Source organism: Zingiber officinale, chromosome 7B, assembly GCF_018446385.1.
Source record: "Zingiber officinale cultivar Zhangliang chromosome 7B, Zo_v1.1, whole genome shotgun sequence".
In the NCBI taxonomy this organism is placed as follows: Eukaryota; Viridiplantae; Streptophyta; class Magnoliopsida; order Zingiberales; family Zingiberaceae; genus Zingiber; species Zingiber officinale.
The window spans coordinates 89,238,585-89,310,673 of record NC_055999.1 but is presented as its reverse complement, the minus strand read 5'-3'; the positions used below and the strand labels follow the sequence as shown (position 1 = coordinate 89,310,673).

The following is a 72,089-nucleotide window of genomic DNA, read 5'->3' as shown; positions in this document are numbered from 1 at the left end:
CGTTTCTCTTCTCCAGCGCCGACGAACGACCGAGCTCTCCCCCTTCTCCTTCTCAAGCACTGCAACCCCTGTTTCCTCCTGCCGCACCTTGTCTCCTCCTCCAGCAAGGGCAGAGAGCACTGTTTTCTCCTTTGCTTCCTCTTCTTTGCTTCTCGGCAGCACCGTCGGAGCTCCTCGGAGTGTGTCAGAGCCCGCCGGACCACAAGAAAATAGGGCAAAACAAGGCTCTAGTTGTTGCCCCTCTTTTCTAGGCAACCACAGCAGCCATCGGAGCTAGCTGTGGCCTTCGCCGGAGCTCGCCGAGATCATCAGTGAAAAAGGGGAAAAGGTTTTTCCTTGCCTCTTCACTATCCCAGTAGCCTTCCTTGTTTTCAACTATCCCTAACTGCTCTAGTTCCCTTTTGTTTCCTCCAACAGCAGCCCTAGCGCTGTCCTTTTCTTGGCAGCACCGTCGGAGTTCGCCAAAGCTCGCCGGAGCTAGCTGAGGCGGCCAGCGACGAAGGGAAAACAAAATCCTAATTGCTTGTAAAATACCGAAAATGGCGAATAATGATAAGGGAATTTTTCGGAATTTTTGAAAATTTTCTGAGAATTTTTCGGAAACCGTATGGACAAGTTCACGGGGATAAAATTGGGCCCCGGGAAAGCCTGTTTAGGCTACTCCATTTAAATGAGGAAAAGTTAAATTTTTATTTTATTCTTTTTCTTTATTATTGTTTTCCCTCCTTTTCCTCTCTTCCCCGTTCCATTTCCCCGACGCCGCTTCTCTTCATTTCCTCGACGGTTTCACTTCGGTTCATCTCCCAACCCGGCGTCGCCCATTTCTTCTTCCCCTCCACTGCCGAGCACTTCTCTTCATTTCCCTACTCCTTCTCCACCTCGCACCGACTCCTACTTGCATCGCCTTGCCTCTTCTTGTGTTGTCGCCGAAGGTGAGCCCTAGTCGGATCGCTTACACCTCCGTCGAAGCTTCTACCTCTCCCTCATGAGCTTACTTCAACCTGTGCTCTAGCCCTAGAATCGCCGCGTCGGGAGAGGAGGACAACCCTCTCTCGGCCTCGCACCAGCCAGCAACCAAACGCCTCCTCTCTGCCCTCTTCTGGTCCGGAGGGTTTCTTTCGTGCCGGCATAGAGCCACCACAACGCCTGGGCCGAATTCTACAGCCGACACTCTCTGCCCTAGCCTCCAATTGCGTGCCCTAGCTTTGGGTTCACAGCCATCGCCCCTCTCCGATCTCCTCTGTGCCAGCCACCGAGATTTCCCTCTGCCCTAGATTCACTCAGCATCGCTGCTCCTTCGATTCCGGCGTTGCTGTCGTGCCGGCACTGAGTCTTCGTACGCTGTGCCCTAGCACTGGTCTGCCAACCGTCCAGTGCCAGCAGCCACCTTGTTATCGGCCTGAGTCTCTGGTATTAAGGTTTCTAGCAGCAGCTTCGTCGGGTTCTTGGACTTCACAGGCAATTAGAGGAAGAGGTAAGGTGCTCAGGTTGTTTTGGAAATTTGGTTGTTGTTTGGATGTCGATTTCTTGAGCTTCATTTTGATCCAGACAGTGCATTGCAGGGCGTTTCTTGATTTCCAATAGCTACCTCTGTCCCGACAGCAAGTTGTCTTTGCTATGGATTTGTTGGGCTGTGGATTAAGGTAAGAAGTAGTGAAATTGGTTTGCATTGTTGATGAATTAAGTATGTGTTGAATTGGAGATGATATGGATTACTAGATGGTTAGTATATCACTAGTTGATACATGATTAGTGTGATTGATTAGTTAAATGTAGGTTTTGATCTTGGATGTAGATCATGGTTGGATTTGATTATTTTAGATGATTATGCATGTTATAGTAGGATGATAAATGGGAGGTTAATCAATAGTCATATTCGATTAAGATTATCCTAAATAGGTTTGAGGATTTGATTTAGCTAATTAATTCATAAGTAATTAGCTAAATTTTAATATCATGTATTACAGGACTCTGGTTCGAGACGAGCATCTCGATGTTAGATTTGACTGGATTGGACCTGCTATTTGAGGCGGGTACCTTGACTTATCTTTGATAATGTCATGTTGATATGTTTAGTAGGTTATAGCCTTTAGTAATAATTATGTTTGTCCTTGTTTCGATATGTCGCTACCGGATACCTGTTATATGCTTGTTAGCTCACCTATTATTCATTTTTATGTTAGTACTTACATGATTATATATTTGCTCATAGAGGTAGTGACATACCCTGCCTATGATGTTCAGGACCTTGGTTTTTATTTATACCATAGCGGACCTGTATACCCTAGATTTGTGGATTTGACTTATTGATACTAGGGTACACATTTTTATATATATATGAATTGGTTCAGGATATTGTCATGCTTAGTGTCATGCACCATTCGCATGATTGCATGCTACGCGGTAGTCTGTTTCATTATTGTTGAGCACATCGCCAGTTTCATCACTGTCGGTGCTCCGTTGGTCCGCTCATGGGTAGCGTGACGCAGCGTTGTAGCACGTCAATTTGCTCGGTGGTGCTCCGCTGGGACGCTCATGGGTAGTGTACTGCAGTGTGGTAGCACGCCGGGATCCCTCTCCATCATCGTGTACTGGGAGATGAGAGCATTGTGCTCCCCCACTTATGATTTGGGATAGGAGGATAGGTGTACTCCGACAGCATCCCGTCCACTCGGTCACTCATCAGGAGCAGTGACGTCAGAGTGTACGGTTGTCACAGCCCTACCCACTCGGTCTCACCATTGTGAGTGAGATGGCTGACTAGCGTCAGGGGTGACCATGCCATTGGCATCATATGCATTGATGCATATACTGATTGTGTTTGTTGTACTTATATGCTGCATTTGGATGGATGCATATGTTTGACATGCATACAGGATTTATGATACTCTCGGTCTGATGACCTGACTATTCTGATAGAAGGCCCTGGTGAGTACAGTTCTTTTCAGCCATTTTTTATTGTGCATTCCAGCTTTTGTTCAGGAGACTGTACTCCATAGTTGTTACTGTCTGTTATAGCTTACTATACATGTCAACTGATATCTGCTAAGTTGTTGAACTCACCCCCGTGGACACTATCTTTTTAAGGTACCGTGTTGTTTATGGAGTCGCTTGGAGTATCCTACCTGCCAGTCCCAACGTCACATTAGAAGACCAGTCTTCGCATTTTGTTTATTTTTATCTTGGTATATGATATGTTTGTATTTGGCTTTGTGTTCCGATTTTTGTTTCCGGAGTGTTGTGTTGTTGTGTGGTGTAAGCCTAGCCGACCAGCAGTCTTTGTTATAGTTGTATGTGTTGTCTATTGGATTTCCGCTGTGTTTGGTTTTGGTACAGCCGAGTGGGCTGTTAGTTTTACATATAATTGCGTGGTTGTGTATATATTCCAGCCGCCTGTGGCTGAGGTATATTGTGCATGTAAAAATGATTCAGATTGTCAGCCGTACAGGGGAAGTGCTGTCGAAATTTCTTCGGACAGGGACTCCCCCGGGGCGTGACAATTTAGTGGTATCAGAGCGGGTATACGATACTTGCTATGTGTTCTGGATTTTTGAGATTTATCTGATACCAATTTATTGGTATCAAAGCACAATTTACGAGTCTTATTTCTCGTGTTTCGGATTTCGTGTTTTAGTCTTCTCGATGTGACTTTTCGGATTTTGGGACCTGGCAATGGCAGGACATTTCCAAGCTATAGGAGGTATGTTGGTATATTGTTATCATATACTTCTGTTAGTGTATGCATTGTTGACTATGATAGTTATGACATGTATTAGCACGTTGTATTTGGTATATGTCTGATGTTGTAGCCCATATTACATGTGATGGGTTAGCCACTGATGATGATCGACCCTATTAGAGATCAAGGATTACAGTTTCTGGTGATTTTTCATATCATACACCAGTAGTTTTAGCTACTGTTACTACTAGTTGGTTAACAGATTGAGGCACATACCAGCCTCTGCTATTATTAGTTGGGTAGTAAATAGTATCTATATCTTCATGTTGACCTAGCCAATAGTATACCATTTTATCTTAGTAATTTCATCAGTAAATATTGATTTACTCTTGTTAGATCGGTCAGTAGAAGACTGATTTATGTTTGTCGACTTGGGTAGTCGTAGATCAATATACCTTTGTGATTGCGGAGGATTAACGTACATTTGTTAGATTAAGATAGTCGATCACCGATTCATTGTTTTGGTTGGTCCGATCAGCAGGGGATCGACTTACTCTATTATATAAAAATGCTGATCTTTGGGTGATTCGTGCTTAGTTGGATATCTTGAGTATATTGGGTACATGACTTGTACTGACGGGGAGAAGACTGAATTAGCGGTATACCATTATCGGTATGGTCAGTCTATAGAGGATCGATGTATCCTATTCCATATGGATTTTCATTTTTGACTGTATGTACCTAGTTGGATAACAAAGAAGGTAGCATGGGGAATGCCAGGTTGATTGGATTAAATATGCTCATTCTGCATATCTATGTGGTGTGTACATATGATTATTATGTGTTGTAGGAGTGTTATGATGGACGGTCTAATTGCATGTAGTGGGTGTATACTTTTCCAATTATGATTGTTGTGGGTTTCTAGTAGATTATACCCGAGTGGTCTGATTGGTTTATTGGAGGTATTTTGTCTATTAAATCTATATTGTGAAATGTGCACATGTGTTTGAGTGTTTTATTGGAAGTATCTTATCGATTTAATCTGGGTTGTGATATGTGCAGATGTGTTCGGTGTAATATTCGAGGTATCTTGTTCATTATATTTGTTCTGTGTGTACACTCGTGTCGATTATGATTTGTTGGAAGTATTACGTTGATTATACTCTTGGCATAGATGTATATATGTCATGTGAGTGTTGTTTGAGGTGTATTGTCGATTATACCTATGTTGATATATGCACACGGGTTCAGTATGTATTGTTAGAGGTATCACGATGATTTATACCTATGTTGTGAGTATGTTTGGTGTGTAATAATTAGAGGATTATGTCGATCATACATATGTTGTGTGTGCACGTGTGCCGGGTGTATGGTTGGTAGCATCATGATGATTCTACCTATGTTGAATGTAGAATGTTAAGTGTCTACATTATGTTATTGGTTATATTACCCTGTCAACTAATTCTCCTATTAGTGGGTGACCGACCCATTAGGATGATGATAGAGTTGACTATGGATTTGATTTGTTTATTAGGTTGTTATACCCTAGGCTACCCACAGTGATCTGTGGTAGAGAGATCTCGTGCAGTCTCTAGCTGGATAGTTAGGTGCCTTGGACACTTATGTATTGTTTGTGGTGGAGTGTTGCTCCCACACATGTTATTGATTGTTTGTGGTGGAGCATTGCTCCCACATATTGCGGATTGTTTGTAGCGGAGCATTGCTCCCGTATTTATTGCAGATACATATTACGGATTATTTATAGTGGAGTGTTACTCCCACATATCGAGGGTTTATTGTGGTAGAGTGTTGCTCCCACCTATGTGGTATTTCTTATGATGGAGCGTTGCTCTCACACTGGAGGATCTATTACTTGGTGTTTATTGTCGAGGATCTTATGGTTGAGGATGTCTGATTTACGGACATTATAAGTTCTTGGTTTTTATCATTTAGGCTAATAGTGCCCTAGATGTTATCATGGACTCGATGATTTGGTATTCCTAGGATGTTGGATCGGTTTTCATTATCTTTGTTGACAACGTTGTGATCTATTTCAGATCCGAGGTGAGTCACGTACACCATCTTCACATAGTTCTAGAGATGCTTCGACTGAAACGTCTATATGTGAAGATCAGTAGTGCATATTTTGGTTGTCTTCTGTGAGATGTTTGAGACACACGTTCACCAGTAGGAGTATACCGTGGTTTCACAGGAGATAGAGGTTGTTACCGTTGGGAGTAGACGGAGTCTATAGAGGAGGCTCGCAACTTCCTTTGTTTGGCTCGATATTTCCGGAGATACGTTGAGGGTTTCTCTCGGATTGCTATGCCACTTACACGCCTGACCAGGAAAGGCGTGAAGTTCACTTGGACAGAGGACTGCGAGACCAGCTTCCAGGAGCTGAAACGGAGATTAGTGTCGGCTCCGGTTTTGGTTTTACCCTCCGGAGAGGATGGATTCGTGCTCTATACCGACGCATTTCTTCAGGGTTTGGGCGCTGTTCTAAGGCAGTACGACAGGATAGTCTCCCATGCTTCTTGACAGTTGAAGGAGTATGAAAAGAACTACCCAGTACATGATTTGTAGCTGGCCGTCATTATTTTTACCTTGAAGATTTGGCGGCATCACCTTTATGGTATTACAGTTGAGATTCTCACTGATCATAAGAGTCTCAAATAACTTTTTACTCAGAGGGAACTTAATCTCCGATAGAGGAGATGGATAGAGTTCCTGAAGGATTATGATTGTACCATTAGCTACCACCCGGGAAAAGCTAATGTGGTTGTCGATGCACTCAGCAGGAAGTCTAGAGGGACTTTGGCTTGTCACCGCGTTTCAGTTACGAACTTGATTCAGGGTTTCTCTGAGTTGGGCCTTGCGGAGCAGGGATAGACATAGCAGGGTATTCTGGTTACCATAGTTGCTCAGTCGTCGATTAGGATGAAGATTTCAGGAGGCCCAGGCCGGTGATCTGCATCTGCCATTTATTGGCAGCCAGATAGTTTCTGGAAAGCAGACCGAGTTTACCCGAGATGAAGCGGGTATTATATGTTTCCGAGGTCGCTTATGCGTACCTCCATCTCACTCGGTCAGGGAGAAGTTACTTCAGGAGGCTCATCGCTCTCGATTTGCGATCCACCCAGGCGGGACCCGCATGTACTAAGATTTGAGGCGTTCCTAGTGGTGGAACGGTATGAAGAAAGACATCGCAAAATTTGTAGCTAGATGTCTTGTCCGTCAGCAGGTGAAAGCTGAGCCCCAGAGACCTGCCAGATTACTTCAGTGGATTCCTATTCCTGAGTGGAAATGGGAACATATTACTATGGACTTTGTGGTAGGTTGCCGAGGACACGACGAGGCCATGACATGATTTGGGTACTCGTTGATCGATTAACCAAATCCGCACACTTCTTAGCGATCCGGAAGACTAATTCCCTGGATCGATTGGCAGATCTGTATTGTCGGGAGATCATCAGATTACATGATTGTCCTTTTGACTATTATTTCGGATAGAGACCCTCGGTTCACGTCTCGTTTCTGGCAGAGTCTGCAGCAGGCCTTGGGCACTCAGCTCTGTTTCAGTACAGCTTTCCATCCGCAGACAGATGGACAGTTAGAGCGGATCATTCAGACTCTAGAGGACTTGTTGAGGTCATGTGTCTTGGATTTTGGAGGCAGTTGGGAGGACCATTTGCCATTGGTAGAGTTTGACTGCAACAACAGCTTTCATTCGATTATGCAGGGGCACTGGTTGAATAGTTGTATGGTAGGCATTGTTGGACACTCACCCTCTGAGTTGAGGTTGGGGAGGCCCAGCTGTTGGGACCTCATAGAGCTCAGCATGAGGCAGAGTTTGTCCGTACTATCAAATGGAGGATGTCAGAGGCGTAGGACCGCCAGAAGAGATCAGAGACGGAGACCCCTAGAGTTCTCTATTGGTGACCATGTATTTCTGTGAGTTTCACCCACGAAAGGGGTGAAGAGATTTGGCCTCAGAGGTAAGCTAGTTCCGCGATACATTGGCCCTTTCCAGATCCTGGAGAGGATTGGAGCAGTAGCTTATCAGCTGACACTACCACCGTCCCTGGCAGGCGTTCACGATGTATTCCACGTATCTATGCTGAGGAGATATGTACCCGACCTGACACATGTAATGACAGATATCTCAGTTCCCGTTTAGCCTGATGTCACCTATGAGGAGATTCCGGTATGAATTCTGGACCGGAAAGAGCGTCAGTTGTGGAACAAGACTATCCGACTGGTTAAAATCGGATGACAGCATCATTCGGACGAGGAGGCTACCTGGGAGCTCGAGGATATTATCCATGCTCGATACCCCCATCTTTTCACTTGAGATATGTGATTTAATTTACCATTCAGCATTTATACTCTATATTTGTTGTTAGTACTTGTTGATGGTAGATAACGAAATTTGGGGACCAAATTTTTATTAGTGGGGGAGAATGTAAAATACCGAAAATGGAGAATAATGATAAGGGAATTTTTCGGAATTTTTGAAAATTTTCTGGAAACTTTTCGGAGACCGTATGGACGAGTTCACGGGGATAAAACTAGGCCCCGAGAAAGCCTGTTTAAGGCTACCCCATTTAAATGAGGAAAAGTTAAAATTTTATTTTATTTTATTCTTTTTCTTTATTTTTTTCCTCCTTTTCCTCTCTTCCCCGTTCCATTTCCCCGACGCCGCTTCTCTTCATTTCCTCGACGGTTTCACTTCGATTTATCTCCCAACCCGGCGTCACCCATTTCTTCTTCCCCTCCGCTGCCGAGCACTTCTCTTTGTTTCCCTTCTCCTTCTCCACCTCGCGCCGACTCCTACTTGCATCGCCTTGCCTCTTCTTGTGTTGTCGTCAAAGGTGAGCCCTAGCTGGATCCCTTACACCTCTGCCGAAGCTTCTACCTCTCCCTCATGAGCCGCCCTTACTTCAACCTGTGCCCTAGCCCTAGAATCGCCGCGTCGGGAGAGGAGGACAACCCTCTCTCAGCCTCGCACCAGCCAGCAACCCGACGCCTCCTCTCTGCCCTCTTCTGGTCTGGAGGGTTTCTTTCGTGCCGGCATAGAGCCACCACAGCGCCTGGGCTGAATTCTACAGCCGACACTCTCTACCCTAGCCTCCAATCGCGTGCCCTAGCTTTGGGTTCACAACCACCACCCCTCTCCGATCTCCTCTGTGCCAGCCACCGAGATTTCCCTCTGCCCTAGATTCACTCAGCGTCGCTGCTCCTTCGATTCCGGCGTTGCTGTCGTGTCGGCACTGAGTCTTCATACGCTGTGCCCTAGCACCGGTCTGCCAACCGTCCAGTGCCAGCAGCCACCTTGTTATCGGCCTGAGTCTCTGGTATTAAGGTTTCCAGCAGTAGCTTCGTCGGGTTCTTGGTTGTCGCAGGCAATTAGAGGAAGAGGTAAGGTGCTCAGGTTGTTCTGGAAATTTGGTTGTTGTTTGGATGTCGATTTCTTGAGCTTCATTTTGATCCAGACAGTGCATTGCAGGGCGTTTCTTGATTTCCAACAGCTAACTCTGTCCCGACAGCAAGTTGTCTTTGCTATGGATTTGTTGGGCTGTGGATTAAGGTAAGAAGTAGTGAAATTGGTTTGCATTGTTGATGAATTAGGTATGTGTTGAATTGGAGATGATATGGATTACTAGATGGTTAGTATATCACTAGTTGATACATGATTAGTGTGATTGATTAGTTAAATGTAGGTTTTGATCTTGGATATAGATCATGGTTGGATTTGATTATTTTAGATGATTATGCATGTTATAGTAGGATGATAAATGGGAGGTTAATCAATAGTCGTATTCGATTAAGATTATCCTAAATAGGTTTGAGGATTTGATTTAGCTAATTAATTCATAAGTAATTAGCTAATTTGAATATCATGTATTACAGGACTCTGGTTCGAGACGAACATCTCGATGTTAGATTTGACTGGATTGGACCTGTTATTTGAGGCGGGTACCTTGACTTATCTTTGATAATGTCATGTTGATATGTTTAGTAGGTTATAGCCTTTAGTAATAATTATGTTTGTCCTTGTTTCGATATGTCGCTACCGGATACCTGTTATATGCTTGTTAGCTCACCTATTATTCATTTTTATGTTAGTACTTACATGATTATATATTTGCTCATAGAGGTAGTGACATACCCTGCCTATGATGTTCAGGACCTTGGTTTTTATTTATACCATAGCGGACCTGTATACCCTAGATTTGTGGATTTGACTTATTGATACTAGGGTACACATTTATATATATATATGGATTGGTTCAGGATATTGTCATGCTTAGTGTCATGAACCATTCGCATGATTGCATGCTGCGCGGTAGTCTGCTCCATTATTGTTGAGCACATCGCCAGTTTCATCACTGTCGGTGCTCCGTTGGTCCGCTCATGGGTAGCGTGATGTAGCGTGGTAGCACGTCAGTTTGCTCGGTGGTGCTCCGCTGGGACGCTCATGGGTAGTGTACTGCAGCGTGGTAGCACGCCGAGATCCCTCCCCGTCATCGTGTACCGGGAGATGAGAGCATTGTGCTCCCCCACTTATGATTTGGGGTAGGAGGATAGGTGTACTCCGACAGCTTTCCGTCCACTCGGTCACTCATCAGGAGCAGTGACGTCAGAGTGCACGGTTGTCACAGCCCTACCCACTCGGTCTCACCATTGTGAGTGAGATGGTTGACTGGCGTCAGGGGTGACCATGTAATTGGCATTATATACATTGATGCATATACTGATTGTGTTTGTTGCACTTATATGCTGCATTTGGATGGATGCATATGTTTGACATGCATATAGGATTTATGATACTCTCGGTCTGATGACCTGACTATTCTAATAGGAGGCCCTGGTGAGTACAGTTCTCTTCAGCCATTTTTTATTGTGCATTCCAGCTTTTGTTCAGGAGACTGTACTCCATAGTTGTTACTGTCTATTATAGCTTACTATACATGTCAGCTGGTATCTGCTGAGTTGTTGAACTCACCCCCGTGGACACTATCTTTTTCAGGTACCGGGTTGTTTATGGAGTCGCTTGGAGTATCCTACCTGCCAGTCCCAACATCACATTAGAAGACCAGTCTCCACATTTTGTTTATTTTTTATCTTGGTATATGATATGTTTGTATTTGGCTTTGTGTTCCGGTTTTTGTTTCCGGAGTGTTGTGTTGTTGTGTGGTGTAAGCCTAGCCGGCTAGTAGTCTTTGTTATAGTTGTATGTGTTGTCTATTGGATTTCCGCTGTGTTTGGTTTTGGTACAGCCGAGTGAGCTGTTAGTTTTACATATAATTGCGTGGTTGTGTGTATATTCCAGCCGCCTGTGGCTGAGGTATATTGTGCATGTAAAAATGATTCAGATTGTCAGCCGTACAGGGGAGGTGCTGCCGAAATTTCTTCGGGCAGGGACTCCCCCAGGGCGTGACATTGCTACCCTCAATTCTAGCAGCCACAACAATCTTTAGAAGGTTTACTTTGTGCCTTGTATTAATCAATGTGTACTTAGGAGAGCTATCTAGATTAAAACAAAGGTTTCATTCAGGAATGCGAAGTGGTACGAGATAGCGCTCCGAGTCGTAAATTAAAAATTTAGATGTTGATGTCATGGTTCTTATTAGATAGTATTTTGACTATTTGAGTTATGTTGTATTATGTTTGTAGACACGAGCTCGAGTGGAGCGCGGTGACCTACCGACACTCGATGATTTTTGCTGTACATAGTGTGGGTACATTTCTCTTTGACTTATATTTCTATCATTGTGCATGAATAAAGTAATAATGAAATTATATATATTATATTTTCAAAAGGGAATTAAAATGATACTTAAATAGTGAAATGGGTATTAACTAATTAAATTATTGGAGGGTAAATAATTGATATTATTTCTTGTTCACATGTGGGTACATACTGGGATTTATATGGGAAGGGCTGTTTTTAAATTTAAAGAAATATTTTGAATTACTCTTCTATTGATACTTTGTCTTTTTTACTTGCTTGATCTTTCATACTTCATGCTTTTGATACTCTATCTGTTGATACTTGTACTTTTTATCTGTAGACCCTATAATGATAAATTAATAAACTTGATACGAAAATATTACTTTGATTGACCATTCTATATGAAAAGAGAATAATCATGATAAATAGATGAATATAATCATAAAGGTGAAATAATAAAGATAGTAAATGAAGAATTAAAAAGTGAAGACTATGAGCCTAGTTTTATACCAGAGCTCTATATTAGAGTACTGGACCACCCACATGTTATTGTGGTAGCGCGGCGGCCGCGGTCCAGAGTACCTGACCGTACATCCGAGGCGTGTTGGCGTGATGTAGCCCTCGGTTAGTATTTATTATGTCTACCACCGGTGAGGGTTGATAGCCCGTACGTCAGATGACGTATGCGACAGTTTTATACTTTGAGGAGGCATTTAGCCTATCCATATGATATTACACTCTGATGATATTGGCTCCGGTGATTCACTTTTTAGTTGATTTATCAGATTCAAACTATTGATATACATGTTGATATTACCATGATAACTTATAACCGAGTGATTAAATAATAAGATTGAAGAATTGATTTTATTAACGATGATAAGTGATGATAAGGTGAAGATCCTAAACTCTAATATAAAAATCTTACCTGATTATAGATAATGAGAAAATGATGATACATATATATGTATAAATGTAGAATTTTAAGAATAATCCTAAAGTTGTAACAAAAGATTGTGATTTATTCTACTTCCTTGACTTCTTCAATAAGATTAAATTTATGCACATCTTTCTTGAGTATCCACTTAGTCATTTGGTTAACTTTCTACATTTCTTGGCCTCTAGTTTTGCAAGCGTGGGGATCCTTTTGATATTATAGTTAATTTTGGACTTCCATAGAGTTGCTCAGAGATCTCGACGTGCTAATTTTCTAGTTTGTTTTATTTTTGTTTCGCTGTATTTACATTTTGAAATTTTGTTACAGATGTCGTTTATCTGTATAGTAATTGTAGTTTACGAAAACTATAATAGATATATATAAATTTGATACATTTCGTGGTTATGTTATTTCTATTTTATGTATGTTCCAGCCGTGTGGGCTGATGAATACGTTGTTTAGGTATATATATTGTGATTTATGCATGTATGCTTCATATTGTCACCGGTACAGGGGAGATGCTGTCGGATTTTTGTCTGGCAGGGACTCCTCTGGGGGCATGACAGCCAATGTGAACCTAATTTATAGATAGTTCATGGAGCTTGGTTCGGCAGAGTTCAAGGGCACCACATACCCGATCGTTGCAGAAGGATGGATTCAATCACTGGAAACAATCCATGACTTCATGCAACTCACGAATGCTGACAAGGTTAGCTGTGCCATATTTATGCTGTGTGACGATGCTCGGATATGGTGGGAGGGTGCACACTCTATGGTGGATTTGACTACCTTGACCTTGGCTTCAAAGAAGTATTCTATGGGAAGTATTTCACAACCGATGGCAGAACCCGACTAGCAAAGGAATTCTTAGAGCTACAGCAAGGAGACATGACAGTGACCGAGTATGTCAAGAAGTTTGAGAGGGGACAATACTTTGTACCTATGATTGTAGTACAACCGGCAGAGGAGCTGAAGCATTTTACCAAGGGGTTGAGAGCTATAATTTGACATGATGTTAGGTTGAGTCGGGTTACCATATTCAGAGAGATAGTGGATCAGACTCTGATGTCAGAGAGGGATAGGAATGATATGATCAAGGAAGCGCAGAAGAAGAGAACATGTTATCAAGGAAGGGAACAGCAAGGGCCGAGTAGGAAGAAGCATGTTCCTGCTTAGTTTCAAGGCAAGCAACAGTAGAATCAGACATAGCCATGACAGTGGCACCAAGGACTCGATTAGTTGAAGGCACTATTCCCAAGGTCGATGACAGGGTCCAGTGTCCCAAGTGTGAGAAGGTTCATGCAAGTCAGTGTCTGATGGGTTCAAATATTTGCTACATGTGCAAGTCATGAAAAACGGAGTATGAGGAACAAAATTCGAACTAGTGGGAGTATTTTGTGAAAATTGAGTTGCATAAGCAAATTGAGACGGATGAAGATTGGGAAGAGAACGCAATTGAGAATTTTGAGAGTTTGAATTTCCCTCTGTATTTGGAGAACCAAATACATTGTTGAATGAACCACTGAATCTTTTAGCCATTTAGAATAAGGAGATAGAAATATCGTGGTAGAGAAATTATGGAGAAAGTTTTAGATAGCGAGTAGAGAAATGAAAAATACTTCTCTATTTATAAGCTAAAAAAAGTTATTGTTAAAATAAAAAAATATCAAATAGTCATTTTTTTTTACCGTTGTCTAAAAAAATAGACGTTGCCAAAATGAATATTGTCGTTCATTTTTGCCAAATGAACTTGTTCATTTCATTAAGTTTTTTTAAAACAAAAAAAATAATAATAATAAATATATGCTTGACAACTAACAGTGGGGCTCATGTCCATTAATTTTTTTATTCTTAAAAGTACTATGAAGCCAGCATCCAAGCCCCATGTCCATTAATTTTTTTATTCTTAAAAGCACTATGAAGCCAGCATCCAAAATTGGATGCGGGCTTCTTGAATCCTCAACTTTTAGGAGACGTGCAATGCAGTTGGGTTTACAAAACTCAACTTCTTGGGTTTTGTAAATTCAGATACCCTAAGTTTAGGGTTACAGTGACTTTTAGGCTACGCTTGGTAGGGTGTAATATGTCTTGTAATGTAATCAAGATTACATTACAAGGCTGATTATTTTGTTTGGTTTAACTTTAAACATGTAATATAATGTAATCTCGATTACAAAATGTAGTGAAGTTTTGTAATTTGGATTACAAAGTAAATACTATGTAATCCGATTATATTACGAGGTTATTGCTTAATTAAAATTTGAATGTCGAATATACCTCTAGTCAGTCGCCGCCCCCCGCCACCGCTTGTCGCCCGCAATTGCCGACCGCCCGTCATCGTCCACCGACCGCCCGCACGCCGTCGACCGGTCGCCCGCCTGTCGCCAACCGGCCGCCGCCCGCCGCCGAGCGCCCGCCCGCCGACAGCGACCAGTGGTAACGACCGCTAGTTGCCGGTGGTTGTCGCAAGGTTCGACAGAGGTACGGCGGTCCGTCGGTAAAAGTCGTAAGATATTTTTATCATTTTATAATAATATGAATTATATTTTTTATAAAAAATAATGGACACTAAATAAAATAATATAATTATCTTTGTAATCAAATATTATATACATTATATTACCAAACTAGTAATCTAATCAAAATTATATTATATTATATTATAAATTTAATTATATTATAAGCTCCATCACGTTATATCCAACCAAATGTAATCTTAGTAAAATCGAAATAAGTTTTCTTTTAAAATTTTTTGACATTTTCAAACGACCTCTTTCTTTCGGACTTTGTACAGATTTGATAGGGCTGACGCGACTCTTCTGCTTATGGTGTAGCATTGCCGTAGGCGCCGGAACAACTGCGACGATGAAGCCAACTTGTGCTTTCGTGAGCCCGGATGGAATCTTTCAGAAGGAAGGAGGCGGCGGTGAAACTGCGGCTGAGGCCGTAGCCGTCGGAAGCGGAAGAAGCAGCGGCGCCACCGCCTCCATTCGAAGCGTGAAGCAGAAACCCCCTTTTCGAATCGCCAAGGATGATTCCAAGCCGCTGCTCCGCGACCCCGTGAGCGCCATCCCTCCTTGTTCTTGCCGCTATCTTACTGCGTGACATCGGCTCCTCTTTCTAACCATCGCCCTTCTGGTTTGTTCCAGATTCTGAGGTCGGACCCCATCGAGACCGAGCAAGCGGTTCTCCGTCTTCCTCCTCTTCCTCGTAGAGACTCTTGATCCACTTTAACGGGTAAATGTTATGCCTGTTATCTTCTTTGATTTGTCTGATTCTTGTTGCTTATTATCTTCTTTTACGCCTCGTTCATGCTGGATCATATGAGATATTTCAAACCTGTATTTTGGTCCTTATCGAGTTCTATGTGTCCTGGTTGGAAGCTTTGTGTATAGTTTAATCTTGTTCTTGGAACATTGCTACTCTTGATAGTGTTATTTGGAGTTCAAAAATCGTCACATGTTTGAAAGTTTGATCATTCAAGTGTTGGACGACCTACATCTTATTTCAAGTTGGTGGAAGAGTTTGAGAAACTAATTCTTGATTGAGTTGGAAAACTTCGATTTTGACCAAGAATTGTATCCTGCTTGCACTGTGCTATTATGAGCTTTTGAACTTCATTGTTTTTTTTTATCTTGTCCCACTATTACACTTTCTTTACATAAAATGCTTTCACAATTTACTTTTACAACAACAGCAACCACTATTACACGAATTGCATGTTAATATATCTTGTTTCTATAAATATTGTTTGAGTTTATTAGGGTTACTAGTCAACATATATACAATTTGAAAAAGAAAGAACCCATAAATCTGTCTAATTAATATCTGAGAAATTTAGGACAACTGCTGTATGTAGAGTTTCTCTAGTAGAGGTTTTTTTGTGAAAAAAGCTCTTTACTACAAACCTGAATATTTGGAGACACCTGAATTAGACAATGAAGATAACAGGTTTTTAAGCTCCTTTCTCTGCGATACACGGTAGGGTGGAAACTGGATAAAGATAACGGTACTTGTAATGATTATAACCAAGTTTAACTCAAAAGATGAAATGAGGTGCCTATCCTCCTTAAATTACATCTCTATTTGCTTAAGTTTATTAGTGGACCTTTTTTCAGTAAATGTATTAAAAAGTTAGTATGCCTATCAATCATACTCTCTAATGGATAAATCACAACTACAAATATAGAACTATACCAACTATTCAGGTCAGTTTGGAGCTTGGTTAGGGAAGTTAGTTGGAAGAGGGCTGAAATGAGTTAAGTTTGGCTGGACCAGAAGCACAACCTAGTAGAGTTTAGCTAAAGCATAGTTGTCAAAAGCAGGAGGTGCAAAAAAACGCTCAAGGGTCTTGGGCTTAAAGCGCAAAGCGAAGCGCATGCTTTATGGAAAAAAAGTAATAAATAAAAGACTATTTTCTATTAAAAGTCTTTGAAAATCCAAATGATCATAAACAAAATATTCTGTGATGAAACTGGAGATTATTTTTAAAATTAAAAATAAATCAAAAGTCTTAGAAAATGTTTTAGAATCTTTTAGAATATAAATCTGATTTATATGAATTAATAAAATTTATTAGAATTTTTTAATTTTAAATATATTTTTTATATATTTTATGGAGATAATTTAATTAGGATTTATGAAAGCCTATTCGAACTATCTCATTTAAGTTGGGAGTTAATTGAATTAATTAAATTTGCTCCCAACATTTTTCATTGTGCTATAGTAACCACGGGCATCGCGATGCCTTCGGGATGCCAGAAGCGTTGCGGGAAACGTAATTTTTTTTTTAAAAAAAATTTGTACACTTCGCGCAAAAGTGAACGCTTGCGTGAAGCGCACGCTGCAGAGACCTCGTGCGCTTCCAAGGTCTCTAAAACGCAAGGCTTGCGCCTCATTGTGCTTCGTGCCTAAGCGACCAAAGCGCTTGCTTTTAACAACTATGAGCTAAAGTTTGCATAACTTAGCTGAAGTAGGTGTAGATTGCTGAGGTGAACTATCTCTGAGAAAACGGATGGGATCGTGTTGAAGTGATTCAAGAAATCCTCAAGGATTGCTTTATGTGGAGATTAGGGGGTGGTAGAAGGTGGCAAACTAGATTAGTGTGGAGAAGGGATTAAACTGGCTGGGTTTGAGGTCTAGAGAAATAGAGTGGGATTTAAGTGATATGAGGTTGATAGGGATGCCAAGTTGTCTCTTGTAACTACTTGAGACCTTTAATCTCACAAGTTACTATAGCGATGTAGTGTTTGGCCCAATTCTATTGGCCTTAGAGCGAGTGCACATCTAATGACAAGGTACCAGGTGGCTAAGTCTTCCAATTGGATCAAACTTACCCATTCTCTATTGACCAAGTTAGCTAGATATATCACCTACTAATTTGTTGTTACATAATCCTATTGCATAAAAGGTGTTCTAGGCACTTGTTTAGATGGCTTAGGCAAGAGGCTGCCTTGAGTAGTAGCTAGGTAGCCTTGTTAGATGTCCTTTCAAAAAAGTGACATAGGCAGACCATCTAGCTGGTTCAGACAATTTTATGGAAAATTAGTTTTTTTTATTGGATATCATTTTCTTCTCCTAGAGAAGACTAAACTTGGTTATTATGGCTTATTTACTTGAACACGACTTATATTATTTGTGTTTTGATATGGTAGTTGAGGCTAATTATGAACTTGATATATGTTTTTTTTTTGCAATATGGTTCTATGAATTATTGAATTTTATAATTAGTTGTCATTTTATTTTCTTAGTTACAATGTGAATTATGAAATATTATTTCTATTGACATAAGTTTAGCGTGTACTGATCAATTATGTTTTGCTTATTTGTTATCATAAACTTATTTTGATTTATTAAGGGTTCTATATATATATATATATATATATATATATATATATATATATACACATTAACATCGGTCGTTCTTAATTTAATATACTCCTCTACCTTAATTTAGTAATCTTAATGTTAATTATCAATCAAACTTCGCATGCAACCTACAAAGTTGTTACAAACTCAATTCACATGTCGGATGATCTAACTTAGAACCTTTGGTATGCTTCAAAACATCTTAGTCGAACTTGTCCTCTTGGATGTTGAACCTGACCACTTTGAGCCATTCACGTTGGGATTGATTGCACCAATAATATCTGTTTTAGTAACCATTACATAAATGAGTTTACATGGCTCTTTAAAGTCATCATTTTTTTAAAATAGATTTTGATTTTGAAAAAGTGGAATTTCAACAGGTTTACCAGCATTCCAATGTGCAAGTGATTCATCGTATATTTGTTTTTAGGATAATGATATTCCTTAAAAATTATAATCAACTATTACTCTAAGAAAGTGGTCGTCCCAATAACAAGTTTTTTCAAGATTTTTTTTTTACTTTTATGATATCTCAGACATTATTTCCTGGTATGAGTATATCATTAACATCGTCACTAAAATTAGAACATCATTATTGTCGTGTTGAACAAAATCTGAACGGTCTGCTTTGCTACCCTTTTTTTTTACATAACTTCTCGGGAGATCATTTCAAACCAAATTCAAGGGCTTTATTTAAGTTCGTAAATTGTCTTTTTGTCCCTCCATATTTTAGTAGCATAGCTTGAAGGGTTCTTTAGATATGCTTTCTCTATAATGCTGTCATTGAGAAAGACATTCTAGATGTCTATCTAAAGATTTATCAACTTTGATTTGTCATCAAGGAGAACAATATATAGATTGAGTTGAGATGTGCTATAGGCGATAATGTCTTAAAACTAGCTTTATTTGTCCCAGGGCATAGTACAGATGGTGAACACATAACATCTCTAGCATAATGAGCATTAGGAGAGTCGTTAAGGTAGTGGATCTATCTTTATTTTTTTGTTTAAACTAGTCTTAAGTGGCGTTTGGTTTAGGGGTTTAGGAATGAGGAAATAAATTCATTCTCAAACCTTGTGTTTGGTTAATGAGAATGGAATTGAAATTTTGGAATGAAATCCAAAACTTGGGTATTGATGAAACTCATCTCTTCCCTTGGATTTTGATAGGAATGTGAATGAGAAATAAATTTTGGATGATAATATCCTTAATATATTTGTTAAATTTATCTTTTATATCACTCTCTCTCTCCTTATTCTTTCTTCTTTCTCATGATACTTTCTCTCTTCTCAATCTTTTCCATCATACACTCTCTCTCATTTTCTCTTATTACACTTTCTCTCTCTTCATTCTCTTTCATCATATTTTCTCTTTTGTCATATTTTCTCTCTCTTCATCCTCTCTCACTGATCCTGTCCGAATCAGAAGTCAAAGGACGCTGGGGACGTGACGCTCCCTGCTGGATCCTCGAGTGCTCCGGCGAACCTGCAACAAAACCGAGCCGGGAGGGGTGTCCCGGCGATAGCCCTCCGACGCTCAAGTCAGGCGAGGAATAACAAAGAGGTGGCTTCAGAGATTCAGACCAGCGTACCTCCGGTGAAGAAATGGAGACCTTATATAGACCTCTCGAAGGAGCCTGGGCGCGTCAATCAAAGCAATCACCTGCTTTCGACCATGCCCAGGTATGGGTCTGTCAGAAGGGCATCCATAAGGCCATACCGCTACTGTATCAACCTCTCCATGATGTGACGGCGAGATTCTCCATCGTGCAATCTTGTGTACGACATAATCATCAGACATGCCTTTGCTGACATCCCATATCCCGAGCCGAACAAATAGGCCGCTCGGCTAACCTTTGTATCCTCACCCTTATCCTGGCCGAACGGACCACCCGCTCGGCCTCCCACGCAGACACCCGCCACCATTCCCTCCCGCCTTGGCGTAAACCCAAGCCCATGGTTGGGTTATTCCGCCCGCCGACCGCCAATCGCTGACGCGGCCATTACCCGCTTAGTCAGCCCTCCATCCGTCCTCAGGCTGGGACCCTTCAGGAAGTGGGTCCCCCATTCTTACCGCCAGATCACTTGCCTTCCCTTCAAGTCTAGTCGAAGGAGACAGTGAGTCCGACTGACTGGACTATGTGTCCGAGCGGGCGGTCGTCGCCTTACCGTCGCTTATAATATCCCTTGAGCCGTTCTGCCCTTATGCCAAATTTAACCGCTCGGCTCTTCGTTTTGGATGTCTTGGCGCTCAACGTGGATGTTTGCTTGTCTAAATCTTCTCGAAAATCACGCAAATCCTTTTCATTAAGTCGAAGCATGCGCGGTATGGGCGCATTAATTGCACCTGGTGACAGAGCGCCACGTGGCTCTTCTCGCGTGGCGGTGATGATCCGTACGATGGGACGCCGATTATTTTGAAATGGAAGGTTAGATGATGACCTCGTCTCTCGTGACCTGCAACCGACGGACGAGGCCGACCAGCCTCGTTCGCATAAAGCTTTCGTCTTCGCCTTTACGCTGCATTCTCTGTTTCATTGCGCGTCCTCCGTCGAAGGTGCCCGCGGCTGCATCATTTCGGCTGTCCTAGTTCTTGCCTCTTGGTGGTCTCCGTTCATCTTCCCTCAGTAAGCTTCTCCCTTCCTTTCGTTCGGCCTTTCCCTTTCGCGTGGAACTCCTTTCGTTCCCTTGCTTGCGAACTCTTATCTGTCCTCCGTTTCCGAGTTTCTTTCGGCTTCCTTCTTTCTTTTTCTTGGTACTTTAGTCATGGCGAGCACTTCCGTACCACTGTTGATGTTCATGGTCCCTGGTATATGACCATGGAGAGTCGGTTTGATGAAGAGGGCGCTCGGCGTCTTCTACGGGATCCCTGACGACCATGAAATAGTTATAGTCGACCCGCCGACCGGCCCCATAACCCGCCGATCGATACCATTTGTTTTTTTCTGGACCAATTCTGGCGGTCTTAGATTTCCCACCCATCCTTTTGTTTTGAAGTTTGTAATTATTTTCATCCCTCGGCCAACTTATGCCGAATTCCTTTAGGTGCTGAGCTGGGTGGTCGTCCTCTTTAGGTTGCACAGTATCCCACTCGACCCCCAAATATTCTACTACTTCTTCTACCCCAAACAATCCGAGTTGGGTACTTTTATTTTCCAAAGTAGAATAGGCTTCAAATTTTTGAGAATATGCCGACCTCCAACAAGCACTGAAGGAGTTCTTCTTCTATATCGACTTCCGAGGCCAAGATTCGTAACCAAATGGCGGCATCATTGCCGACTCCAAATGAGCTCGACAAATTCGAAACAATCCAATTTACCTTCATGCGACAAACCGTTATCCCGTACAAAATCGACCTTGCTTCTCAAGGTGTTGTACATTTTGATTATCTCCGCTCGGCCAATCTCCCCACCGCATGGGTAAGGACTCTTTACTCCCTTCGCCTTTTTATCTAACTGATTTTAATTTTTTCCACTGCACCTGAAGTCATGTGGCGCCCAAGGCTACCGATCATCGAAATTCAAGGCCGTGGAAATTGAGGCGGCTACCAAAAAGAACTCAGGGGTCTCATCCCAGCCGCCCGGCAGATGCAGGAGAGGGGTGCATCCTTGAAGCAGAGGTTGCCCGTCCGCCAACGGAGGTTGAGGCGATCCTGCTTCTCCGCCCACCGAGCTGGAGTCCCCAGCCGGGTTTCACCATGGAAGTTCGGGAAACGTCAAGAGACTCCACCGCCGACCCAAGAGGGCGAACCACAGGCGTCGATCGAGATTGCTTCTCCGGATCGCACGCCGTGCAGATCAGACCCCGTGGCCTCGCCCACCGCACAACCCTCGGCTCTCCTCCACGGACTCGTTGCCGCTTACGGGGCTAAACTTCAACCATAGGGAGTCCTCGCGCCAGGCGAAGTGCCGGCCGACCACCCAACCATCAAGACTACCCTTCGATTCCCATCAAGGAATATTTATTGCCGATCGGCCATCGAGCCCTGCTCACGAAATAACCTTGACGGGTCCGCTCGCCAAACTTTTCGAGGACGCCCAGATTCGGTGGCCTCATGACGCCCAAGCAACTCGGCGATAACCACATGCAGCAGCCACCTGTAGGTTCATTTTTCTTCCTGTGCCATGCTACTGTTCGGTTCCTGATTTTATTATTTCCCTTACAACATTGGGCTGAGCAAATTGCCACTAGCCATAGGCTGGTCGAGTTGGAGGACCTCATGGAAAAACTCCAAGTCTCGGGGGGTCCATCGGCCGGGCGGGAGAAACAAGCCCGCGAGGCCGAACAGAAGAAGTCCGCCGACCTGGCTATAGAGGTGGCTCGACTTGAAAGCTTGGTGAAGAAGCGCGACGCAGACGTGAAGCGCGCCAGTAGCCGGAAGAAGCGGGCAATTGCTGATATGGACAAGATGAAAGTTGAAGTCCGAGCCCTAGATCAGCAATCTAAGGAGCTGGAAGCCCAACTAACTGCCGAACGGGATGGGCGCTCAGCTGAACGCACTAAAGCGGAGGTGGACCAGAAAGTTCTCCAAGACTCGCTAATTGCCTCCCGGGCGGCGCTCAGAAAATATAAGGAGGAAGAGCCGAGTCGCCTAGCAGCAGCGCGCCAAGAATACCTCCACTCGGAGCGGTTCGGCGCAAAATTCGGTGGCAACGTCTCCTCAACTTTCGCTGAGGCGGTCAAGGTCACCATGGCGTACTTGAAGAAGGGTGGCCACCTTCCTGCGGGAATGCACATTCCCGCCTCCGATCTGGCGGCCATGATAGACGACATTCCGGACGGCTTCTTCAACTTCGAAGACCCCGAGTGAAGAGTGTTCCTTGTCTGTACCTTGTTTTTTCGTTTCCTAAGCCCAGCGCAACTTTTTGTACTTGTCGTTCGGCATGCTTTCCTTCTAATGTAATTATGTCTTTGCTTGTGTCTTCCTAGCCATAATATTCTTCTGTTTGCTTAACGTTTATGCTTAGAGTTAGTCATGCTCTTAAGCGTTTCTCCGTCACGCGGCCGGTCAGCTTAACCCATTAAACAAAGTTCGAGCAGGAGGGCCTACTCGCTCTACACGTATCTAGCCTGTGTGAAGTCAACAAACGCCAAGTATCGAAGGACCAACGCCCGAGCGGGCCTAAATATTTTAATATTTGTGGTCTCCGCGGTTTCTTATTTTCTGATATTCGTCCGTCCGCCCGGGGTATTTATAGTCGCCGGACCGACTCTCGATTTTTAACGACGGAGCTCATTGGTCTTCTGCTCGGGGATTTATAGACGCCGGCTCGTCTCTACGGTTTAACGTATGAGCTAGACGGTCTTCCGCTCGGATGTTTATAGCTGGTCGGCGCGGCTCTCGATCTTTAACGACGGAGCTCGTCGGCGCGGATGTTTATATCCGGTCGGCGCGGCTCTCGATCTTTAACGACGGAGCTCGTCGGCGCGATCGGCGCGGCTCTCGATCTTTAACGACGGAGCTCGTCGGTCTTCCGCTCGGATATTTATATCGGCACGGCTCTCGATCTTTAACGACTGAGCTCGTCGGCTAGACGATCGGCGCGGCTCTCGATCTTTAACGACGGAGCTCGTCGGTCTTCCGCTCGGATATTTATAACCGGCGCGGGCCTCGATCTTTAACGACGGAGCTCGTCGACGCGGATGTTTATAGCCGGCGCGGCTCTCGATTTTAACGACGGAGCTCGTCAACGCGGATGTTTATAGCCGGCTCTCGATCTTTAACGACTGAGCTCGCCGGTCTTCCGCCGGATATTTATAACCTGGCCTACGGCCTCGATCTTTAACGACTGAGCTCGTCGACGCGGATGTTTATAGCCGCGGCTCTCGATCTTTAACGACTGAGCTCGGCGCGGATGTTTATAGCCGACCGTCTCCGGTCCAGGCCGGAGGGTTTATAGACCCGGATCGTCTCCCGGTTTCCGTCGGAGGGTTTATAGACGCCGACCGTCTTCGGCTTCCCACGGAGGGTTTATAGACGGACTGTCTCCTGCCCCTACGGAGGGTTTATGACGGACCGCCTCGACCTCTGATCGAGACAGGGATATATAATCGGCGCTCGACTTTTAACTTGGCCTGATTGGCCTAAGAGTCTGAATAACTTTGGTTTATATTCATGTTGACCCTGTATTCAGAAGACATATACACAAGTACATTTATATTTGCTCATGCACCTCTCGTCCAGACCTATAGGATTGAAGATGATTCGCGCTCTAGGACCGCTCGAGTCGTTTCCCGTTTTCATCTTCCAAGTAATAGGCCATCGAGCGGAGTTTCTGTGCGACCTTGTAAGGTCCCACCCATGGTGCCTAGAGTTTGGTGATGTCACTGGCCAGCTTGATTTTCTTCCAGACCATATCACAAACCTGGAAGAATCTCAGGATCACCCTCCTGTTGTAGTTCTACCTTATCTGCTGTCCGTAAGTCATTAGCCAAACGACCACTTTATCCCGCACTTCATCCACCAAGTCGAGCTCCATTAGCCTTCGCTCGCTATTTCCTTCATCGTAGAGTCGCATCCGGTCGAATTCTACTCCAACCTCTACAGGAACCATCACTTCTCCTCCGTACACCAACTGGAATGGTGTTACGCCGGTTGGCTCCTTTGGAGTCGTGCGAAATGCCCACAAGACACTTGGGAGTTGGTCGACCTAGCTACCTCCTACGTGGTCGAGCCGAGTTCGTAAGCCTCTGAGGATATCTCGGTTTATGACCTCCGCCTGACCATTGCTCTGGGGGTAGGCGACTAATGTGAAGGCCTGTTGGATGGCATAGCTTTCGCACCACTCCCGGAACTTCTGAACCGTGAATTGCGTCCCATTATCCGAGACGAGCTGTCTTGGGATGCCAAAGCGGCAGATGATATTTTGCCATATGAACTTTTTAACCATCTGCTCGGATATCTTTGCAAGTGGCTCAGCTTCTACCCATTTTGAGAAGTAGTCGACCGCCACCAATAAGAACTTCCGCTGCCCGGTAGCCATGGGGAAGGGTCCCACGATGTCCATCCCCCATTGGTCGAACGGGCAGGCCACAGTTGATGCTTTCATCTCATCTGCCGGTCGGTGGGACATGCTGTGATACTTCTGACAGGATAGACAATTTGCCACAGTCCGGGCAGCATCCTTTTGAAGTGTTGGCCAAAAATACCCGGCTAGCAAAATCTTCCTGGTTAATGATCGTCCGCCTGGATGTCCACCGCACGAACCGTGGTGCACTTCTCGAAGGATGTACTCGGCATCTTCCCAGCTGACGCATTTTAGGAGCGGACGGAGAAGGCCTTCTTGTAGAGTTGATCTCTCAGATGGTGAATCGACTAGCTTTGATACAATATCTTCCCCGGTCGGGTATCCCAAAAACTCCACAATCGTTGTACTCCAGTCGCTCGGGTATGTGATGCCCTCCATCCGATCGACATGTGCTACTAAAGATACTTGCTCGATCGGCTTCTGAGAGCCGACCGGGGATAACGCGCTTGCCAGCTTGGCCAATTCATCCGCCACTTGATTCTCCGCCCGGGGGATCTTCTGAATAATCACCTCCCTAAAGTTGAGCTTAAGTTTTTCAATAGCCTCCACGTAGAGCTTGAGCCTTGTACTATTTATCTCGAAAATCCCCGAGATTTGCTGAGCAGCCAACTGGGAATCTGAATAGAGGATGACCCGGACGGCTCCAACGTGCCGCGCGGCCTGCCATCCCCTCATTGTTGGTCGCTCGGTAATCTAGCCGGACGGAGAGCTGCATCCGCTCTCCTTGTGGGGACAGCAAAACTATGCCAATTCCGCTCCCGTGTCTAGTGGACGATCCATCCACGAACACTTTCCACACAGCTTCGGGTTCCGGGTCCTGCACCTCCGTCACAAAATCGGCTAAGGCTTGTGCCTTGATAGCCGAGCGGGGTTGATATTGGATATCAAATTCGCTTAGCTCGGTCCATTTGATGAGCCGTCCGGAAGCTTCTGGATTTAAAAGCACTCGTCCCAACGGGCTATTGGTCTTGACGATAATCGTGTGCGCCAGGAAATAAGGACGAAGCCTCCGAGCGGCAAGGATCAAAGCAAAGGCCAACTTCTCGAGTCCGGTGTAGCGGGTTTCAACATCTTTCAAGATATGACTAAGGAAATATACAAGTTGCTCCTCACCTCCCGACCGGACTAACGCCGATCCCACAGCATGCTCGGTTGAGGATAAATAAATGTGCAACGGTTCGCCGACAGTTGGCTTGGCCAGCACAGGTAGGGAATTTAAACGTCTTCGATTCTTCAAAGGTCCGATCGCAGCCTTCATTCCATTGAACTTTGTAGCTATGAGGATTTTGAAGAACCGGAAGGCTTTTGGCCTAGCCCCGAGATGAAGCGTGATAGCAGAATCCGACCGTCAACCTCTCAGATTCCTCATGTTTCAAGGTGGCATATCCTCAAGAGCCTTCACCTTGCTAGGATTAGCTTCAATACCCCTGCTCACTCACAATATAGCCCAAGAAACGTCCTCCTTTCGCCGAACAAACACTTATGAGGATTTAGCTTGATTTTTCGAGTGTATGGAAGGTTTCTTCCATATCTTTGCATAAAGTGGCCGCTTGGAAGGATTTGATGAGGATGTCATCTACATAGACCTCCAGGTTGTGTCCGATTTGCTCGCGAAGACCCTATTCATCAATCTTTGATATGTTGCTCCAGCATTCTTCAATCCGAACAGCATCACCGTATAGCAATACGTCCCGTCCGGTGACGTAGTCTAATCTTTTCCCGCCCATCCACCAAGCAATAGCCATCAGTTAATATATCATATGCGGTAAGAACAATCAAGAATTTCTTAACCGATCCAAGTTCCTCGTGATAAATTTCTTCAAGTCGATGATACCTCCATTTCCATATCAATTTTTTAAAATCAACCTCCATTTTGTTCCCACAAATTGGCACAGCTGATCTTTCCGCATGATGTTACCCTGATAGATCAGGTTAATTTCTCCTTTGTAATATACGTCGTGGGTCGTCTTAACACCCATGCAAGAGTCATTATGTTGGGCAAAGCCCACTGTAATTCATCTGTCGTCTAGATCATATGAGGCATTTGACCACTTCTTCTTTCTGTTCGTCCTCCGGTCGGCAGCAATAAAGGTTGTAGCCTCCGATCGGCTCGGATAGATCTGAACCTCCTCCTTTTCATCATAAATTAAAGCAGGAGGTTTCTCGTTATGGCGTGTACCTCGATCCGTGGAGCCTTTCGCGCTGCGCTGGATTCGGCTCGGACCATTTCCACATAGCATTTCCGAGCGACTCGTACTTCACCGATTTTGTTCTCGACCGAATTTGATCTTCCGGTAGAACGTTGATACAACACTCGGAATTCGCTTAACGCCGGCCGCCCCAGATCACGTTGTAGGATGAAGGGAGTCGACTACCACAAAGTTTGTTGTCCTCGTCTCTCCGGAGCGGTTCTTCCCCAAGGAGATAATCAGCCTTATTTGTCCAACCGACAGAACCTCGTTACCCGTAGAGGGGGTTGTCATGGCGAGCTCGGCTTGATCGATTTGTAGTTGATCAAAGGCCTTTTCAAGATGATGTTGACCGAGCCGTGTCAATGAAGATACGGTGGATGGTGTAGTTGGCTATCACCGCTTGATGATAAGGGCATCATCATGCGGCACCTCAACTCCTCAAGATCCTTGGGCCCGAACCGATCTCGGTCACCGCTTTTCTTGGCCGCAACCCACCTCATGGATTCCGAGCCGAGCTTGCTTTTCTCGCCTGTGAATCTCTCCTACGGCCCACCCGCAATAATATTGATTTCACCCCGGAGGTTTGTTCCTTCCTCTTCCCGAGCGGATCGCCTAGGTCGCTCATGGACCTTCGAGAGCGATCTTCATGTCTTGGAGGGAACGCTGTTCGGAGATCTCCTATATGTTCGCCGACCGACTCTTGATGCCGCTGCCGGCGGCCGGGTGAAGGCGATCGACGAGGGCCACCCCGTCGTACGGATGGGTGAATGAAGGCAAGCCCCGACAGTTGTGGGTGTTATGAGCAAAACATTGGGGTCCATACCTCTTTTTCTTCATCCTTGGCCGCTCGGCCGCTACCTCTTGGACCACCGGGGACTTCGCATGATGTGCCCGAGATGCCTCAACTCTTGGTCCTCTTGGTGGGTGATGGGCAGCGGGCTGCTTCCGTTCATGAGTTCCCTTCCGTCGGGCAGCCTCCGCCTCTTCCACATTTATATACTCATTCGTCCGGTAGCATGTGGTCGTAGTCTCGGGCGGTTTGCGAATGCGCGGAAGAAATCCCTTCCGCGAGGCCTTGCGTGAATGCGTTTACCATCGTCTCCGAGGTGGCTGTGGGGATGTCCATCGCTATTTGATTAAACCGCTGTATATACGCCTGGAGAGATTCTCTTGGTTCTTGTTTGATGGTGAACAGGCTTACGCTTGTCCTTTGATAACGTCGGCTGCTCGCAAAGTGATGAAGGAATGCCGTTCGGAACTCCTGGAAGCTAGTGATAGAGTCGTCCGGCAGCCTCCGAAACCACCTATGTGCAGATTCCGATAGAGTGGTGAGAAATACCCGGCACTTTACGCCATCAGAGTACTGATGCAAGGTGGCGACGCTGTCGAATTTCCCCAAATGATCGTCGGGGTCGGCCGTTCCATTGTAAGCTCCGATCGGCGGTGGTGTATAGTATTTTGGTAACGGATCCCGATATATGGCTTCATAGAATTGTCGGTGAACCTGCTCGGGTGGTGCGTCCGCTCGGGGAGCTTTGCCCTTCCTATGATCCCGAATGGGAGGCTCATCGGATGAAGATCCTTGCTCCCCGTGGGTGGGCGCGATTTCTGGGGGAGTACGGAAGAGAGCCCGAGGGAACCCTCCTGTTGAAACATATTCCGGGCGGTTTGCTGCCGCCTACCTGGCCGAGGTTGTTTCGCCACCAGGCTTTCTCCTTTGTCGCCACTATCTTGGCTGCCTCGCCGACTATAGCCAAACTCTTCTTGTGAGAGTGCCACGGTATGTAGTCTTCATGCCCGTTCAGGTCTTGACGCAGTGCTCCCACAGACGACGCCAAATTGATCCCGTCCGAATCGAGTCAAAGGAGGCCTGTGGCGCTCCCTGCTGGATCCTCGAGTGCTCGGTGAACCTGCAACAAAATCGAGCCGAGGGGGTGTCCCGACGCCGACGCTCAAGTCAGGCGAGGAATAACAAAGAGGTGACTTCAGAGATTCAGACCAGCGTACCTCCGGTGAAGAAATGGAGACCTTATATAGACCTCTCGAAGGAGCCTGGGCGCGCCAATCAAAGCAATCTCCTGCTTTCGACCATGCCCAGGTATGAGTTTGTCAGAAGGGCATCCATAAGGTCATACCGCTACTATATCAACCTCTCCATGATGTGACGGCGAGATCCTCCATCGTGCAATCTTGTGTACGACATAATCATCAGACATGCCTTTGCTGACATCCCATATCCCGAGCTGAACGAATAGGCCGCTCAGCTAACCTTTGTATCCTCGCCCTTATCTTGGCCGAACGGACCACCCGCGCGGCCCTTCGGTCCCAGCCGGGCAGACACCCGCTCGGCCTCCCAGCCGGGCAGACACCCGCTCGGCCATTCAGTCCTCCCGCCTTGGCGTCGGAAACCCAAGCCCATGGCTGGGTTATCTCCGGCTCCGCTCGGACCTGCTCAACTGCTTGACGCGGTCATTACCCGCTTAGTCAGCCCTCCATCCGTCCTCAGGCTGGGACCCTTCAGGAAGTGGGTCCCCCATTCTTATCGCCGGATCACTCACCATACTTTCTCTCTCATCATACTATCTTTCGTCATTTTTTCTCATCATTCTCTCTCATCATTCATTCTCTCTCCTCAATCTCTCCCATCACACACACACTCTCTTCTCATTTTCTTTTATCACACTTTCTTTCTCTTCATTCTTTCTCATCATATTTTCTCTCTCATCTCTTTCTTCGATCTCTCTCATTATACACTATCTCTCCTCATTTTCTCTCATCACCCTTTCTCTCTCCTCATTTTCTCTCATTACCCTTTCTCTCTCCTTGTTTTCTCTCATCACCCTTTCTCTCTCATCACACTTTCTCTCCTCATCCTCTCATCATATTTTCTCTCTCAGCACACTATCTTTCATCATTTTTTCTCATCACACTTTCTCTCTTATCATACTTTCTCTCACCTCAATCTCTCTCATCACACACACTCTTTCCTTATTTTCTCTCATCACACTTTCTCTCTCATCCTCATTACTATCTCCAATCACTTTCTTTCACATTTAATTTTTTCTCTTATTTTCCTCTAAAGTAAAAAAAAAAAAAAATAGTTTATTCCGATAAAAATATTTAACTAACCAAACATTATTTTTAAAAATGATATTTATATTCATACTCATTCCCATTTCACGATACTATTATTCTCATTCCCATTCCGATTCATAGGAAAGAATCAAACGCCACTGATCCGGCAGTAAGGACGGGGGACCTCCTTTGTGGGGAGCCAATGACACGTAGAGGTCAGAAGTCAAAAGGGTTAGCATGAGGTCCAGCCGATCGGAGAAGGGTCGGGTTTACCGGCCGAACGGGTCCGGGCGGAATGAAAGACAACCCGACGGGGAGTCGAGTTTCCGACGCTCATGGTGAACAGGGTCGTCGGGCCGGGCGGGTAGCCCGCTCGGCCAAGGCGTAAAGCAGCAATGCTGTGAAGGAACAGTCTCAGCCGAGCACGCGGCCGGAAATCTTCCCGGTCGGACCGATACCTACGCCCGGTCGAAAATGATGTGCCTGCCGAGCGGCTGGACACTCGGCTCGGGGAAAAAAGAGACAGGCATGTTCAACGACCAGACCATACACAGAATCCTACGACGGAAGGTTCTGCTATCCCATCAGAGAGGTGCTTGGACTGTAGCAGTATGGTGTCAGGCATGCTCCTCTGGTAAGCCCATACTGAGGTATGGTAAAGGACACGTGTACGCCTCGACAGGTGTGCACAAGCCTCCCTAGAGCTCTATATAAGAGCCCACAAACTTCACCGGAGGTATGCGATCTCTCATCTTTGGAGTCACTTCATCGTTTTCCTCTTGCCTGACTTGAGCGTCGGAGGGTCGTCGCCGGGAATTCCTTCCCGGCTCGACTTCCTTGCAGGTTCACCGGAGATTCGTTCAGCCAGTCGAAGACAGCGGAGAGCATCACGTCCCCAACGTCCGTCGACTCAGCGCTCGGACAGGATCAAATTGGCGCCGTCTGTGGGAAGAGATGGACGACCTCACACCGTGATGCTCTCCCAGGAGGAGCTCGACGCTCTAATCGGGGCAAGAGCAGCTAAGCTCGTGGAGCAACAGAAACAGAAGGCGCAAGCCGAGCGACTAGAGCAACAAGCGACGTCAGCGTCAGGAGACCGAGCGGCAGCAGAGTTTCGACCGGAGAACATCTCAGCATGGGGCCGAGATAAGGGTCCGATTGGCATCCAAGGAGAAGTGTCGCCTGCCCTGATTCCATTTCATCGGGCCCTATTCCGTACGCCTCCTGAAGTCGCACCAGCTAACCTTGATCGAGGATCTTCATCCGACGAGGCGCCCAGACGAGACTACAGAAAAGGCAAGGCTCCCCGAACGGACGCCTCCCCCGAGCGGATCAACCGGCAGTTTTCAGAGGTCATCCTGCAGGACCCTCTACCAAAGCATTATGTGCCCTCGGCGATCGGGGAATACAACGGAACCACTGACCCGGACGACCATCTAGATAAGTTCGACAACACAGCTACCCTACATCAATACATAGATGGAGTGAAATGTCGGGTGTTCCTTACCACCCTCTCGGGATCAGCGCAACGATGGTTCCGAAGGTTGCCGGACGGATCCATCACCAGCTTTAAAGAGTTCCGCATCGCTTTTCTCCATCATTTTGCGAGCAGCCGACGTTACCAGAAGACCAGTGTCAGTCTATTTGCCATCAAGCAAGAGCCCAGGGAGTCGCTCCGAACTTACATCCAACGATTCAACCGGGTGGCCATGGATATTTTAACGGCCACCTCAGAAACAATGATGAATGCGTTCACGCAAGGCCTCGTGAACGGTGACTTCTTCCGTTCACTTATTCGAAAGTCGCCCCGAGACTATGATCATATGCTACACTGGGCCAATGAGTACATTAATGTGGAGGAAGCACAGGCAGCCCGAAGAAAAGAAGCTCCAACTGAGCGGCCAGCCTCTGCCGAGCGGAAGCCGCTCACTGGCCACCAGCCGCCCAGAGGACCGCGAACCGAAGCAGTCCGCCCTCATCACGCAAGGTCCCACGCCATCCAAGAGGTAGCCGCCGAGCGGCCCAAACCAAAAAAGAATGTATGGACCCCCATGTTTTGCTCGTTCCATCGGACTAACACGCATAACACACGAGATTGCCGAAGCCTTCCCCTGATTGCCCACCCCGCTCCCCGGAGTGGCCGCCGTCGATTGTCATCATCTGACAGGCGACAGCGACACCATGAAGTCGGTCGACGGATATCCAGAAAGTCTCCCGAGCGGTATCATCCTCAGGGGCACGAGGACAATCCCCGGGTATCTAAGGAGCGGCCTAGGCCGTCCGCATGGAAGGAAGAAAATAGACACAACACGTCCCGTGGCGAAATCAACATCATCGCTGGCGGACCGGCCGGAGGTGACTCCAACAGAGCAAGGAAGGCGAGTGTCATGCAGCTCAAGATCCATGCGGTCGGCTGCAGTCAAGAACGGGCGAACGGACTCGAAATCAGCTTCGGGCCCAGGGACCTTGAGGGAATAGAAGTGCCACATGACGACGCCCTCATCATCAAAGCGGTAATAGCTAACTATACTATTCACCGCATTTTCATTGATACAGGCAGCTCGGTCAACATTATATTTAAAAAGGCTTTCGACCAACTGCAAATTGATCGAGCTGAGTTGCTGCTCATGACAACCCCCCTCTACGGGTTTACGGGCAATGAAGTTCTACCGGTCGGACAGGTCCGACTGGCTATTTCATTGGGAGAAGAGCCGCTCAGAAGGACACAGACTGCCAACTTCGTCGTGGTCGACTCTCCCTCAGCATACAAAGTTATCTTAGGGCGACCAGCACTCAGTGAGTTCCGAGCGGCCGTCTTCACCTTCTACCAGAAAATTAAGTTTCCGGTTGAAGATAAAGTTGGAGAGGTGCGAGGAGACCAGCTGGCTGCTAGGCGATGCTACGTCGAAATGGTCCGAGCCGAAGCTAATTCCGCCCGGAAGATGCCACGGATCGAGGTGAACGCCATAACCGAAAAATCACCCTCTTTGGTTTATGAAGAAAAAGAGGAGCTGCAGATCCACCCGACCCGATCGGAGGCTACCACATTCATTGCGGCCGATCTGGAGGCAAGCCAGAAAAAGGAGGTGATCAAATGTCTCCAGAGAAACTGCGACGTCTTCGTTTGGTCGACGCATGAGCTGCCGGGAATTTCGCCAAGTATAACACAGCATGAGCTTCACGTCCGATCGGACGCTCGGCCGGTGAAGCAAAGGAAGAGGGACTTTAGCGCCGAACAAAACGTCATCATCCGAGCGGAGGTCGAGAAGCTCCTGGAGGCCGGCCATATAAGGGAGGTCCAGTTCCCGAGCTGGCTCGCAAATGTAGTGCTAGTCTCCAAGCCGAGCAACAAGTGGAGGGTTTGCATCGATTTCCGGGATCTCAACAAAGCATGCCCAAAGGATTTCTACCCTCTGCCCCGGATTGATCAACTGGTGGACTCCACAACCGGGTGCGAGCTGATATGTATGCTCGACGCCTATAAGGGCTACCATCAGGTGCCGCTCGCCTGAGAAGATCAAGAGAATGTCAGCTTCGTCACAGCCGACGACACTTACTGTTACAATGTAATGTCGTTCGGACTTAAGAACGCGGGAGCAACCTACCAGCGCTTGATGAACAAGGTATTCAAGGAGTAGATCGGACGCAATTTAGAAGTGTACGTGGATGATATTCTCATCAAGTATGTCCGAGCGGCTGATCTTTTTACGGACATAGAGGAGACCTTCCAAACGCTGAGGAAGTATGGAGTCAAGCTGAACCCTCAGAAATGTTTGTTCGGAGCAAAAGGCGGGCGTTTCTTGGGCTATATAGTGACCGAGCGGGGCATAGAGGCAAATCCCAGCAAGGTAAAAGCGTTGCAAGATATGTCGCCCCCAAGAAATCTGAGGGAAGTACAACGCCTGACCGGGCGGATAACTGCATTGTCAAGATTCATCTCTAAGACTGCCGACCGGAGTCTCCCTTTTTTCAAGATCCTACGCAAAGCTACTAAGTTTCATTGGGACAAGGAATGCGATCGGGCGTTTGAGGAGCTGAAGACATACCTGAACTCCTTGCCCGTGTTAGCCAGGCCAACTGTAGGTGAGCCGCTCTGTATTTATTTATCTTCAACCGAGCAGGCAGTAGGCTCGGCATTAGTGAGGACAAGCGGTGAAGAACAACTCGTGTACTTCTTGAGCCATATTCTAAAAGATGCTGAATCTCGCTACACTAGGCTCGAGAAGCTAGCTTTTGCTTTGGTCCTCGCCGCTCGGAGACTTCGTCCTTATTTCCTAGCACATACAATCATCGTCCGGACAAATAGCTCATTGGGAAGAGTGCTGTTGAACCTAGAAGCGTCCGGACGGCTCATCAAATGGACAACGGAGTTGAGTGAATTTGACATTCAATATCAACCCCGATCGGCGATAAAGGCGCAATCCTTAGCAGATTTTGTTACCGAAGTGCAAAATCCCGAACCCGAAGCTATGTGGAAAATATTTGTGGATGGATCGTCCCCTCGTCTCGGGAGCGGGATTGATGTGCTATTACTCTCTCCCCAAGGAGAACGGATGCACCTATTCGTCCGACTGGACTACAAAGCCACAAATAATGAAGCGGAGTATAAGACCCTCATAGTCGGCTTGCAGGCAGCCCGGCATGTAGGAGCCGGTCGGGTGACACTCCATTCAGACTCCCAGCTGGCCGCCCAGCAGCTCTCGGGCACTTTTGAGATTAACAACGCTCGGCTCAAGCTCTACGCTGAGGCCTTCAAAAAGCTCAAGACCCATTTCAGAGAAGTCATTATACAGAAGATACCCCGAGCAGAGAATCAAGCGGCAAACGAGTTAGCCAAGCTCGCAAGTTCAATATCACCGGTCGTCATCCAGCAGCCAATTGAGCAAGTATCCTTGGTGGCGCACATTGACCGGATGGAGGGCCTCGCATTTCCGAGCGATTGGAGGATAGCCATCATGGAGTTTCTGCGCTCAGGTGCGGCACCGTCCGATTGGGAGGAAGCCCAGCTATTGAGGAGGAGAGTCGGCCGGTTCACACTCGTTGGAGACCAACTCTACAAGAAGACTTTCTCCCGCCCACTTTTGGAATGTGTGAGCTTGGAGGATGCGGAGTACATCCTACAGGAAGTGCACCAAGGATCGTGCGGAGGACATCCGGGCGAGCGATCGCTAGCCAGGAAGATCTTGCTGGCCGGGTACTTTTGGCCAACCCTGCAAGCAGACGCCGCTCGGACCGTCGCGACGTACCTCTCCTGCCAGAAGTACCACAACTTCTCTCACCAACCGGCGGAGGAGATGAAAGCATCTACAGTGTCTTGTCCGTTCGATCAGTGGGGAATGGATATCGTAGGTCCGTTCCCTATGGCGACCGGTCAGCGGAAGTTTCTACTAGTGGCGGTCGACTACTTTTCCAAATGGGTGGAGGCCGAGCCACTGGCCAAGATCACCGAGCAGATGGTCAAAAGGTTTATCTGGCAGCATATAATCTGTCGGTTCGGCATTCCTCGCCGGCTTATATCTGATAACGGGCGACAGTTCATCGGGAAGCAGCTCGAAGAATGGTGCAAAAGTTATGGCATCGAACAACACTTTACTTCCGTAGCGTATCCCCAGAGCAACGGCCAAGCTGAAGTAACCAACCGAGAAATCCTCAGAATTCTTCGGACTCGACTTAACCACATAGGAGGAAGCTGGGTGGACGAGCTGCCGGGCGTCATATGGGCTATCCGCACGACCCCAAAGGAGGGAACGGACGTCACGTCATTCCATTTAGCGTACGGTGGCGAAGCAGTTATCCCAGTTGAAGTCGACGTAGAGTCCGTCCGGATCCAGAACTATGATGATGACAATGCCGAGCGGAGGAAGATGGAGTTGGACTTGATCGACGAGGAGCGAGCCAAGGCGTCCGTCCGGCTGATGGCATATCGACAGAGAATGAAACAGAACTACAACCGACGCGTGATCCCTAGAGCTTTCCAGGTCGGCGACCTAGTATGGAAGAAAGTAAAGCCGGTCGGGGACGTTGGCAAGCTGGAGGCTCCTTGGGCGGGCTCCTTCAAAGTTATCGAAAAGCTCCGCTCGGGTGCCTATTATTTGGAGGATGAAGACGGACGACAGCTGGATCGACCATGGAGCGTGAACCACCTCCAGCCTTACAGGGCGGGGTGAAAGGTGCGCCAATGTAATGTATGCTGTATACTTTCCGTTCGGCTGTATACTTGAAATGCAGGAGTAAAAAATCGAAAAATTAGTGCAAGTATAGGGCATCGTCAGCTGAATTGGAAGACCGTCGAGCTCCGACGTTAAATATCAAGAGTCGAACCGGCGACTATAAACCCTCCGGTCGGAAGACCGTTGAGCTCCGACGTTAAATATCGAGAGTCGGACCGACGACTATAAAGCCTCCGGCCGGAAGATCGTCTAGCTCCGACGTTAAATATCGAGAGTCGGACCGGCGACTTTAAACCCTCCGGCCGGAAGACCGTCGAGCTCCGACGTTAAATATAGAGAGTCGGACCGGCGACTATAAACCCTCCGGCCGGAAGACTGTCGAACTCCGACGTTAAACCCGAGAGTCGAACCGGCGACTATAAACCCCCCGGCCGGAACGAAAGACGCTTGAAGAGGAGCGGCAAGAGAAAGTAGTGACAAGTCACATGCCACCTACACCCGCTCGGGAGGCCTAGTAGGCCGAGTTGTGTGTCATAGGCCCCGACCAATCACCCACAAGCATGCAAAGTAAAAACGGAGTTGCACAACACAGATAAATTTTTTCATTGAAATTAGAGAAATCAAGGCCGAGCGGCCGAATTACAAAAAGGGAAGTTTTTGGCCGAACGACTGAATTACATAAAGACTTATATTCCAGAAAATCATAAAGGTCCTTAGGGATGGTGCTAAGGAGTGCCGCATAGTCTTGGGCCGGGATGCTGGCGGAGTCAGGGAGCTGACCCTTGGACTTCAGATATTCCGTCGTGGCGGTGATGGCAAGCTCAAAGGCAGTATACATTCGCTCGCACACTTTTTCTGAAAATTCGGTCGAGTGGATGTGCTTCAGCCTCAGAGCTGCGACTTGGCCGGGCTCAGCCTCCTGGTACTCCTTGAAGGCAGCCTGGGAAGCTTCAAGAGCCTCCTGTAATTTCTTCAGCTCGTCCATATGTTTGATGGCTTCACCCGAGCGGCTCGCCTTTTCGCCATCCAACTGCTCCATCAGCTCTTTGACTCGTTGCTCCAGGCCCCGAGCCTCGACATTTTTCTTCTCCGGATTGGCGATAGCCGTTTTCTTCTGATCGGTTGCCAGGCTTATTTTTCGGTCCAGTGATTTGACTTGTCGTTCGAGTTCGGCCAGAGTATGGGCTTGGTCGGCCGTCTTCTTTCGCTCAGCCGCCAACAGATCTTGGGTCTTCTTGAGCTCTTTCTGCAGCTCGGCGTATGAAGGACCCTGGGAGGGCGCCCCGGCCGAACTCCTTAGCCTCTTTAACTCTTCGTCCACCATGGCCAGACGATTGGAGAGAGCGATCTCCTCTACCCATCTCTGACATAAATAAAATCATTAATAGCCGATCGGAGAAAGCGCGTAGAAGACTCCAAAGAAAACATAGTTACCCTAGTGGCCTGCTGCATATGGCTATTGGCCAGATTGCCGAGTGGAATCATCGCGACACGTGCCCGAGCGTCGGCCCACATCTCGGCTAGGGGCCCCTTCATGGTGATCATGTGCTCAGGCGCGGTTGGCCGATCGGACTCGGGCATCAACTCTTCGGTGGGGAGATGCAGGGAGACCATGATGGTACGACGCCGATCGGGAGTCGTCTGAGCGGAAGCTGGGGAAGGATCGGAGGCCGGTGCAGAAAACTGGGACAAAATGGCCGAGCGTTGGACTCGGCGGGGAGAGGGCGGAAGGGCACTGACAGGTATGGCCTCGAGGGGGTCCGCGGACGCGTCCAGTTGGGATGGGGTCCGATCGAACGAGATCGCCTCTACCGCTGGGGCTTTGCCGCGAGAATCGGCGGTGGTCCGTTCGGACGGCTGGACCGCGGAAGTGGCCGATCGAAGTGGTGTCTCTGTTCGGCGCCTCTTTTGTTGGAGAGGGCGCTCTTCCTCCTGAGCGGAGCCTTCCTCCTGGACTGTTGGTCCCCTGCTGGGGGTGGCGCCTCTTGCCACATCCCGGGGAGAGGCTTGAGCGGCCGACTCCTCGTGGGTCTCGCTCTCTCCTTCGTGTGAGCCAACCGGCTCAATGCCACGCAACTCCATCTCCTTAGCAACTGCGGCCTCGAGTGCCGCCACTTTCCTCTTCAAAATCCCGGCCATCACGGACTCCATGACAAGGTCCGCTGCAAAGGAAAAAGGAGAAAATCAGTTAACAATCAAGGCGAATGCACAAGTAAAATTCTTACCGAAGCTGCTCGGGAGGGGAGTCCGAATCGGACTCAGGCCAAATATGTACATCACCCCTTCAGGTAAGAACTTGTTGATGTCGAACTTCAGACCGACTAGCATGTTGGCAGCGTGAAGATAGCCCAGTCGGGTCTTGAACCTCTTTAGCTCAGGGGAGGTTGGCGGTCCGACCTGCCACTGGGTTCGGAAAGGGGCCCGTTCGGGAAGACGAAGATAGAAGTAGTACTCTTTCCAATGTTTATTGGAAGAGGGCAGTTTATTAAAGAAGACTAAACCGGGCCGAGCCTAGAACATGTAAGTACCTAGCTCGGACTATTTAGGATAATAAAAATAGTAGAAGACCTCCGGTCGGAGGGGAATGTTGTGGATTCTGAACAAGACAACAACGCCACATAGAAGGCGGAAGGTGTTAGGGACTAAGCTTCCGAGCGAAATGCCGAAAAAATTACAGATTTCTACGATAAAGGGATGAAGAGGAAAGCGCAGACCGGTTATGAACTGGCCGCGGAAAAAACAGATAGCTCCGCGCGGCGGTTTGTGTGGCCGAGCGGAGGGGGAGGGTAAGATAAGTTCAAAGTCAGAGGGGATGTCAAAATTGTCCATCAAAATATCGACGTCGCGTCGATCGAAGCGCGACTCCATGGTGGTATACCACGGGCCGAGGGCTGGGTCTTGAGGTTGAGAAGAGCTGGCCATAAGCCGAGCGAGAAAAGGAGCAAGAGATGTACGAAAGGGAAAAAAGCTTAAGAGAGGGGACCGAATCGTAACCAGGGGACGAGAACGCGAAGAGAAGAAGAAAGCACGAGGAAAAACAAGAAATGAAAAGAAGATGGCAGAAGGACCTTACGGAAGCAGACGAAGATCGAAGGAAGAATGCGAGAGGTCGCCGGAAGAAGCAGCAGCAGGATCACCGGAGCAAGAACAGCAGGGAAAACTTCTGGGCACGCGAGAGCAGGAATGCGGCGGAGGAAGAAGGCGAAAGCTTTATAGGGTTGGGTCCGAACGGCCTCAGCCGTCGGATGCAGGTCGCAAAAACCAAGGACTCTATCGAGCCGTCCATTTCAAACCGCCTCGGTCTCGTCGCCCGCGACGCCGCCGCCGTACGATGACGACAGCAGCGCCACGTGGCATTCGGCCACTGGAGTGCATTTAATGAGCGCCTTCACGAGGCACAGAGCGCATGCCCGGCCTTAATGTCGAAGATTTGCGCAAATTTCGAAGATATCCGAGGAATGTTGGCGTTGACTAAGGTCATAGCTACCCCCGTGGGGGTTGAGCGGAGGATAGTTTCACAGAGACGTCGCTCGGCGTGACTGGCGGTCCAGTCAGTCGGACTAATCGCCTTCTTCGACTAGACTTGAAGGGGAGGCAAGTGATCCGGCAGTAAGGGCGGGAGACCCCCTTTGTGGGGAGCCAATGACACGTAGAGGTCAGAAGTCAAAAGGGTCAGCATGAGGTCCAGTCGATCGGAGAAGGGTCGGGTCTACCAGCCGAACGGGTCCGGGCGGAATCAAAGACAACCCGACAGGGAGTCGGGTTTCCGACGCTCATGGTGAACAGGGTCGTCGGGTCGGGCGGGTAGCCCGCTCGGCCAAGGCGTAAAGCAGCAATGCTGTGAAGGAACAGTCTCAGCCGAGCACGCGGCCGGAAATCTTCCCGGTCGGACCGATACCTACGCCCGGTCGAAAATGATGTGCCTGCCGAGCGGCTGGACACTCGGCTCGGGGAAAAAAGAGACAAGGACAAGGGGACATTGGGGAACATCATCTTCTGACAACAGGCATGTTCAACGACCAGGCCATACGCAGAATCCTACGACGGAAGGTTCTGCTGTCCCATCAGAGAGGTGCTTGGACTGTAGCAGTATGGTGTTAGACATGCTCCTCTGGTAAGCCCATACTGAGGTATGGTAAAGGACACGTGTACGCCTCGACAGGTGTGCACAAGTCTCTCTAGAGCTCTATATAAGAGCCCACAAATTTCACCGGAGGTATGCGATCTCTCATCTTTGGAGCCACTTCATCGTTTTCCTCTTGCCTGACTTGAGCGTCGGAGGGTCGTCGTCGGGAATCCCTTCCCGGCTCGACTTCCTTGCAGGCTCGCCGGAGATTCGTTCAACGAGTCGAAGATAGCGGAGAGCACCACGTCCCCAACGTCCGTTGACTCAGCGCTCGGACAGGATCAGTCACCTTACTTTTTAACTATCAATTTGATTATTAGGAACGTACTTGATTTTAAATATCTACCAACATGATACAGTCTGAGCATCAATACGAGGATGGGCAAGTTTCCATGTTCCTCATGATAGAAGAATGAAAACCTTCTCATCCATTGCTTGTTTCCAATGTTTAATGTTAATCATAAAATTTTATGGGAGACGCACCCAAGGGCACAAATAAATTTTTATAATTTTACAATTTACATCCTTAATTTCCATTTAATTCAAAAAAAAAAAGATAATACAATTTGAATATTACATTTTAATTCTCATGTATATGATTATTATAGCTTAACATTGATTTTTTTTTTTAAATGAAAAATTGTGTTTGTGATTCGAACTTGTCTTTTTGTTCTTGGACTTGAGTTGCCTATGTTCCTTCAGATATATTAAGATTAACGTAGTTTCCCCTTATACAAAAACATCTCTAGAATGTTTTTTAAAATCTCATAGCTTAAAGAGCTATGATTGAATAAATCTAATAGCTTTAAGATGTGGCAAACAATGTGTTAAAAATATTTTTATCAATTATACCATAAAAATTAACAACATACAAAATATGACAAAAATTTGCATGATCAGTATTGGGAATTTAATACCTTTAAAACTAATTATATGTTTTTTTTGATAGACCAACTATCATCTATCCAATATGCATTGCAACATCCAATACACAATACAACACATGTGACTATGCATTACGACTACTACTTCAAACATCTAATCTAATGGCTTTTTTTTTAATCCAGGTGTTCAGATCCATATAGATCCAACTAAATCTGCATGTGGAGGACTCCCCCCTTGCTTTGTCTACCGGATAAATCCAAAAGTGTTTATGGTAGTGCAAATTAAGTGTCCATGCATGTCCCAGTTGAGGATTGATATGTGGTGCTCTAGAAATCCACTTAGAACCGTCAAATCTTGGCATGCCCTATCAAACAAGAATAATTTAAACGGATTATATTGAGATTTTATTAATCCATTGTAAGGTTGCTTCAAGCAAGCCGGCCTGTTTGGACCTGTGATCCATGCGGGCTAGCTCATGGTGGACTCGGGTTGGTCTGTGGGTTGGAAAAAAAGTCTTCTAAAATTTAAAAATTAAAGTGGAAAACTCAATGGGTTTATGAGTTTGATCCACCTAATCCACAAGTCAAACTTAAAATTTTTAATATTTTTTATATATATTTTAATTTGTTGGTGAGTTCATGGGCTTACTCATTTAATTTGTAATCCGTCTTGAACTGAGTTAGATTGGAAATTTCCTAAGTTGATAGGATGGCTCTATCATATGATGGATTTTTAGTGGGTTGGTCTGTCTTGTAACGGGTTGACCCATTTGACAGCATTAAATTTTACCTTATGCTCTGTTTACTTCAAGGTGTGAATTAAGAAAAGAAAGGAATCTATAGTGGAAAAAATTCTTTAGGGAAAAGGAAAGGAATTCTTTATTTGGTGTGTTTATTTACTACAATTGGGGAAGAAGAATGAGAGGAATCCATTACCTCGTTTACTATAATAAAAGAAAGAAAACTAAATAATATATTACCCAAAACACCCTTTTTATTTTTTTCCCATTTTTAGATAAAAATATAAAATTCTTTATTGAACTAAAAAATATAAAAAGTATTTATAATTATGTTCTCAAAATCCAATGTTTTTATATTTATTTTTAATTTTTTATATATTGTCTTATAATTATGAATTCAAATAATATATTTTTACCTGATAAAAAGTTTCTATGAAAGAAATAGAAAAACACTGTGTATGAGTAGAATAAAGTGTGAGGAAAATATTACATAGAAGTGGAATAAAATATTGATCAAGATAAAGCTAGATGTCGTAAGAATACTATCATATATTAAAATCAAAAAACTTATACCATTATCATATATTAAAATAAAAAATTATCAACAATAAACATTACCTAGAAATAATCCATAATTATTACAAAATTATTATCAACTAAAAAATTAAATTGACTTTCATATGCTAATAATTACTAATAAACATATAACTCTATACTCTTAATACCTATCCAAATCTTGCATATTGCAATTATTCAAACAACACAATTCAAAATTAGAAAGAAAACATCTTCTTCAAAAGAGCAAAGTCTCTTCTCCACTGAACATCCTATAACAAGAATCATCTTCTCCTTATTCTCTCCTAGGAATAGATAAGCATCAAGTATATTTTCATCTAGAACACCAACAGAAACTAAATCTTTATAGAGTTTCTCATTTAACTTTTGTTGACGAAATGACTTATTCTTGATAACTGAACTTGAACGGTCAATTGCAACAATCACTTCCTTGATAGTTAAGTCGAGGGTTGAACTTTTCTTATTGCCATAAGCATCAACAGATGTAATTTTTCTCTTCTTTAATCCTTCGACAAATGGTGAACTATCAAGGTCTACTTCAGAACTCACATGTATATCATCTCTTTGTTCTTCCTCTTGAATAATTTCAACATTTCTTTCGGCAGCAGTGGAAGCTCCTTGACCATTCGCTCTGTCATAAGCAAATAACTCAAACAACTTCTCATAATGAGGTGCAGGGGTATATCTCCACTTCTTAATTGATGGATTAGCCTAGATAAAAATAAAATTAATTATAAACATAATGGTTATATAAACTGACAAAATATAAAATGAAATATCTACCATTAATATTTACATCAATAAGTTGCTTCCAAACATCTTCCTCGGCCTCAAATCTCTTACTCTCAGCATGCCATTGAACTCCACTTGCATTTTTAAACAAATCGGAACATGAATTAAAGTTAGTCTTCAATGTTTTCATTCTATTATTCAAATGGTCCTTTGTTAATGGAATTTTAGTCTTCTTACGGCAAATGACAACCATTTCTTTGTATGCAGTAGATGTGAAAGTGCTACCTACTCAGTTGCCATTAACTTGTTGATCTAACATAACATCTATAAAAATTTTATCCATTTCATCAGTCCACTTAATCATATCCTTTTTGACTTGTTCGACCGTAGAACTCATTTCTACTCAATACCTGCATCAAATTCACATGTGATCATGAAAAAAAATTAAATCTTATTCATAGTTATAAACTAGTAACATTCAACTGTATAATATTGGATTAACAAACATAATCAATACATAAAAATTCATATTCAATAATAAAACATCCAGTATTAAGATTTACCAATAGCATGTTCAAATCATCACATTGTTCAAATTAAGCATTATTAATTAGTATGCTACATCAAACCGCTCTCATAATTTTCTTAATAAAACCAAATAAATCTTCTTTAGTTATTATTGTAATCCGACCACATAACATTAGCTATATTATCCCTGATCATATTCTCTTGACTCTAGTCATCATCTTGTCTCTCATTGCAACTCACTTCATTGTCATAATTTACATTCAATTCATGATCCACTTCACTAATCAACCTCTCATCTGGATCCACGCCTATTAAGAAATTATGAAGAATACAACATGCTAAGATAATGTCTGTGCGGATGTTAATTTCATAGTGAGGTTCTGTTCCGCTAGCAATAATGGGAAACCTCTTCTTTAGAACCCCAAAAGCTCTCTCGATTGCATTGCGAAGAGATGCATGTCTTAGATTGAATAACTCTTTTGCATTTGTAGGGTCACATCTCGAGTATTCCTTTAAGTGATAACGAATTCCTCGATAAGGGGTAATTAAACCCCTCTTCAACATAAACCCAGAGTCAACTAAATAGTATTTACCTACAACAAACAAAGGATATAGTTTAATCATATTTACTTCCAAACATTGCCCACCAATGAACATTGATTGTAAATTAAGTACCATGAGGAATTAATAATTTATCACGTCTAGATAGAGCATTTTTGACGATTCGAGAATCAGATGCAGTTCCTTCCCACCCAGATAAAATATATGTGAACTTCAGGTCGAAGGAGCATGTCGCCAACACATTTGTAGTTGGCCAATCCTTTCCTCCTCGATATCTAGGTGCATCTTCATCAGATACCTTAACACGTATATGAGTTCCATCTAATGCACCAACACAATCCTACAATTAGGAGACAATGAGCATATTTAGCTACAAAGTACCTTACAAACCTTCTAAAATTCAAAATGATCAAAATGAGTGTTACCTTGAAGTAAGGGTAGAATCTACTGCTACTCTGTATAAGCGGAGGGATTTCAGAATCATCTGGTTGCTTTATAAATTCAGCATGAAGTCCAATAATGACTTTTAAGTTTTCATGAAAATGATTATTAATAGTCCTTGTACTTCGACAAAAAAAAAACTCAACTCTCGATGCTTGACATCATGAGCAGGCAAATATAAAAACTTAGCAACCTTCTCTTCAATACTTGAATTCCTATTGGCTTTTACCCTTGTGTTGTGCTTTAATAGTTCACACAAGCGAACAAAGCCATCCATACTTACCCTAAGAATGCTACGACATACCTCATTAGATGTCATAAGGTTGTGCAACAAAATACGTCTTGCATCATTTTTTTGCTCATTCTCCATTAGACCTTTATCTACATACTTATTAATATTCTTCAACATCATCCCAAGAATAACTAAACAATTTCTGTTTATGAAAACTTCATCATCTGAACTCTCATCTAGAGGATCATTATTCTCCTCATAACAATCATTAACATTCGGATAATCTCCTTCACCATTATCCCACTCAATCTCATCAAATCTGTTGAAAGATAAATAATAAAAATAGACTATTATAATAAATTCAACAACGTTGCTATCAAAAACGTTATATTTCATCTAAACGATAGAAATCAGTAAAATAAAGATAAAAATAAAAAACAAAGATAGAAATTAAAATGAAGGCAGAAATCAAAGTTTTATTTCATCTAATAAGAGTTATAGAAATTAGAAAAATTATATTTCCTCTAATTAGAGTTTTCTAATTAGTGGTAAGATCAAAATGAAGATAGAAATGAGTAACTCAACAAGAAGATAGAGCAAACTTACTGCAATCACAAGAAGGAAAACTCAACACAAAGTAGGAAGATAGAAATGAGTAAGATCAAACTTACTGCATTCACAAGAAGGAAAACTCAACACAAAGCAGTCACTAAGCAATCATAGAAGAAGAGCACTTACAACAGTTGTGAATCAATCTTAGCAACAATGTTGGAGCAACTGCAGCAATCTCGAAAGAGAAAAAGAGGGATCGACAAAGGAGTCGATGGGTGAGGAGGAAGAAGACAAGTCCGCAGGTGAGAAGGAAGAAGAAATGAGTAAAATCAAACTTACTGCAATCACAAAGAAGGAAAACTCAACACAAAGCATTGGCTAAGCAATCGTAGAAGAAGAGCACTTACAACAATGTCGGAGCAAATGCAGCAGTCTCGGAAGAGAAAAAGACGGACCGGAGGAGGAGTCGACGGGTGAGGACGAAGAAGAAGAGTCCGCAGGTGAGAAGGAAGAACTCAGCGATTTAGCGGAGGCGTCGTTGGGTGTGGAGGCAGAAATCGCCGTGGGGTGAGGAGGCAGAATCGCAGATTTGGTGGAAGAGAAAAGGAAAGGTTAGGGATATTTATGTGATTTCATTTTATTTACTTTTCTTTCCTTTGTCTTTCCGTCCGATTTGGACGGGATAAATTTTCCTCAAAAATATATCCGCCGAAGGAATACAATTTCCATCCGCTTTAAATTTTTAATCAAGTAAATAATAAAAAAATTTCTAGAAGGGAAACTTTTCTCTTATTTTAGTTTTCTTACCTCTAAGTAAACAGAGGCTTAATGCCTTACTGCAACACTATACCCGTGAGGGCACATCTAGCCTAATGTTATTCTATATTTATAACATGTTAAAACATTAATTAGTTTTTGTTGTGATTTGAGAAATGTTTTCAAAGCGTTCGATTGCATCGCATTGCTGGATATTTTTATATAATGAGGTTGGAGATAACTTTTCATAAAGTATTCAAAGCACTAGAATCGGCTAATGAAAATGATGACTCAAACTTCACTTCACTATATATTTTGCAAGTTTTTTTCTGGGTTGCTCATTTGAAAAATTAAAGTTTTAACTGTCATTCTCGAAAGATAGTGTCGCTCGAGCAGCAACTATCTTAGGTCCTTCCATCATCTTCTTTGAAAGAAGTTGATCGATGTTAAAATGCTCTCATACCTGGCTATGCCATTTACGATTACGACTCTGCTACCTAAAGATGTCCTCTGTTCCGTCTCCTTTGTGTTTGTGGTTTTGGCCATGTCTTCAAGTTCAGTAGTTGCCACAAGTTTTGAGACAATGATAAGGTAAAAGGTGAGGGTGCAGTTGAGTCGATTGTTAGTGTTCTCTTTGTTGATAATTGTAGCCTTATAGCCGTACTCCATGCTAGCTTGGTTAGAAACTTACTTGTACTCCCACAATGTAGTGGAGTTGGTACTCGCATGATAGATTTGCTAAATTGGTTAGAAACTTACGGCATAGGAGGACACTGATTCATGTATTAGGTGGAAGTGTCGGATATTCCGAGAATATAATGTGAAATACTTTGAAATCCATATTTGTGGACCCGAGATGATATAACATTTTCAACACAAGAGCCAATGTCCAACATTAGAACCACTCTCAACCACTAGAACTACCAACTATGATTTTCATTAGATTATATCCTATTAAAAAAAAATAAAAGTATTATTAATTATTTAAATATATATATATTACTAAAAATTAAAATAGAAATTTTATCTTGATGTGAAGTAATGTGTTGTTGGAGGGGTGGAATGGTTACAACATCATCAATACACTTGCAACTGTTGCCATGCCATGTTGGTCATGATATATTTCGTGTCGGGCTGGGGTAAGTCACAAGCGGTACTTTGAACTGTTTGACACCTCTAGACTCAATTGCACCTGTTCTATATGGGAAACCTTATGAATAGTAGGTAAATTACCAAGTAGATTCTTATATCGCGCCACATTCAATGTATTGTTCCCAACTATAGAGTTGCCTAAACATACTTAAAGTGTGAGATTCATTACTACTATCATGTCTCAAGAACATAAGAGTTGTATGACAAAATTGATATTCTATCTCATAATTGCTATGACCACTACCTCTACCATGTCATTTAAAATTGTTTACATTATAATTGATCCATCACAAAAGTAGGAACACTTTTGAACTTTTTTATGACAAATCTACCAATTATATGAAATAATAAGACTAATAATATTAATAATGTATATTGCAATTCAGTGATTTGTGTACAATCCAATTGTTTTTAGGGCACCTCATGTCAAGGGTTTTATTAAGTGTCCTGAAATAAAAAGGACATACCACCTCATACCCGAGATGAAAACTTAAATCTAAAGTTATCCTAAATTGAGAAGGAAAGGGAAACCTCATATTTGAAGAAAATATATGAAATTAAAGAATCCCAAAGGCAAAATTTAGGAGATAAACCCTAAATTAGTGTCAAATCTAATGACATTCAAAAATTAAATGATACAATAATAACAGCAATTAAGCCTTTGTCCCACAAAATAGGATTGATTATTAATCCTTCTACATTATTATTAGGTTTAAATAAATTTTATTTTATTTTATCATTGTTAATGAAATCTTCTTTAGTCTCGCTTCCTCACTTAATGTATGTATTTGTTATCATCTCACTATGTCTAATTGAGATATTTATTGGTCTGTTAAGTATATATCTTTAAATGTATTTCTCAAAATTTTCCTTCAAGAATTAAAAAGATATAAAATAAAAACAAGAATGAAAAATATGAATTCATAAAGGCAATGAATTGAGGTAGTAACTACTACATGACTTTCATTGTTAAAATAACCACTTCTACTCGTTATTGCAAAATAAAAGTGGAGATCTAAGAGGAAGATTTTCATTGATCAAATAACTACCTGCATTCATTATTGCAAAAAAGAAGTGGAAATCTTAGAAGGAGATTTTCATTGATCAAATAACTACTTGTTCTCATTATTGCAAAAACAGAAGTGAAAATCTAAGAGGGAGGACTACTCCAATCCTCCCATTCTCCTCCATTTTGTTTTTCATCATCATTTTCTCTAACTTTACACTATTCAAATTTTCTTGATATATCAATAGGACCTCCTTCCGTGACTTGTGTTACTTTAATCTGTGGTTAAGCTTCTCAACCTATTTCTTTAGAGACGCGAGTTCAGTTACCCAAACTTGTTTCTTTTTTTTTTTTATTTTGTATTTTTTTTTCTCTTTGATCTCTTTAACTTTCCTAAGCGGTCCGTTGTCATGGACCCGGAATTTGGAGGGAAATTTGGTTTTGAAAACATAGAATTGTGTTTACATGGAGGGAAAATAGGGAGTTTCGGGGGCAAGTCCAGTAGCATCACACCATTCAAATAACTGTACACTAATTTAAAACTTTTCTAGGTAGGGCACATTGGTGCAAGGAATTGATTGCCAAGATCCACAATAACCAAGATGAAAGGCTTCAAGCAAAGGTTTTAGATTCTTTATGTACTCTTTGGTGATATCATTTACGGTCTAGAAATTGTGCAAACTGCAATCTCCAAGATCGTGGGATTCTCAATTGTAAGCCTCATGGCTTTAGCTAGTAAACTATCCGACCTGGCTTGGTGTTGTGCCTCTGGAACCCTTGGAAATGGTTGATCTCTTCAAATTCACTATCACCTTAGTCGCGGTAAGTATAGACTCAAACTCCTCAACCTGGATATTGGGGACCTCAGCTAACAACTCAATAGAAGTTGCTTAACGTAGAGATTTGACTAAGGGACAATTAGAGCATATGGGCATGGGTCCATCATAGAGGAGTAGAGGAATCGTGGCAGAAGAAACTTTCTACCTCGACATATTATAAGCAGGGGTCTCTATAGGGGAGTTCTTGGGAGAATTTTCCTAAAAGATAATCCGGTACACAAAATTCTTATTAATACAGGATCTCGGAAAAAGATCGGACCATATAGGGTCAATAATTATACGCCGTCTTTACATTTTTAAAAGAACTTATTTCCATGACTCAAACTTGTAACCTCAATGTCATATGTTAATAATTTACTATTGCACTAAGACTTCTCTTCATGACAAAAATAAATTAGAAAGTAAAAAAAAAAACAAACAAACAAGTGTTGATTAAAAATTCTGATTTTATCCTAAAGCTCTTGAAGACAAATGGCCTCTAGATATAACTTGGTTAGATCCTAAGAAGGCAGAGGAACTTATGCACTTCAATTCTTGGAGTCCTCGAGTTACTCTTGTGAGAGTTGGTGTTATGATACGAAGTTGCTGTTTGAAGCTACTTATATATGCTATTTCAGGCATCTAGAGCTTCTCTCCAAGTGCCTAGAGCGTGCTGATGTGGTAGTACCTCGTTGAAAGTTTATCTACAAATTTTATCCACCTTCGGGCACTCGGACAAGTCCAAGTACCACAACTGCTGACGTGGATTGACCAACCAGTGAGCACCACCTCAAGTCGTTGTTCAAGGCAACTATCCACTTGTCCGAGTGCTTGGAGCATCTCGGGGCGCCTGAACATCTGGGTGTCTAGACAAGCTCCGGGCGCCTGAACATCCGGGTGTCTAGACAAGCTCCGGGCGCCCAGAGCCCTTTTTCCAGCCTTGTTTTCCTACGTCAAAGTGTTAAAGAAAGCCCTGCAACACATAGTTAGGGTAGTATAAAATAAATAGAATGATTATTAATTAGAGTCTGTCTTCCCAAGACCAGAATCTAGTCATGATTTCAGCTTAGACTTCCAAAATAGTTCTAAGCTAGATCCACACCTATAGTTCCTAACTAGGACTTGCTCTCACTAGAACTCTCTCCTCCAGTATTTACCTTATTCACCATTGCAGACCTACTTGACCCTTCGACCCACTAGGTCTTCTTGCTAGATGCTCCATTTAGACTTTAGCAGTTATCAGGTCTCGTAGACCCAACTGAACTTTCTGTTAAATATCAGGTCACTCCTTGACCTATTTGAACTTCGTACCAGTTATCAAGTTCTTCAAACCTAAGTAGACTTTATCCTGGTGTCAAGTCTCTATCTTTTAGTCTTGCATAGTTGATAATAAGATTAGACAAATAACATATTTAACTTTAACATATTTATTATATATCAAAGTCTGATTATTAATGCAATCTGTACTGACATTATATTGATGAGAGTATAGGAGTGTGATTGACAAAGCGAACTAGCCAAGAAGGACAAAAGATTAAGAAGAATTTCGTCTTCCAACTATTGATAGAAGTAGGAATCCTAAGGCTTTTCGAGTCACCCTGATGGTACATGGTGTCGTGACAAATTTGTTTATTTACAAGAAAGGCCATTATGTGGTGCCAAGAGTCAGGAGAAATCGACTTGTAGCAAGTTTTAAAATTTTAGCAAAGGATGATGAAGAAGGGAATAGAAAAGTAAAGAGTAACATCATGAAAATCTTAAAAGATAGTGAGACATTTTGGAGGATTATAGTCAGGCTCAGTTATCTTCAAAAGAGATGTTCTCATAATGATATTTTAAAATAAACTTCCTTTAAGGCATACCTAGTACCCTTATCTTTGCTAGAATTGGATAAACAAGACTCAAGAGAAGCAACTCGCAATTGGATCAAGTCGACGTGAAGTGAGTTTTGGCTAGAAGCGGAAACGGGACAATCAAGGGACGAAGAGGAGAAAAAGAGATCAAGAAAAGTTTAATTAAATCAGTCCTTGGACATGAACAAAGTGCAAACATGAGATCAAAAGTCTAAAAGACAAAGTGTGGAACAGAAAAATACAAAATCAAAAAAGAATCTTACGGCAATGAAAGTTGAAACGAGAAGGAACTAAGGGGCAAAGGAATTAAGTTGCCCCTAGGGTGTAGCATAAATGATAGACATATGATATCTCTGACGTAATGATCAGGGATCGATTCTTAGGAATTGACGACCTGAGATTTTTTCCACCATGTACCTATGGTCTATGTATCTGTATGTACCTCTCTTCATATTCGTGGGACCGATACTAAGGGGACTATTTATGAATCTATCAAGAAAAAATTAAGTTGGGTTAGACAAATATCAAAAAGGGAGTAAATGCAATGGTAATAAATAATATTTATTTACTTAAGCAGCTAGATCTTTAATAATTAATTTTGATAAAATTTAAAATTAAATTATGTTAATATCTGTTTTTTTTCAAAACTTATTAATAATTTTTTTAATTATTTTTATTTAAAAAATATATGTCATAATTCTTTTTAATCTCATATCTTAAGCTGATTATATTAAAAAATATATTTTTTAAGCTGATAATATTAAAAAATATCTTTTTTTTAATCTTTTAACCAATATTAAGTGTAGTATCTATTTTAATTAATTTTTTTTTAATAAGAAAGAGTCTATTATAATATTTTACCCCAGCATCGCCCTTAAATTAATTTTTTTTTTATGTGCATAACAATATTTTATGGATGCGGAGCCACTCAAGCAACTTTAAATGACGAAAGATTCAAGGATAAATTAATTAATAGTAAAAGAAATTTAAAGCATTAATCTCTACAAATAGCGTTCCAAAGAGCACGATCCGAGAGAGAATAACTAATGTGGGTTAAAATGTTAAGTGAGATTGAACCATTTGGATGGAGGACACATGTGTAGAGCAGGACAGGGATAATGTGAACAAGACCGGTAACCCAGGGCCATCTGGATTTATCGTTATCCTTACACAATTCGATCAAGGATCAAACTAGTCTCAATTCGGATGAAACTCATTCAATCATGAGTAAGAAACAGACTGATATAATCTAGTGACCAGGGACACACTCCCCCAGAGAAATTTGTCGATTGTGTGACAACTTTGACTGCCTCATCATGCTATTTAAGCATTTGGTATTCCATGAGAAAAAAAATTAAAATTCAATAAAGTTGGAAAATTGATTCCGGAAATACAATAGCATGAAGTACTAATACAGAATCAGCATATCATGCATTCGCCTATGTCAATAAACTTCTTGTTGCTACTAAGATTTATATATTGTGACCAGATTACGTGGCAAAAGAGCAACATTGTCACCTGATTTATCCAAGCCAACCGCTGTCAATGATAGGGAGTTTCCTTTTTCAAGCAATTAAACTTTCTAAAGAAGCTCGCCTTCAACGTGCAACGCAATGAGCTCATTCAAACAAGTACATGACATGACCTTATAAACATGGCGGTGCACCAAATAAGTTGCAATAGAAAGTTCAAGCAATAAATTCTTGAGAAATTGAGTTTCATTTGATGAATACTCAAATTATACATGAGACAGTCGGAATCATCTCTGGTTCACTCTTATTCTCGAAAACAAGCGGGCAGACATAGGAATATCAAATTTCTCACTTAAGGTTTAAACGAAAATTAAATTCCGGTCTCGTCTCGCTACATCTACCCCTTACGCCTGGGCTCCAAGTTCCAGGAGCAGGGTGTGATTGACATCGTTTGAACCTGGGCCAATAAACTGAATGGGGCCTAAAAAAACAAGTACGAGTAAAGAAAGGATATTGTTCCAAGTTAAAAAATTACAGAAACAGAAGAGAAAAAAAATCATCTAAAAATTGAGATGATACCAGGGCTGATGTATCTGTTCTTGAGGGCCCACTCATCTCGCATGGCTTCAAACTTTTTAAATGGGGCACCTGAAGAATTATTCATACACCTTCAAATAGACTGAATTAAGAGATAAAAGAAACACATACACAACAAGATTAATTACCATCGAGTTCCACCATAGCCTTCTTGATCACTGGCTTGAATTTACCTGGAAGGAATTCATGACCCTATGAGAAAGAAATAGGCCACAGCATAGGCTAAGCTGGAACAGCAATCTTAGGAAGTAATTTTTCAGTAACCCTTTTACAGGTCATATCTCAACGGAACAGCTTATTGTTTGCCAAGCACACTGTCCCTTAGAAAAGACCTTTCTGATTAAAATTCTAATTCAATCACATCCAAGTTGTTCATGGGAAATTATGGTTTTATTACATAATAGTAATTCTATATTGAAACAAATATATTTATTTATAAAAAAATCTTGCTTTGTTCTGTTTATTGTTACAAATCATGAAAAAAAAATATATTTAAGCAAATAGAAAAATAGTAATAATCAATCGCAAATAGCGGATGTTAATTATTAGTCAACTGTAGCATCTCCACATAGTTGACAGATAGCTGAGAAGTCAGAGGGCTTGTCCATCTAACTTCTACATGCGTAAAGAAAGCATACAGAGCACACTGAAAAGGTATCACAAAAAGATGCCTCAATGAACTCACACGTGTTTGGGTCCTAGAGATTGTACTAAAAGAACCCCTAATTGTTACACAACATAAAAATAGACGGGTGAAGCTTCAAAGAATAAAACATTCAATCAATTCAGGAAAATGCTATTTGTAACAAGGAAATGTATACCATCTAATTTGGCTAAAGATTTGGACAGAAGCACATTGATTTTATTTAAAAACAAAATAATAGATTAATATTTACTTTGTTTAGTTTGTTTTTATTTAATATATTTAGAAAATAAAGTTTACTTCCTGGTTCCCCTTCTCCTTTCCCTCCAAATAAACCCAAAGGGAAGGTTGTCTGCTAAACACTAAAAGAATACCTAATTGTTACACAACGTAAAAAATGGACAGGTGAAGCTTCAAAGAATAAAACACTCAATTCAGGAAAATGCCATCTGTAAGAAGGAAATGTATACCACCAAATTTGGCTAAAGATTTGGACAGAAGCAGAATTGTTTTTTTTTTTAAAACAATTATTTATTTTGTTTAGTTTGTTTTTATTTTGATATATTTAGAAAATAAAGTTTACTTCCTGGTTTCCTTTCTCCTTTCCCTCCAAGCAAACCCAAGGGAAGGCGGAAGGCAGTATGCTCACAACATATCACTATGAGGTTAACACTAAAATAATATTAATAAATAAATTATCATTAAGCATATTAATCAAAAAGTGATAATTGGTAAGTAAATACATAATAATAACAAAACACATTATACAGAGGCAAATACATGGAGAGGCTTTCTGGTAGGAAGTCTTTACCGTTGCAACTTGCAAGAAAACACACAACACAACAAAGGCAATATGCATATAATAATGTATATTCAACCATTCAATTATACAAGTACTAAGTAAACTTAAAACTCAAACCCAAATTGACACAATAAAAGAGAAGACACAAATATAATAAAACAATCAAGTAAATTACTTAGTGCCATGTTATAAAGAACCAACTTCTAAGATAAATTGTTTTTAAGAAAAGACAAGAAAAAACTAAAACTGCTGGAATTGCCCACATGGGCAGCTTTTTAGAAGATCCATCTAAAGGGGTCCCTGTCTGATTACTATATGCTCCCCCTTTACCACTACTTAGGCAACTGCCTAAACACTTATTTAGAAAACTGAAGAAAACACAAATTGTGGATTGATTTCTTTTATTCTTTCCCAATAATTTGTTTTCTATACCCCACTATTTTCACTTCCCAACATTTTGGAAACACACCCATTTAATTGTTAGAGATAAGAAGATTATACAAGGGTGAAGTTTCTTCATACCAAATTAGGATTAACTAAGCACACAAAAAAAACCAAGGATAGCTGCAAATCATGTCAGAGACCTGTATGGACATTTTACTACTAATCTTAATCGCTTATTAAAATGCCAGACAGCTGCTTAAGAATCACAAAACTTGGAAATGGAAAAAGAAAAAAGAATAACAGAATTGCATGCAGAGTCTCTGCAATGGCCAAAAGACGTACCGTGCCTCCTTTCTACATCCATCAATGAAGTCAATGCAGTTCCTCCAACAGTCCATTCTTCAACAGGAGCGCTTAAGTTGCCAACCTAAAGGCATCAAGCCAAATAAAAATAATTACTAAAATCTATAAAAACAGAAAATTTTGCATAGCAGATGTCCAAGTCTTGTATTTCCACAACATACTAGGAACAGGTTAATTCTGTAAGGGTCTATTTGGACTGGTCCAAGTAAACAGACTAGTAGGCCAAGTTTAAGGACTCGGACCAAACATTTAGTTGTCTATATATGAAATCTTGACAATGATAGAAAGCAAGTTCAATCTCAAAATAATTCCCTCCTGCTCCCATCTTCTACTTTATCCTTTTCCAGGAGCTGTTAATGATCTATCTAGTCCGTAGCAAACGGCTCGCGGTAAAGACGACCCAAATCCGTTTATAGCTAAGGTTTTGCTAAAAAGCCTATGAAGGTGAATAGATCCACCAGAACGATTTATCTAGTCCGCAACAAACGGCTCACGATAAAGATATCCCAAATCCATTTACAGGTTTTGCTAAAAAGCCTATGAGGGTTAATAGATTCACCATAATAATATATCAATTCTGCAGCAAACGCCTCGCGATAAAGACATTGCAAATCCGATGATGGTGACTTTAGGCAAGGTTAAGCATACAATCATACTTGCATTAGATGAGACGGCCAGAACAAGATGGATAATGAGGAGAGCATGCTCGGAATCACTTATGGATGGACGCTAGGTGCTACCTGGCATGGTGTCACTGATGGATGGAAGGATGATGGAGACATTGATATAGGGTGGCGGGGTGGCATGCAACACGATACCACCTACGAATGGATGATGGAAGCAGTGAGACTGATGGACACTGATGGCAGAGACTGGTCGATGCTTGATATCCCATGGTTTGTGCGGAAGATATGTTATCGACTAAAGTACATTTAATGAGAGATCTGTTGATCTCCCATGTGAGCCCTTGTATGTCATACCTCAGATCCCTTCACATATCTAGGGGTGCAAATGAGTCAAGCCGCTCGTGAGCCGCTTGCAAACAGCTTGATCAAAACTCGACTCGAGCTTGAAGTTGACCGAGCTTGAGCCAAGCTCGAGCCGGCTTGATTAGAAATTGAGCCGAGCTCGAGCCTAATTATTACCGACTTGATAGCTCATTGAGCCAAACGAGCCAATAATAATATATATTTTTATAATATAGAATATATAATATATAATACATCAGTGTTCTAAAAAGCGCCCTAGGCGGCCGCCTAGGCGCTCGATGGTCGGCAACTGCACCGGAAAGGTGCTAAACTATTATTAATTAATTTATATTTTGATATTTTATATTTAAAATTAAAAAATTCTAATAAATCTTATTAATCCGAGGAATCCTCCTAGCGGCGCCTAATCCCCGCCTAGACGGCCTAGGCGCTAGGCGCTGGTCTGGCGCTAGGCGCTGGTCTAGCGCCCGATTAGCGCCTAGCGAATTTTAGAACCTTGTAATATATTAATTTATTTATTAAAAAAAATCGAGCTCGAGCTCATAATTAAATATCAAGCTCGAGATCAACTCTACAGGCTCAAGCGAGCTCGAGTCAAGCCCGTATAAATCGAGTCAAGCCGAGCTCGACCCTTAGCTGGCTCGAGCTCGGCTCAGCTTGTTTACAACCCTACACATATCTAACACTTCATCAGACATAACATGTGTAAGGATCTTTAGTTTTTGTAGGTCGGTGCATTTCTTTAATGATAAATATTTACCTTTCATAAAAAAACAAAGGTAAGTTATCCTAACCCATGGATCGCAAACAACATGAAGTGATCATGCAATAAGAGATCATATAAAATGTCCAATAAGTGAGCAGACAATCAAGTGAGAAAACAATGATTCACAATTCTTTTCCTATTCAACTGAAGTATAATTAACGAACTTTGTAGAAGAATTTATTATATGGTTATTCAAATCAAAAGTATGTCTGAAACTGTACCATGACTGATAACATGTGCGGGCATGTCTAGGCAATGATTATTGTAGTGTGAGCAAAATTTATGCATGAAGAATAACAATGACAAAAAATCCAACATAAATTTTTCATAATTATAGTAAATGATGAAGGTAACAAACTGAGGAAATGAGGCCTGTCTTTCCAGATTGTAACAGAGCTCCTGCAGCATAACCCAATGCGTAGCAGTAGGAAGCATCAAAATTTGTAGGCAAGCCACATCTTCCCTCGTATCTGCAAATGTATATCCCCAAATTGAAACTATACGGCAAAAAGGGGTTAAAATGATATGATGGTTTAGAAATAAAAAAAAAAAAAAAAAGGAAGCCACTGAAAGAGAACATTATTATAAGTCCCAAAATTCCAGACCTTAATCCTAAGTCTTTGCATTCCTAAATGCAAAAATCCAATGTTTCTAAACATTAATGCTTAGGTTAAAAGGAGAAAGATTAACATGATGTTAGGCCTTAAGCTAAGAACTTGATCAAAATTGAATAAAAAAATATACAGGCACAAGGAGAGCCAACGTGAACATTTTGAATCGACAAATTCTTACCCAAAGAAGTGGGATTGTCCCTTAAAATTTCCAGCATATTGACCCACTGATTTTCTCTTCTGCAACTCGGTTTCAACCATGGAGATGAGCATTTTCTCAGTTTCAATTTTGGCAACCTGAGATAGCATATAAGAGCCATTAACAAAATGACTAGCCAATATCTTATCAGAGTATCCCTAAGACTATCACCAACTTCTCTAAGTACTTGGCATCACCTGTACATTTCCATGTGGATCTCTTTCTAGCAACAGTTGCTCTTGGATTACCTGAGGCAGGAATTCAAAGAGAACTTTCGACTGGTGTTGCAGTTTGTTTTTCCACAATCCCTCACTATCAACTACTTCATGAGCTAGGATTTCATTGAGTTCAGCAATAAGTTGTTGAACCTGAAAAACAGTATAAAAATATACGTTATACAGTTGACTCTAAGCCCCACATGGAAATCAATGAAATACCTATTTACTAACTTTGCACCAAAAGACACAAGACGACGAAAAAATGAGAAAACATACCTCAGGAATAAAGTCTATCAGTCCTTCTGGAATAAGAATGACACCATAATTGTATCCAAGTTCTGCACGCTTGCAGATAATGTCAGTAATGAAATCTGTAACATTTTTCAGTGTTTGCTTCTTGACGGCCACCTATAAATAGAAAATACAGTGAAGCAACAAGAGATAATTGGTATAGTGATGAAGCAAAATTTGCAATACATCAAAAATAATAACAATAAGATCATTTATTTCAGTTTCTACACCGTTTAGCCTTTTCTGTTGAGAACACATACATTTTTCTCTAAGCTTTCAAAGAGAGCATCTTTCAAATTTGATGGGCAGTGGAAATATAGACAATTTAGATTAATAACTGTCCTTGAGGCAAAAGTTGCCTTGCCAACACACCACTGAAATTTAAACCCTAAGGAAGTACTTACCCCAACTTAAACAATGCAGGCAACTCTTGATCGCCTTTAGAAATGGAAAATAATAGCATGAAATAATTTACAGGTTAATGAACCAGATTGTGACATGTTCAAAAACAATGAATACATGAGAATACATTGATTGTCATACAAATCCTCCACACCAAATTCCAACATTCAATTAGAAAATCACCTCTTCACCAATGATTGCAATGTTAGGATGTGTTTGCAAAGCACATTCCAAAGTTATGTGAGAAGCAGCACGGCCCATCAACCTTACAACTATAAAAATAAGAGTCAATAGAAGAGCAAAAAAGATTCAAGTAGCATAAATTAGAACATAAATAAGCATAGATAAAGAATATTTGTGACAAAAATCAAAAGCACCAGAGACTTAGCTTAGGTTCATACATTCTTAGTTAACAGGTTTGCACTGGGACATAACTAGAGCATTGTTACTTGATGTTAAGTGATAAAGAAGCACGCACAAACAACTAGAATTTGTTGATTCTCAAATGCTACATAAACTATTCATCTCCACTCTACATGCTGTTTCAGAACTAGACTAGAGATCATACAATGCAGGCCCTTATCAAAGTTTTGCTTTATGATGTAATGGGATAGCGTTGGAAAAGAAATTCAACTCATCCTGCCATTGTACAGGAAGTGAATTCTGTTTGGCGGGTTTATATAGGTTTTAGTGCAAAACTAACTTTCCACCATGTATTAGCATAATCTAGAAGCATCAGGCAGCAGATAAATAAGTATTAAATACATTGGATTAAAGAAAGCTCCATTGGTTCTTAATCATGTCAGTTGGAAAACTATTTAGTTTCAATTTATTGGAAGCAGTTTATGAGCTTACAGTGGTAATATTTTCCAGTTGAACGAGCATCTATCATTACATTTCCAATCATTTCAGAGTAGATCTGCAAAACAAGAAATAAATTCAGAGAAAATGTTGCAAAAGAAATCATGCAGTGTAAGAAACTGGGCAAAGGAGATAAGAATTATCAACAATGTAACTTAAAGTTTGCAACATAAATAACCCTACCAAAACATATATTACTGGTGGAAATTTTCATATGAAATAGAGTATCATACATGCCACTAGACATTGAATATATAAATTTTATGATGACAAATATGGATAAGAAAATAGATGAACACATACAAGTTACAAATTTTGCAATAATGCAATGCTACAAAATCATGAATCAGTCAAAGTCCCATTATGCAAGATTTTGGTAGCAGTCACAATATTCTATATGATCCAAATATATGAAATTGCATATAGAATATATTACATAAACATTTTAACATGTTGCATGACTTAGATATTGTGATCCATAGATGCAGACTATACCAAAGATGTAAAAGAGAGGCAAGTAGAGACAAAATTTTCACCTTGCAAGCTGTGTCAAATCCAAAACTTGCTGGAACCTCCTTGCACTTCAGATCTCCATCAATTGTTTTAGGACATCCAATAACCTGAGTTTTAATTTTCTTTTGCCTATCCATAAGTGAGGTTCAAGAGTGAAAATGGGTCATTAATCATCAACAATAACATCAGAATGAATATAGTAGTAGCTTTATGAATTCTGTTTCAAAGTTCAACCTAAAATTTTCAGCAAGCAGGCATGCATTAGTGTTGGAATCATCTCCACCAATGACAACAAGTCCATCCAAATCAAGTTTCGTGACAGTATCTTCAGCTTGCTTAAACTGATGAGGTAAGGGAACCGAATGTTATATCATAAAAAAACAATATGGGGAAATAAAACTTAGTCTATTTGGCAACTATAACTAGCAATTCTCAAAAAACAAAAAAAAGAAAAGGATAAGAGAAGTGCCTGTTCTGGAGTTTCAATCTTGTCCCTTCCGCTACATATCATGTCAAATCCACCCTATTCAAAACAATGACTATAATAACAATAACAATGACTATAATTGATATACCAGATTTTATCTTTTTCTTCATCATGGGATAACTAGAATACCAATGACTATAATTGATATAAAGTATAGCTTTCAGTGAAAATTTTCTGGTTGTGATGGAAAATTATAAACCTGGTTTCTGTAAGGATAGATGAACTGTGGAGTCAACACCACATACTTGCCCTTCATAATCCCTGCTGGACCTCCTTTAAACCCATAGAGGATGCTGTCCTTTGCCTTTTCTTGTAAGAAATCTAAAAAGAAAAAGAAAAATTCATCACAATATAATATTTGGCGATGACAAAAATAAAACAACAAACCCTCGATCCAGAACAAGTAAGATCAAGCACAACTCAGAGATGTTAATGAAATAGTGCCTCACCAAATATCCCAGATATCACATTGTGTCCACCTGGCGCCTGGCCACCAGATAATACAACCCCAATCTTCAGGCTTGAGGGCAAATCTGAAGGGTCCGAGTCAGCCGGCACCAGCTTTGCCGATGGCTGACCAAATAGGTTAGGAAATAGCTTGGCGATCTCGTCTGCAAGTACCAAAGTTGACGACATTAACATCCAAAAAAGGAAAATTCATCAAAGATGCAAGTAAACCTCCATCCATCAATCAGATCTAGATGATTCCGTGCAATGGTCAAGTAGGTACCTGGGTTTCCGGCCGCAGAGCTCTCAGGGCCATCAAGGAGCTTGAAGGGAGACTTGAGGACTGAAGGAAGAGGAAGAGGATGGTTGAGGCGGTTGGTCTGCACATCGCTGTATACAGAAGCAAGGCGACCGGGGGACGGATCCTTGAAGGGACTGCCGTTGGCGAAGACGGGATCGGCAGTCGCCATGAGCGGAGATCAGAGGCGGCGGATAAGGAGGAATCTGGAAAGGAGATAAGTGAAGACGTTGTGTGTTGTGATTTGTGACGCACCTCTCCATTTTATAGCAAGGGTTCTGAAGTCGGGAAGAAGACCGTCTTGGTCGGGTCTTGCGCCGTAGTTCGTAGGACCAGTATAAACGGTTGAGAACCGGTGGGTTTATCATAGACCCAAAAAAAATTACTTTAACTTCCTAAGTCACAGTTACAATTTACGATTCAAAATTATGAGTTACAATAGGAGTAGACCTGCCATGATCGGACCGGGTCCAACTCAGATTCAGTCCGGATTTATAATCGGGCGAACAGGTCAATTATTGTTGATCCAATTACACGGATCTGAATCGGAATTGGCCCGGTCCGGCCCGGGCCAGATCCGATTCAAACTCAAAACTATCTATTGATTGGCCGTTCAACAATATTTTTTTTAATTGATTTTTAATATTGGAAAGATCGTGAAAATAAGGAAGGAGATCTCATAGGTCATCCGAGTTGGTATGTGATGGGATGTTTGCCACATGAGGTCGCGGGGTCGAAATTCAAGGTAATCGGGGTGTAAATCCTCCGTTCCTGTGCAACTCACCCCACCTGTCACATGTTATCTCAGGATGTTATGGTTTACCTCCCTCGTGATGGTCTTGGGTCGGGTGCGACGAGAGCACTGGGGGCGAGCGATTTCGCCTTTTGTCACGTGAAAATAAGGAAGAGAACCCTTCGTCCATTGATTTGAGAAAAAAAAAAGAAATGGGAGAGGATGGGAAGGGAGGTTGTTGGAGAGATGGGGAAGAAGACAGGGTGAGCTTTTCTTGTAGTTGGCGGAGAAAAAGAAGAGAAGAAGAGATGCAGAGAAGAAAAGAAAGAAGATAAGGAGGCTTCGAGGAGCGTAAAAAGAAAAGGAAAATAAATGGAGGAAAAAATTTTATTCAAAAATTTTATATTTTTCTTAAATGGATGCATTTTAAAACATGATTTTTATATCAATACAAAATTAAAATGAAATTGGATCCTTACCTCTAAATATGGTTTCAATTTAAACCTAATCCAACTTCAATTCAATACTTTCATTTTGTGTTCAAACGATTTAATTCATCTATTTTTTTATCTATTCAAAATTTTATTAATTTTGGTAAAAATTTAAATTAAAATTTTTAAAAATAAAATATATATATAATAATTTTGAATTATTGCAAACTGTAAATCAAACTATAATTAATAGTTCTGAACTGTGAATCGTAATCATCTTACATAGTGTAGGTTAAGGATTAGAGGGGGGGCATGACCCCCCTAGCTGGGAGGGCATACATTAGATTACTATCTAAATGCTCCATCTCCATTCGTAATTTCTTCTGTTCCTTAAATCTGCAATGCAGACACCTTTTCCTCTAATTGACTTGACTCATTTCAATTCGAGTTCATCACTTTCGAAATTGTGCTCTAACACCATGATGAGCAAAAGTAGCACTGAGTTTAATGAGACCGATGCAGGAGGACAAGTTTACGGGCACATCTCTATCACTTTCTGACACCCATTTCAATTTCTTATACCTCTCTTTAGAGGGTTCGAATGGAAGTTGATTGAGAAATCAATGAGCGAGATGGTTGCAAAGCAAGTAAGGCAAGCAAGTTCTAGCAACAAGCAACAGCTGCAAGTTTCAAGGGATGCCTAATATTGATTCCTCTCTAGTACCTTGATACGAAGATTTATTAGAGGCTCTCATGTGTACAAAAAGAGTCAACAAATGACCATATCAGTCCTAGATTCTGCTAACCAAATATATATCCATTATGCCTTAGTGATATGGCGCTACTCTAGCCAAGAATCTAGGAACCTCCATTTAAAGTTGATTAATGCGCCATAAATACATGGGAAGAGGAAAAGACAAAGGCATGCTTTGTTGGTGAAATTTTTCCTGGATCAAGCTTGACTAGGTTGACTAAGCTTGAGTTGGCTCAAGCTTGTGTCTTGATAGTTGAGTTTTGATATTTGATAATGTATGGAGATTGCAGGTGCAATTGTCCATATGAGATATTGACGGTCAAAGGTTGACCAGAAGAGTCAAGTAAGTCAAAATTGACCAGATACTTGACTGGGTGGGAAGTCATAACTGAAAGTTAAGTAAGGGCAAGACCAACGGAAAATTGGAAGAAGAAGAAAATCTAAGTGGAGTCAGTTTTGATCGGACATTTGATGTGGAAAGTCCTGGTGAGTGAAGCCACATAAATTGAAAAATCTTGGTGAGTAAAGCTAGACAGTTGAAAAGTTCTAGTGAGTGACGCTAGGCAGTGAGAAAAGTCCTAGTGAGTAAAGTAAGGCAGTTGAAAATCCCTAGTGAGTGAAGCTAGGCAGTGGGATATCCTGGTGAGTGAAGTTAGGTAAAAGCCCTAGTGAGTGAAGCTAGGCAGAGGGAAATCCTGATGAGTAAAGTCAGGTGAAAAGTCCTAGTGAGTGAAGCTAGGCAAAGGGAAATCCTGATGAGTAAAGCTAGGTGGTGAAAAGCTCTGGTGAGTGAAGCCATATATATAGAAATCCAGGTGGGCAAGGCTGACCGGACATCTGGTATTTAGAAGTCCAAGTGAGTCATGGATGACTAGACACTTGGCACGAGACAGGAAGTCTAAGTGGGTCAAGATTGACCGAACACTTGGTAACAAAGTCGCAGGAGGTCAGGGCTGACCAAATGCTAAGCACGAGGAAGTTCAGCAGGTCAAGGTTGATTAAATGTTGGACAAAGGAACCCTAAACTTGTGTTTGGCAAGATAGGGCTTGGCAATTGATCAGTTAATCGATTGGGAGCACTATCGCGACAAAGGCAACCTAATTGATCAGCCAATGGATTAGGTTACTCTAATCGATCAACTGATCAATTGGGAGTTTATCACAATCACGCAGAGGGTTTCCTAATCGATCAACTGATCGATTGAGATACGCCAATCTATCGGGCGATCAATTGGGCTTAGATTTCTCGCGATGACACGAGGAAGCCGGAATCGATTGGTTAATCGATTCTGAGGTCTTCTGTGATAGCACAGAAGGATTCTGGATCGATTAGTCAATCGATTAGAAGATAAATATTGTGCAGGATATGAGATTTAGATGGTCGAGATCAATCAGATCTGACGTGACAATCGATTGGGAGCAGACCCAATCAATTGGAAGCCCTAAATCGCAGAATATAAAGGTGATGGTGACGTTCAAACAAAATAATGCTTACATGATTCTTCTCCACTACTATTCACCAGACTTTGAGATTGAAAGACAAGTGTTATTGCACTTTCCAATTGGTCCAGAGACATCTACAAGTCACAAGAGATCAAACAAGAAGATTTTCATTTGTATTCTTATGTATTTACTTCTTGTTTTGAGTTGTATGCTTGTGTGAGTTTGTATGAGATTTCTGTTGGATCGAGACATATGTGAGGGGGGTGAATCATGTGATTTTTAAAAACTTATCTTTTTGGTTTTATAAAGTACAGTGGGCAGCGGAATTAAAATACAGAAACAAAGAAAACCAAAACACAAGTACTCAAGTGATTTACTTAGTTCAGAGCTTTTAGCGACTCCTACTCCAAGACCTAAGTCCCGCGGACCTATTGATAAGTAACACACTAATAACCTCTTATGGAACCGCCAGAAGAGGGGATTGAATACAAAAAGAATAGGAACAAGTGTAACACGCTACACTTTTCCTTTTGCTATAATTAAGTACAGAACTAAATTCCGTTACCTAACACTTTCAAAGATGATCGGCTTAGGCTTGGTGTTGGATGACTCCTCAGTAGTAGTCGGACACAGCAACATCGTAGTAGAGTAACAACAAGAAGCTGGAGCAGTTGAAACTTTAAACGGACGCGTAGAAGACCGTAAGGGTGTATTTGGTTCAAGTTATCATATATAACCTTGATAATGTGATTGACAGGTAATCATATAACTAAGGTTATGGGGAATAAAGCATAACCAAATATTGTTTGGTTCAACTTAGGTAACGTAATAAAAATTTATTTGTTTAAAGGTTTTAATAAATAACATAGTTTAATATTTTACTGTATTACCCTCACATAATAATAATAATAATAATAATATTATTATTATTATTATTATTATTATTATTATTATTTTAAAATTTTACGTTTTTCTTTTTTATATATATTTTTACTTTTACTTTTTTTTTCTTTTTTACGTTTTTGTTTTACTTTTTCATTTTTTTTACATTTTTTTTATTTTTTTAAATTTTTTTTATGATTATATATATATATAATGTTTTTCTTTTTTTTTTTCACGTTTTTCTCTTATCGGAAGGTATTTTTAGTAAAAAAATCGTTAACCCCAAAATCAAGAAAAATCTCAGCTTTTTTATATTTTTCGATTTCGGATTGCATGCCCCTTTTGCTGACATATCAAACATAAAACATTACTTGGGAATCATCAATTACCTAAACCAAACAGAGTTTTCGTTGTTAACCTTGGATGGATAACCAAGATTATCAAGGATAACCTCCAACCAAACACACCCTATAAGTGATGTGTAAGACGCCTTGGTCGAGATGCTATTTTATTGAGTATGGAAGGTGTCTTCCATAGCACTAAAGACGCCTTCAATGCGTAAAATCTGATTTCGAACAGTTCACCTCTTATTGTCGACGAAATCTGATTTTATCCGATAAAAGATATCTTCCGAGTCTTCGAAGGCACCTTCCACAGTACTCAAGTCACCTTCAAAGCTCCCGAAGGCGTCTCGAGTACTGTTCATCCGAGATACTTTGTGCTTATTTTGCCCTGTAAAATGTGTTAGTCCAATACTTAAGCATCTAACCAGCAAAACAAAGTTAACACAAAAAATAATAAGTAGTAATAATTAGTTCATATCCTTCCAGGACCAGGAACTAGTTAAGGTTTTAGTTTAAGGATCCAAAATGGACTTAAACTGGACCAGCACCTAAAGTGTAAACTTGGACTCGTCCTCACCAGAACTCTCTCCTCCAGTAACTTACCTTCGCTTACCAACTTGCAATCTATTGATTAGCCTCTTGTCCCACTAGGTCTTCTTACCAATTGTCAAGTCCGCAGACCCAACTAGACTTCGGCCAATTATCAGGATCCGCGGACCCAACCAAACTTCCTGCCAAATATCATGTTGGCCCTTTGACCTATCTGCGCTTCGCACCAACTATCGAGTCCTCAAACCTAGTTGGGTTTCATTCTGGTGTCAGGTCCCCTAGACCCGTCAATCCCTGCATTCTCGGTAAATGCATTAGATTACAAAATCACCTAACTTAACTCACTTGTCATTTATTAAAGTTTGGGTTAGACCGTTAGTGCAAATTGCACCAATAGTTTCTCCACCTCCGGATTATTCCGAGAATGAGTATTTTTTATAGTGGAGAGTGTGCTCGTGTGTGGATCCTTGGATTAGTCACCTCATCTTGAGATGGACACCAAGAAAATCCTTTGTGTTAGCATTGGAAGAGTTCATTTCAAGTTTTCCGCTGCAAATCATCTTCAACGAAGCGAGACGAGTTATTCACTCCCCCTCCCTCTCTAGCTCCCAATATACTTAATATAGGGGAAGCAGTCGCAAAAGAGAATACTCGATTTGTATTTACTACAACTTTATTAAATATTAGGAAGAAGTCGAGACAAAGATCGCTTTTGTTTGCAATTAATATAGTATATCATTAAACAAGAGGAGAGAAGGTCACTGATAATGGTATAAAATGGTATGTCAAGCACGAAGGGAAGGGAGGACATCTCCAAATTCTTCTATATTTTTATTCCTCTTCCTATTACTGCTTCTAACTTGAGCATCGGAGCGGGAACACCAAGGCAATCCCTAGCGCCCTTCTAACCCTCAGCGCTTGTCTTTGTCCGCTTTCAAGGACTCAAGAGATAGTGGTTTGTTTTCCTTGACATCCTTCTGTTTGATAGTTCTAGTGAAAGAAGTCAATGTATGTGTTAGCTCACCAGTGAGTTGTCCTCAAGAATTTTGGTGTAGGATTAAATTAGTCTCATCTGTGAGAACGTATACCTGAACCAAAATACTCTAATGGATGACATTGAAAAAATCTTTGTCATCACCATGATCCCGGAGAATTTCAACAAACATGACACCGTTATAGTGCAGCAGCAAGGGATTGGAATTTCTTAGGCATAATTTTCGTTTGACCGTGTGCTAGAAGTTCACATGTCTTTGTCCTAATTTCTGTTAGCTTTCAATAGTCAAGTTACTTGGTTCTAATCAGTAGTTTTTTTCCAATGGATGGCCCTTCTCTAAATTGGAATAATCTAATCTGAGGCTTTTCCCGATCAGAGGCTTTTCCCGATCAGAGGCTCTTCTCTATTTTTTCTAATCAGCAGCCCCAGCCCCCAAGCAGCTTTGATCGGCTTCAATTAGCAGTCAATGGCTTCACCAATCAACAAAATTTCATTTCAATTAGTTGTGATTGGGTCAGATGGTACTCCTAACGATACTTCTACTCATTCTTATTGATACAAGTCTGATCGGTAGTTACAAGTAGTTATGATGGGCAAATTCCAAGGCAAATCAAATGCCCTCCGAGGGGCAAAATAAAGGCAATTGTGGGTCATCTGATCGGTGGTCAAAGTGATGCAAGATGGAAATTGCAATCAAATGCAATGGACAATCACATACAGATGGAAGATCCAATCAAATGCAAATTATTCAAGGTCATATGCAAATGGAAAATACAATTAAATGTAAGCTAGCCAAACATTCAATTGGAAAATCCGATCAGAAGCTTCACCACATGTTGGAATTTTTCCAAATAGGAAAATCTGATCAGCTGCTTCATCAAGCTCGGCAAAAATACAAGGTGACATGTTGATAAAACTCAGCTTCACTCAGCAGCAACAGGGAGATCCCATTTTCGATCAGTTTCAATGGGCAATTCCAATCAAATCCAAAGCCAGTCAAATTCCAAATGGAAAGTCTCCAAAAACCAAGCCGATCGGCAATTAAAATCAAAATCAAATAAAGTAAAATCTGGTCGGCAGCCCCCTCAACTTCATTGTGCTTCACTTGGCAAACAGGAACAATCCTCGACCATCACTTACAAAATTTCACATGGCCAAATAAAGCTCGACCAACTCCTACAATTTAATCAGCATTTCGGCTTCAAATGACAAACATTTATCCGATCAACAGCTTCTATCGGCCATCCCATTAGTAGCTCTAGCCGGCAGCTCAATCAGCTCATCCATCTTACTTGACAGTTTGAAATTATCCATTCAAGTCATCTCACCATATATGTCTAAACTTACTTTGCTAATTTTAAATTCAGAATATATCTCTTTTGTCAAAATGAAAAGTTCAGGATGGTCGACACTTCACCTTGTGTGAGCAAAATCCCAATTGTCAAAGACATCCTCCAAGTGAGGGTTCAACCTTCCCGAGCCGAAGCTAACAAAGACATCCTCTAAGTGAGGGTTCAACCCTCCCAAGCAGAAGCTAACAAAGACATCCTTTAAGCGAGAGTTCAACCTTCTTGAACAGAAGCTAACAAAGACATTATCTAAATGAAGGTTAAACCTTCCCAAGCAGAAGCTAACAAAGACATCCTCCCAGTGAGGGTTCAACCTTCCTGAGCGAAAGCTAACAAAGATATCCTCCAAGTGAGGGTTCAACCTTCCCGAGCAGAACCTAGCAAAGACTTATCCTCTAAGTGAGAGTTCAACTTTCCTAAGCGGAAGCTAACAAAGACATCCTCCAAGTGAGGGTTCAACCTTTCCGAGCAGAAGCTAGCAAAGATATCCTCCAAATGAGGGTTCAACCTTCCTGAGAGGAAACTAACAAAGACATCCTCCAAGTGAGGGTTCAACCTTCCCAGGTGGAAGCTAACAAAGACATCCTATAAGTACCCCATGCTGGTTTTTATTTGGTAAACCAAGTTAAGTTAGACTTTGTGTAGTTGATGTCTTACGTCTGAGTGTGCAAGGATTTAGGAACACAAGATGTCGAGCGAAAGATGCGGTGGATGAGAAGGATGGCACGGGAATCTAGTCAACGAACTCGGTGCATTCAAGGGATGAGAAGTTGTGGAAGAGTACACCGGTAGAGTTAGAAGGATGCATGCGATGCTTTTAAGGGATGAGAAGTCGAAGCGAAAGACTGCTCAAGGAAAAGCCTAGAGTTGGGTTTGGGTAAGGTCAACTTTGGATGGCTAGAGGATTACTCGTTCGACCAAAGAAGAAGCCATATGAGTCAGCACGAAGCTGACTCATCACGGCGCCTGGACCAAGTCCAAGCGCCCGGATGTCAGGGTGCCTGGACTTAGTACAAGGGCCTGAACGGTGATAAAGTTCTATTATCACACCATTACATAGCTATTGTGAGCAGATAAGGCGCACAACTGGGACCGCCCGGAGTGGGTCCAGGCACCCGAAGTCGCCACATTAGCAAACGACTATTTTTTTATCAATGGGCTATAAATAGAGCTCTGGTCCTCTTTATTTAAATAACACTTGGATTGTACTCGAATACTTTCCTGTTCTTTATTGTTAATGAGTTGTCAACGCCTTGTACAAGGTTTTTCCGCCTCTGACTCGGGTCGAAGAAGGAGTCGACTTAAAGAGTTTCATTTGTCTTACATTAGCAACCTCCTCAGTTATAAACCAAGTAACATCTTTGCCTTGTATTTCTTTCAATTATTATATTTATTTTTTATTGTTGTAGTTAACACAAAAAGAAAGAGAAAGGTAGATTCGTCTTAATTGCAGGGGTTATTCACCTCCTTCTAGCCGGCTACTAAGGGACCAACGATTGATATCAGAGCAAGGGAGCTTTAGAAGGACTAATCACCGACCAAATCAAAGAAGAAATTGTCAGAATTAGCATTCACCCACCTAAGTTTGAAGGGGACTTCACTCACTGGAAGAGAAAAATGGAGGTATTTTTTAAAACTGACTTTGATATATTGCTAACAATAAAATATGGTTTTGTGGAACCTCACGATAACAACGGCGATGTAAAAGAAGAAGATCACTAGACTAAGAAGGAACAAGTCGAATTTGTAGCCAATGGAAAAACAGAGTTCCACTTGCTTAGTGTTCTGCCACCTCAAGAGGTCAACCACATCGGAAGTTACACCTCATCCAAAGAACTCTAAAAGAAATTCCTAGAGCTCCATAAAGGCACATCCGAAGAGAAGCTTGCATGATGGGACATCCTTCGAAGTCAGCTAACAAACCTCCGTTTAGAAAAAGGTGACACAGTGGCTCAACTACACGTGAAAATAAAGGAGCTAATCATCAGACTAATTAATCTCGGTGAAGCGGTAACCAATCAGGACTCAGTCCGCTTTGCACTCGATGTCTTTCCTAGAACTCCAGAGTGGACCTCAATAATAGATGTGTATTCTATATCAAAGGATGTAGAGGTAAGTACGCTAGAAAATCTCTTTTCAACATTAGAATTACATAAATCTAGATGTGTAGGTACAAAAAAAGAGTCGAGTCAGAATCTGACTCTAAAGGCCAAAAAGAAGGATGGACCTATGTCAGACTCAAATTTTGATGCAGACCAAGAAATATATATGGTAAATAAATTCAAAAAAAGATTTAGATCTAACAAATTTAATGAGACAAAGTGCCAAGATGATATAAGAACAAGAATCTCAAGGCCACATGGGATGAAAGTTTTCATCCGAATCTGAGATAGAAGTGTATGCTGGACTAACACTGATTGCAAGTCATGAAAAACCAAGTAACTCGGAAGCTAGCATCAATGAAGGGGGAGCCATATTAGAAGAATGTAGCAATACAGGGGGAGAATCCAGTTTTAAATCCGATATGGTAAGTGAGATATGTCTTATACCTCCTGATCAATTATATTTAGGAATGAAATCTATGCCTCAATCACTCTATAAACCTAGAAATGGAAATAATCTTA

The 72,089-nt window shown here is 42.3% G+C and overlaps 2 protein-coding genes across 2 annotated transcripts; one reads left to right on the top strand and one right to left on the bottom strand.

Annotated features, from left to right (window-relative positions):
• The first annotated feature begins 15,114 nt into the window (after positions 1 to 15,114).
• LOC122006221 lies at positions 15,115 to 42,133 on the top strand. Its single transcript, XM_042561640.1, has 3 exons — positions 15,115 to 15,414; positions 15,504 to 15,591; positions 41,880 to 42,133. The coding sequence occupies exons 1-2, from the start codon at positions 15,220 to 15,222 to the stop codon at positions 15,576 to 15,578; spliced, it is 270 nt and encodes an 89-aa protein (XP_042417574.1). The 5' UTR covers positions 15,115 to 15,219; the 3' UTR covers positions 15,579 to 15,591; positions 41,880 to 42,133.
• Positions 42,134 to 53,317: 11,184 nt separating this feature from the next.
• Positions 53,318 to 62,253, bottom strand: LOC122006220 (pyrophosphate--fructose 6-phosphate 1-phosphotransferase subunit beta-like). Its single transcript, XM_042561639.1, has 16 exons — positions 61,972 to 62,253; positions 61,691 to 61,852; positions 61,441 to 61,562; positions 61,224 to 61,277; positions 60,989 to 61,095; positions 60,778 to 60,883; positions 60,236 to 60,299; positions 59,564 to 59,652; positions 58,964 to 59,095; positions 58,667 to 58,837; positions 58,452 to 58,567; positions 58,018 to 58,129; positions 55,884 to 55,968; positions 53,841 to 53,885; positions 53,695 to 53,763; positions 53,318 to 53,596 (listed from the first exon to the last, which is right to left on the bottom strand). The coding sequence occupies exons 1-16, from the start codon at positions 62,156 to 62,158 to the stop codon at positions 53,520 to 53,522; spliced, it is 1,698 nt and encodes a 565-aa protein (XP_042417573.1). The 5' UTR covers positions 62,159 to 62,253; the 3' UTR covers positions 53,318 to 53,519.
• Between the last annotated feature and the right edge of the window lie 9,836 nt (positions 62,254 to 72,089).

What these genes read in the sequence shown, in the direction of transcription:
- LOC122006221 (XM_042561640.1), top strand. Translation starts at nt 15,220, where the DNA reads ATGAAGCCAACTTGTGCTTTCGTGAGCCCGGATGGAATCTTTCAGAAG. An exon ending in AGCCGCTGCTCCGCGACCCC is followed by an intron (nt 15,415 to 15,503) that starts GTGAGCGCCATC and finishes GGTTTGTTCCAG; the next exon opens with ATTCTGAGGTCGGACCCCAT.
- LOC122006220 (XM_042561639.1), bottom strand. Translation starts at nt 62,158, where the DNA reads ATGGCGACTGCCGATCCCGTCTTCGCCAACGGCAGTCCCTTCAAGGAT. An exon ending in TCTATCCTTACAGAAACCAG is followed by an intron (nt 61,278 to 61,440) that starts GTTTATAATTTT and finishes TGTTTTGAATAG; the next exon opens with GGTGGATTTGACATGATATG. An exon ending in GGATGTAGAAAGGAGGCACG is followed by an intron (nt 53,886 to 55,883) that starts GTACGTCTTTTG and finishes AATTCCTTCCAG; the next exon opens with GTAAATTCAAGCCAGTGATC.